At 36.8% G+C, this 60948-nt stretch overlaps 2 protein-coding genes and 1 long non-coding RNA gene across 9 annotated transcripts in view; all 3 read right to left on the bottom strand.

Moving 5' to 3' along the window:
• Nucleotides 1-350: 350 nt before the first annotated feature.
• On the bottom strand, nucleotides 351-8177 carry cnppd1 (cyclin Pas1/PHO80 domain containing 1). The gene is given in 8 exon segments (NM_199928.1): nucleotides 351-1918; nucleotides 2675-2792; nucleotides 3452-3513; nucleotides 3613-3741; nucleotides 4734-4854; nucleotides 4945-5026; nucleotides 7177-7279; nucleotides 8014-8177. Coding segments are annotated over 8 exon segments (1284 nt in total). The 5' UTR covers nucleotides 8077-8177; the 3' UTR covers nucleotides 351-1312.
• Nucleotides 8178-9309: 1132 nt separating this feature from the next.
• abcb6a (ATP binding cassette subfamily B member 6 (LAN blood group) a) lies at nucleotides 9310-35052 on the bottom strand. Of its 6 annotated transcripts, XR_012402171.1 has the most exons (22): nucleotides 34906-35035; nucleotides 32128-32677; nucleotides 25903-26040; nucleotides 25622-25811; nucleotides 23666-23758; nucleotides 23384-23576; nucleotides 21704-21825; nucleotides 20262-20371; nucleotides 20089-20154; nucleotides 18187-18312; nucleotides 17811-17887; nucleotides 17642-17705; nucleotides 17473-17558; nucleotides 16910-16967; nucleotides 16683-16787; nucleotides 15650-15824; nucleotides 15125-15237; nucleotides 13133-13227; nucleotides 12023-12091; nucleotides 11516-11918; nucleotides 11042-11471; nucleotides 9310-10795 (listed from the first exon to the last, which is right to left on the bottom strand). XR_012402171.1 is itself a non-coding variant. In XM_005160290.6 (20 exons), exons 2-20 carry the CDS (start codon nucleotides 32641-32643, stop codon nucleotides 11759-11761), a joined length of 2556 nt encoding a protein of 851 aa, XP_005160347.1. In that variant the 5' UTR covers nucleotides 32644-32677; nucleotides 34906-35035; the 3' UTR covers nucleotides 9310-11758. The 6 variants fall into 6 exon arrangements, 2 of the variants coding, with proteins under 2 accessions (XP_005160347.1, NP_001139165.1); XR_012402169.1 differs by having other exon boundaries at nucleotides 11042-11918; XR_012402170.1 differs by having other exon boundaries at nucleotides 9310-11471.
• A 12395-nt stretch (nucleotides 35053-47447) lies between these two features.
• The window catches only part of LOC137494837 (uncharacterized), a 37941-nt gene continuing 24440 nt past the window's right edge, over nucleotides 47448-60948 (bottom strand). Inside the window, exon 5 of one of the 2 annotated variants that reach the window (XR_012405409.1) lies at nucleotides 47448-48794. This is a non-coding gene — a long non-coding RNA (uncharacterized lncRNA). The remainder of the gene's footprint in view (nucleotides 48795-60948) is intronic. The other variant, XR_011014785.2, reaches the window with a different exon arrangement.

The following is a 60948-nucleotide window of genomic DNA, read 5'->3' as shown; positions in this document are numbered from 1 at the left end:
GAGAGCTGAACAGATCTTGTAGTCCCACTTGCTTTGCGCACGTCCTGTCTTGTTGATATGGTTATACTACTGAGCCAATTAATTCAATTAATTCAGTGGGCAGGGTAACCGCACTCCTATGTCACGTTGCGGTCGGCTTCAATATGGGAGGGATTCAGATCCTATTTTAACGTCAGGAAATTAAAAAAAAAAGAGACTTATTGTGTTTACATCACCCCAATAAGACTGTGGACACACTATACCTAGACAGTTTTGTTCAAACAGCATACAAAAGATGATTTTAATCATAGGTGCCCATTAATTAAAAAATATTGTAAAAAAGAAAAAAAAAACACACCAAAAAATCATGATTGAGATTGAGATGTTTTTATTACTTTCACTGCTGCAGCTATATGCTCTTTTGTAATCTCTATACAAAATGTACAAAATCAGTACAGGTGAAAATAAAACATGTTAACAGACCAGAGAAGTCCACAGATTATGCTGAATATGACATGTAAGAGTCATCCTGTATTAAAGGGAGTTTTTATATCAGTCTCAATATTTCATTTTCTTACAAAACATAAAGCCAAAAATAAACTCAGCAAGTCAAGCATTGTGTATTAACCCAAATATAGCCCGTTCAAATGATCAAGGATATCAACAAATGAAATATGATAACTAAAGCTTTCAATGATGAACGCTTTGAGGATGAGGTATGGCATCAACTATTTGACAATTAGAAACCTTACGGATTTCTTAAACTAAGCTGTGCATTGTGCAACTGATCCCTTTAAGACTCTCTTCCACGTCCTCTCTAAACCCAAACAGACAAAAACCAGGCTTAAAATCCAACTTGAAAGCAAAGGCCGTCACAGGAAGGAACTTCAAAACAATACAGCCCTCCTTCAGTACGTCAGCATAACACAAAAGGCTAGGCGATCGATCCAAAACAAAAACACCGACTTCAGTGTGTAAGAGAAGACCCTTTTGTCAACTTATGTAACAACTTACCATTATTTTTATTTTACTTGGATGACCTGGAGGTTTCATATAACACCTGAAGGCAACCAAACTAACCCATAGCAGAAAAAGGAAGAAGTCAAAGCCTGCTTGTTTACTTTGCATTAGCGCGCACTGCATCACACACGTCAAAACTCAAACTGTCAATCATCATCGTATGCCACTTCAGAAATAAACGTCCTCACCACATACTGATATCCCTCAACTATCTATATGGCTGGTTCATAAACAACAACAACAACAAGGAAACCAAGGGTCGAGTTGACTGCATATGTAAACTTAGCTGATTTCAATTTCCTATGAGACTTGTTTAGCCGGGCATGAGAAGGGATGGCGATTTCCCAAATGGCAGAGGAGTCTGTGGGCAACATGGACGCCTTTCGAAGGGTGGCAAGGAGCTGAGATGGGCGTCTGGAAACATGGGGCCAGTGCTAAACGGTGCTAACCCAAGCCAAAGTGCTGAGAGACGGGCATACCACGGAGCAGAAAGAGTCGCCGAGGCGTTTTGAGCCATTGCGTACTGGTGCTCGTGACAGATTACTTCTGATGCCAAACAGTCTTGAGGCTGGATGTCCAGCGTGGGGTCTGAATAGGAGAGAGTGGAGAGGATGGAGCCCCAGAGACAGAGCACCATGTTGGATGAAGAGGTAGAACAGTGCTGGTCTGGTCCGGCAGTGGTGGGCCGCGGTTTCAAGCTTTCGTTGGTCAGGATGCAGCAGTGGAGGTTTGAGGTTTGGCGCGGTGAGTCCGGCAACAGCTCAGGGAGGAGTGCTGGTGTCTGAATGGATGTTTGCTTCACTGGCTCAAAGTAAGTGCGGCAAGAGTTGGGGAGACGTCCGAGCTGGTGGATGACGGTGGAGGAAGCGATGAGACCAGCTACGCTAGTCAAGTACAGGAGACCCAACATACAGGTAACCTGGAGGGAAAATAAAGCAATTTTTTTTTTTTACAATGCTTGAACAAGAGAATGAGAGTTAAGCCTGGTTTATACTTCTGCATCAAGTGATTGACGTGACCCACAGCGCCTGCCAGCTAGCGTTTCGGAAGTGTTATTTCAGAGCAACACAAACAGCGTGCAGAAGCATAAATGCACGGTAAAGCAGGCGATGTGAGTCACGCCAATCAATCGACAGAGAAGTATAAACCAGCCTTAATACTACCACTAACACTACCGCCACCACCATCAGCGATAATACAATAATAATAATACATAAATAATAAAAAAACATAACAAAAATGTATAATTAAAATAATTGATAAAGAAATTAAGTAGCAGGGGAGATGAAGTTCTCAAAATATGAAATCAAAATCCTCTAATAAAGTATATAAATATCTTGCGTTTTGACTTTTTTTCTCTCTTAACATCAGATATATCTCACTTTATTCTTTAAACACATTAACCATAATAGAAATAAACCAAACCATATATAAAGGGCAGACTTTATTTAAATATATGCAATGCTGAAGCTAAGCCAGTATTTGCTGATAATTCTTTTCAATCTTGACATCAAAATAGGTGCAATATTTGGGCCAAATGAGATTTCAAAGGAAAAGAGTTTCAGCAAATTCCTACTGTTTGGCTTTTGGCAAATTTGAATACAGTACACACATCATACAGACTACTTCTCTGGTTTATGAATCTAGTCTTATCTGTTCAGTTGAGATGATTCACCTTGGTAAAGTGCTGGTATATAGCTGATAGGGCTTCCCTCCAATTGAGGTTCTCCAACAGAACACAGAGATCTGTGTAGGTGAACCAGCCTCGCTTCATACCTTGCCGCTCTGCAATACTATGAGCACAAAAGCCAATTAACATGTCTCGGTTACATTGAAACTCATAACACCATAATGATATAATGAACAAACAAGCAGGTCTGAGGACCTTGAACTTTGTTACATAACTCAAAACTTAAATGAATTGTATTACTAACACAAATCACACTGGTGAACAGATTAGCCTGAAAAGGGCAACAGCGTTTAGGTTTTTCTAACTTTTTTAAATCTCATTCTTTTGTTGAACACAAGATACTCTGAATACTGATGGAAAAAAGCAGCCAATGACATTAATTAAAAAAAAAAAAAAATATATATATATATATATATATATATATATATATATATATATATATATATATATATATACACTATGTGTGTCAGCTGTTTTTTTTTCCAATGTTCTTCAGTATATAATGTTCTTTTGTGTTCAAAGGAATAAACGCAAATAGGATTTGAACAAGTAGAGGATGTGTAAATGACAGAATTTTCATTTTGGGTGAACTATCCAGTTGCAAAACAAGTAAATACTCATGAGGATGTTATTAAAAACAAAACATCCTTGATCTTTTGAAAAGAAAAACAAAAAAGGTATGCCGTGACCCCTTAAAGGCCAGAGGGAATGTTAACTGGAAATGTAATTTGAGATGCACTAGTATGAGGCATGTTAACTAACCTGCTTTCAACCTGACTAAGGACTTTAAAGAAGTCACTTGGTTCAGTGAAGAGGTTCCACTCCTGCAAATATACAACATCTCGTTTTGAATCACTTTCCACAGAAAAAAACAAACGCAAAACAACCTTCAGTACTTTGGAAGGGTGGAAGGTCACACTTACAATCGCATTGAGGAAGTTCATCTCCAGAGTGTTGACAGTCTGAACGTCCAGCTTGGCCGCAGTACCCCATTCATCGTTGAAAACCTCCTCCTCTTCTCCTTCATCATACAAATATTTACTGGCTACCATCTGGACAAATTTACAGAAATAGAGAGTCTTGTTGATTACTTCATGTTTCTTGCACCTTTTCTAAAGCCAAATTTAAGCATTTTTCAGGTGCGTTTCCAACAGAAGTTTGGGGAATTACATATCTACATGCATGCACACTTTTCATCACATTATAACAGATATGGACAGGCAATATGGACTTAAAACTGTATCACAATATTTTCTTGTAATTATTACAATAATGATATAATCAACAATAATTTATATGCATCCATTGCGAGAGAATAAAAAGTTCAGTATCTTCACAGAAAAGCATTCATTCTTGTGTTTTATGTTCTGAATATAAGGATTTCTCCACCATTGGATGCTTTTAAATCTAATTTAAAGACTTTTTTTTTACTCTCTTGCCTTTGAGTGATGCATGCATGCTATTTTGTATCTGTATTTCAGTTTATACATATAATTTAGTTCTTTTATAATGCAAGTTTATATTTTATTTCAATTATTGTAAAAGTGTTTTGAATTGACGATGGTTGTGTAAAATTGTACTCTATAAATAAAAGTTTTCCTTGCCTTTTTGTTTTTACTTTTTATCAGCAAAGAGGATGAAGATAATAGAAATTAATATTGATTGCCGTTACAAAGTGAATTTAGAGTAAAAGTATGTTAGCAAATCCGTGTTTGTAAACAGGCTCAATAAAAACCCATTTCAAAAACTAATTATAGGTTTTAGTATTATTACAATGAGTCAAATTTTTTTTATTGTGGGTAGAATATTTACTGGTATTTTGCAATAAGATATCGCCCATCCCTGACATCAGATGCTGTTTGTTATAGTATTATATAGTATCGCATTTTAAAGAATTTTTGATAACATGTTTGCCCCCCAAAAAGCTTGAAAGTTGATTTATCAAGATTTCATTTATATATTTACTTCTCACCCATTTAGTAAAATAAATGACTATGCATTACAGCAACATCTAAAACTGACCTATTTAAAAACGTCTACATACCATTGATATCAAAAAGAGGTCTGAGGAGGAGATCTGTTGCAGGTATTCCGGGTTTCTGTGTCGCAGTCTTTCAATGTATATCAGGGCCAGCATCATAGCACAGGGAGAGATACATGCTTCCCTGTAACAAAAATAGGGTGTGTTGTTACTCATGAGAATATTCATCAAATCTAGTTGTAGCACAATGACACAGTTTTGAAGTTAAACACACCTGGCCACGTGTGCAGCGTATTTCTTGTGGAGCTTCCTAATGGGACTTGGGGCAGACTTCTGGAGCAGTTCTACAGCAATGTCTGGATGAAAAAAAACAATAGGTGAAGTGAAAACTATATACTAAATAAAATACTAAATACTGCACTATATATTAAATCTAACAGTACTGTGAGGCAATGATGTAACTTTCATCTATAATAAAAAGCCGCAATCTAGAAAACAACTATTAATAGCAATGCAATTCAATCATACACAAATGCTTCATTATGACACTAATAATTATTTTGTTGCAACAATTAAAAATAATTTATTTGAAATAACTAAATTACATTAGCTTAATTGCATAATGTTTTATAAAAAAAAAATAAATGTGTAACATCCAAATATAATTGATGCACACTAAAATGCACGCTAAGTTTTTATTTATACTGTTAGATGCTTAACCGTTCCTGGGTGGCTCGCCAATGTACTAGATGACTCTAATACATAAAATAAGTAGGTTGACCAAAGTTCTTATGGAGAAAAGACTTTATTGAAGACAGTGAATATTGCAGTAACTTTAACCAAAGTACTGTCTATGAAATACTACTTTATAACAAAGGATTTGACCCCCCGGAGATCACCAAACTGGTTGGGTTAGGTCACAACACTTGACTTTATTGTAGGCCATTTGGTTCACACCTTTTCAGATTCAGATACTTGTTTGCATATGAAGCAAGCCATACAATCTATCAACACTAAAGAAAAGCACAGTTTGATGCTACACCAGTTACAATTAAAATGTCTATTATAACACTAATGAAGTTGTATTTTAGTATCCTTTTAATTTTTTCATTTACTGTAAATTGAGTGCCTTGGACTTAGGATTTTGTTGATTATCTTTATAATTTTTGACACATTTAATTACCCCTAAAACACTTTTTTATAGTATTTATTTTTAATTATTTTGATTTGCATTAGTTACACCAAATAAATAAATAAACAAACATAAATAAAACAGCAGACATAATAACACTACAATGAATCTTTAAATCTGAATTAAATTTAATTTAAAACTAATAAACAACTTGCATACAGTAGCTTGAGTACATAAGCAACAACTCTCAACCAGTACTTTTACAATTATATTGAAAACAGCAAAATGCTCTTATTCCTCTTATTATTCTAATGTAAACCAGTGAAGGACAGGCTAAGGATATGATATTGCAATAGTTGTTTTTAAATGCGACAGCCAAGGGCTATCGAGGACTTCAAGAACAACACATACACTAAATACACAAATACACTTCCTTAAACGTACACAGACATAAACTATATGCTATAAAACTGCAGGTTAACTATGTTTTTATATAACAGCTAGGCTCACCCGGATTTTTAGCCATTAATTCTGTTCATTTACATAAGTAAATGTGTGTAAATCTAAATTTATTCAGTTTTTTACTTAATTTCAGTAATATTATTGACTAATGTGAAAATGTTCATCTGATTTATGTACAATGCAGTTTGTACAGTAATAATTTCTGTCTTTTACTAGATATATTATATGACAAACTTGCTTTATATACCAAATAAAGTCAATCTAATTGGATTTGCATTTTAAACATTAAATAAAAGTTTAAAAGACTTTTTATTTTATATATTAAGATTTAGTTCTGATACTCCCAAAAAAATTCGCAGACACCTGCAGACTTTTACCAAAATTCTTAGCAGAAATAGCAAAAAACATCAACACAAGATTCCGTCTGGCCCTAATAATAACTTTTATTTGATTGTAGGCATGGGACGATAATCATTTCCAAGGTATACCACAGTTTTAAAACCACCCATATTTTCTGCTATATTCCTACAGTATGTGTCAGACTTTTTTATTTACATTTGTTTTTAGCTTTAAGGACAACAGTATCTCCCGCATAAAATATATCCTAGATGCTATTTTAAATCGCAAAGAAATCTGTGTTTTTGAAACTAATGAATACAGCAGAAGTCAATGATTCATTTGAATTATTTAGCCTGACATGTTTACTGCTCCAAAATATTTGAAATGTTTCCTAAAATAAAATATATTGTGTTCAAAGTAAAAAAAGGTTTGTTTTTAACCCAGACATTTAAAAATAATATATTTAAGAGCAGTGGTGATAATCCCGTAAAACTGTGATACTTTTATTCAAGGTTTTCATACCATCAGAATCTTATACTAGCCCATGCCTATTTTTAAATTAAGTTGACTCACCTGTCATGGGGCATGATAGAGCATCCAGCGTGCTGTCAGAATCCAGACCATAATACAATCGTTTCCTCACTCTCTCTGACCACTGCTCATGTTCAGGCAGAAACTATAGATGATCACACAAACAACGCAATGTTGAGTCAAACACATGCAATCCTCCAAGCAAAGTTAATACTGCTTTACTAACCCACGACACTTCTCTACAAACACCTAGCTATTCCCTAAAAGATAGAGGTAAAGTTGGTTTAATATTCGCACATTCGTTCAGTAACAACTTTTGACATGCGTTTACCATGGTACTTTGAATATTGGGTCTGAAATCACATGCAAGCACGACTTTAAAACAACATAAGCAGTATTAATTTGACTGAACAATGTTGTAACGTCATTGGCTGTTAATATGATTTCACTGTTTAGTATTAGCAAAGAATAATTTTCTTATATCCGAATGTGTATATAAAAATAACTTTACCTTAATTTTAAAAGAGATATTTTAATAGTTAGACTAACGTTACTTTATAATTATTTTAACAATAACATTACGTTAACGTACTTGTGGTGTTTTCCTATCACACCCAAACATTGGGCCTCTGATGAAGCCTCGAACTAGATTAATTCTCACTGACAACAAACTGTCATTGTTTTACAGACTGAAACAAAGCAGGCATTTGTTTTAGTTTTGAATAATACTAATGTCTTCCTAATATTATTGGCTTTTATGAAGGACGCCATGGAATATGGATTAAAAGTTCGTGCGTAGCGTTACGATTGTTTGGCTGGAGTTTCGGAGTCACCCGCCAAAACAGCACAACTAGACCAAAAATCACTAGAGATACTGACCGTAAACTCCTGAAAGTCCGAAAAGGTGAACGTCCGCTCGTCAAACAAATCGCCAAAGTCCATTTTGGCCCTCCAAGATATATCTTAAAAGACTAAAAACACAGAAAGGCCGAAGGAAGGCGTCGTGAAGCGCCCTCTCTCTGCCGCAACAGCTCCAATGCTACCGATTCACAATCACAGTTTACGCCAGTCAATGCGCTCAGTCTGCAGCTCAGTTGCGTAGAAATGCGTATACGGCAGTGTTGGTTATGAAAGAGGCGGGTAAGTTAAACATAAAACACATTCATGGTGTCGTATTATAATACATAGCATTAAACAATAACTCATCGTTTTCTGTTTTATTCAAAGGCAAGTAATGATTTTCATAAATACACAGCGAAACACTTATCGTTCTACTATGGAACGTGTTACTTTTCTCAACGCTTACACTTATGGACCAATAACAGTAGTTCACTAGCAATCGCTGAGGCGTTAATTAAATCTTGCGCAAGAACATCTAAAGCTGCATGACAAGACCTTCTAATTGGGAGAACAGTTTAAAAAATGTATTTATTTTATATGAAATTATTTCCAGTAACTCTAAAAGCCCCGGAGACTTGATGGGCATCCTCATTTGTGGCCGTCAACTGCCCTCTACAGGAAAGTAACATTAACGTCTCTAATTTATTCCGACAGCGCTTGTTTACTTTTCCTTTTATGGCGTTGTCTTGCATCCAGTTACGTAAACTGTTTAATATTCACGATCTAAATTTTCACCGTAATTATTTCAATAATAATGTAGCTATGTGAGTTTTTTCCTTCAGTATGTTGTACTTTTACTGATATTATATATGCCATGTTCTATTTTACTACACATTTTTATTCACTGCATAATTGAATTAACCACAATGTAATAACACCAATTAACAAGTAACAAAAAGAAAGAACTATCATTAAACGTTTACTGCAATTTACAGAAAGGTTGACAGTAAAATGTAATTCTATGAAACAATAGTTTATATGCAACAGTGGTCTCACACTCAATTCCTGGAGGGCCACAGCTCTGCACAGTTTAGCTCCAACCATCTCCAACTCACACCTGCTTAATAGTCTATAGCAGTCTTGAACGCCTTGATCAGTTGGATCAGCTGTGTTTGATTTGAGTTGGAGAAAAACTCTGCAGACCTGCGGCCCTCCAGGAATCCAGTTTGAGACCTTTGATATTCAATAAATAATGTCAGGAATATTTAGATTAACAATCATTAGATGACCCATTAACTGATCACATTGCAATTCACTTTCATACAGACACCAAAATGAGACTCTTTCACCAATTTATTTAAAACACATACAAAATATGAAGGCAGTTTACATGTGATATGTGTTTAATGTACAAAAATCTCAGCACAGAATACAGAATCTATGCAATCAATAATAACAGAAATGCAATTATGTCTGTCGCAAAGTGAAATGTAATTCCTTCTTGCTTTACTATACAATAAAAAACCTTCCCAGGCTTCATAAATTCTTTATTGAGTCAATTGTTTCACCGAAGGCAAATTCTGAGACTATTTCATACATTAAAAACCTACCAGAAAGCTTCATTTCATAAAAAACCGACATACATGGACTTAAAAACTCATCCCACTGGCTCATTTCAACCTTGTCCCCGAGTTTAGTGTCATTACTGTAAGCTGTTTTTCCCTTTATATTAACGGATGACGAAGAACAACATATTTATTGCACCTAAGCACTGAAAACCACTCCAGGCAAACAGCATCTGACCTTTAAATACACAAATGATTAAGAAAATAAACAGTCTGACAAATATGAGCACTTATTATTCTGATTGAAAATGTTTTTTCCCCTCTGAATATAACTTAAGTCCTAAACTTAATCTTAAACTTAGCCTCCAAAGTATAGTATTTACTCTTATTTAGCTAGACCAGAAGAAAAAAAAAAAGTCAATTTAAAAATCAAATCAGGCCATTATAATACATAGTACAATTGCTTTTAGTTGTAGGAAGTATTTACATTTACAATCAGTTTTCAGAAGCTCCTTAAGCATATCAGGAGCATCAGTGCAACTTAAATCACTTAAATAGTGAATTTAAATAGACAACAGCACTGTACATTCATCCTTCTAAAGTGTCAGCGATGTATTGTCTTAAAGATACAGCAATGGAGGGATTTATACATCATGTGATTCTCTCATAACATACTGAAGTCATTCTAACATATTAAGGTCTCCCACTCATTTTCCACAAAGTGAATTTATAATTTTATATACATGAGTGGGAAGACTTAATGTGTTATATTGACTTAAATATGGTATACTTGCACTGCAAACATGCTTTTCTTACTTAGATTTCTTGTCTTGTTTATGGTCCAAATAACTAAAAACTCTTAAATCAAGAAGCATTTTCTAGACAAGCAAATAACATCGTCTTGTTTTCAGAAATAATACGTCAAAATTGAGTGAGTTTTCCTTAAAACAAGCTAAATAATCTGCTAATGGTGTAAGCAAAGTAAATGCATGTCAAAATGAAAGACTAGATTATTCTGCTAACCCTATCGGCAGATAAATTAGCTCGTTTTAATAAAAAACTCACCTAATTTTGGCGTAATATTTTTGAGAAACAAAACAATATTTTTGGCCTATATAAAAATCCAAATCCAAACTAAAAGGGCTCAGCGGTAGCTTAAATAATGCATCTGTGCTCTTTGGGTAAAGGATTCATCAGAATAAACAGCGAAAATCAGTCCAAGGCACTTAAAATATGTGGAAAAAATATTATAAAGCCTTTATTGACATGGCTATTCCTTAAAACTGCACCTACACGTTTCAGCAAATGTTGACCTTGTGTTCAATATATTATTCTAGTATTGTTTAGATATTCTAATAAGTCATGAGACCGTAACATTTAAAAGAAACTCCAGACGCACATGATCACTGTTACCCTGATGAAGGCACTTGTTTTGGCGAAATGTGTAGGCGCAGTTTTAAGGAATAGCCATGTCAATAAAGGCTTTTTAATAGTTTTTACACCTTTTTTGAGTGCCTTGGACTGATTTTTGCTGAATATTTTTTTGCGTGCCTAGAAAATGCTTCTTGATTTAAGAGTTTTTAGATATTTGGACTAGAAACAAGACAAAAAAGCATGTTTTTTTTTGCAGTGTATAAATAAATCTCTACACAATTAAAGGGATAGTACGCACAAAAAATGATAACTTGTAGTTACTTTACTCTCCCTTTGGAAATAAATTAGGAAAAAAAAAAAGTTTGGTGAGGCTGTGGATTAATTGTGAAAATCTTGTAAAAATGTTCTGCTAATTATTCCTTTACAAAAATGTAAAAACCCCAAAATCACTGAAAAATGACAATTTATTCACCCACAGGTGGTTTCAAACATGTTTGATTCTTCTGTTGAACACAAAAAAAGCTATTTTAAAGCATGTTAGAAACCGGTAACCATTGACTTCCATAGTAGAAAAGACTAATTCAATGGAAGACAATGGTTACCGGTTTCAAACATTTTTCAAAGTAACTTCATTAGCATTCAACAGAAAAGAAACTCAGACATGTTTGTGAGACGTGAAGTGTAAATAAATGATGAAAGAGTTTTCAGTTTGGGTGAACTATCCCTTTAAAAACTGGCAGCAAACCAAAAAAAAATCTAACAATTAAAAATCGGACATGCCTAAACAGCACTATTTGAGCTTAAAAATGCACATAATACCGGCGTATATTGCGATTCCCTTATGTCTAGTGTCCCCTGTGTGCTGTAGTGGATGTCTGTGGCTGTAGTTTCTCCGATTTTCTGTCTTTAGTCTCCGAGTCAGAAGCTGAGTCTGAATCCTGCGCCTGCTGCTGTTTCTGCCACATGTCAGAGTAAAGGCCGCCCTTTGCCAGCAGCTCTTCATGCCTACGACAAACAACAGCACTGGACTTTAAACCACAGAGTTCATGTATTAACCCGTATCAAGATTGACTGTGGATTAAGTATACTAGCACTTTAAATCAACTCACCTTCCTCTCTCCACAATCTGGCCATCACGAAGAACAAGAATCACGTCAGCTCCGATGATAGTTGACAATCTACAATATGCACATCAATGATAGCATCATACAATAATAAAGTCACTATATAACAAACTAAGAATTAAAGGTCCCATGAAATGTGTTCGTTTTAAGGATACCTATAAGCTAGTGCAGGGTTTCTCAAACTTTAGTTAACAATGCCAGTCACTCATGATGACCCTTAATATCCTCTGAGGTGGTTATGAATATACAAACCTTGCGCGCAATGGTGCACACACACCAATTGGCCCAAGTCTATTTATCGTTTAATTTTGGACAATGCAACTCAGAGATCATCCTACATGTTCAGTTTTTTATTTACGCGAGTGCCTTAAAGGTGTCAGAAAGTTTAACCTGATGCCATGAAATCAATCTGCTGCATCTGATCCTATTGCTGTGTTGAATGTAATGACCCAGGAGGTCGCAATCCAATAAAAAAATTTGCATGCTTTTTTTTTAATGCAACTATTAGCTACGATTAATTCCTGTAAGTTATGGATGTAATATGGCCATCATAGTAGTTAAATAAAAAGATTTTTGTAAATCACCTAGCAACTCTCCCTCTGGGAGGTTCCGACCCCCATTTTGGGAACCACTGCGCTAGTATGTTCCAAAACAGTGACAAAATTCACATTTAGAAGATATAACCATCCAAAAGCTTGTAGTTTGTCACTTCCAACTAAATGGATCAACATTTTTTATCACGTCATTTACATACTTCAGTTTCTTATCAAATCGTCTGACCAATCAAATGCTCTCTAGTATGCCCCGCCCCCTTAAAGATGAATCTCATTTGCTTTTCATTTGATGCGCTTCAGCACAACCACTCACCCTGGCACAGCTAAACTAAAGTAAAACTAGTTTAGCAAAACACTATTGGCTGGTTTGTTGTTTTTTTTATAAAGGGGAGGGGCTACTGTATGCCTCGCCCTCTCTTCATGTGTCAGTAGAGATTAAGTCAAATTTTTGGATAATGAAATGCACATTTCAAAGCACTTTACAAGACCTTTAATGAAGCTGGTTTTAGTGAAAGCATGACTTAATTCATTTGTTGTTTACCTGTGTGCCACAACAACTGTGGTTCTGTTGGCGCAGACTTTAGCCAGCGAGGCCTGAATGTTTCGCTCAGTCTGAGTGTCTAGAGCAGATGTGGCCTGCAGGTAGAGGATGGAGGAAAAAGATTATGAAGAAAAAAGTACTTTAAATTTTGACAAAATTAGTGGTAGACCAGACTGATATTTTGTTGAACTTGAAAACCCCTTACTGTTCACATGTTTACTATTTCTTTCTAATAATGTTGGGTAGCCTTTCCCACTTATATTTTATTGGTCAAAAATAACATGTTAAAAACATGCCATCAACACGGGTTGTTGTTTATGAGAATAACGAGAATTATTCATTCATTCATTTTCTTTTCGGCTTAGGTCCCTTCATTAATCTGAGGTCGCCACAGCGGAATGAGATCTAGACTTTACCATCAACATGCTGATTCATGCTAGACTCATGCTAACAACCTGCTACTTCATGCTAGCAAGTGGCAAAATGCTGTATAATGTACAAAAATTAAGGCTAAACATATGATAGCTTGGACATTTATGCTAAACTATGCTAGCAACATCCTTATTCATGCTTTGCAAAGTCAAAATCAAAGTTATGACATTATCAATGCTCCTTAATTTATTTATTATGTGAAAACCCTGCTATTTCATTCAAATTATGTTTGGTAGCCTTATCCACTTATATTTTATTGGTCAAACATCATACATATTAAACATAAAATATGCACAGACTAACATTCATTTAGTTGTATTAAATATCTTATTTTAAATTCAATGCAGGTTTAAATTAGAACCATTATAAAAAAAACACACTAGAAACATGCTAACAACCTGCTAATTCATGCTAGAAAGTGACAATATGCTGATTCAAGCTAGAAACATGCTAACAACCTGCTAATTCATGCTAGAAAGTGACAATATGCTGATTCAAGCTAGAAACATGCTAACACCCTGCTAATTTATGCTAGCAAAGTGACTGATTCATGCTAAAAACATGCTTACGACCTGCTACTTCATGCTAGCAAGTGGCAACATGCTGTAAAATGTACAATAATTAAAGCTAAAGATATGATAGCTTGGCAATTCATGCTAAACTATGCTAGCAACATCCTTATACATGCTTTGCAAAGCCAAAATCAAAGTTTATTTAATATAAATACAATTTATTTTTGGTGAAAACCAGTATAAGCACTGTTCTTTGGATTCTTTACAGATTGGAAGGTTCAAAAATAAAAACCGATATAAAATTACAATTAGAAACCTCTTGCCTGTCAGCTGCTGAAAACAAATAATAAATAAAATTCTTTAAAGGAGACCTACAGTATTATGTCTCTTTTTACAAAAATAAGTTTCTGATGTCCCTGGAGTGCATATGAGAATTTTCAACTCAAAATACCCCACAAATAGTTTGTATAACTCTTTGAAACTGTTCGAAACAGAGGAACTGAGTCGTTTTGGTGACTTTTGCTTTAAATTGAAATGAGATTGTGCTCCACGCCCTTTTTTTTAAAAGAGGGTGGAGCTATAAATGCATAATCATAGCAGCAGATTCAACACTCAAATGACAGACGGCTGCTTCTCACTCAGGGCTGTTTATGCTAATGAGGGAGAGATCATCACTAATGGGCAGGGCTTCCCCCTCTGATGACACGTACAAAGGGAGAATGTCAATCAAAGTGTTCCTGCAGACTGTTTTTATCAAGTGTGATTATAAAAACAGAGTAAATCAATCTTTGCCATTAGAAGCTGGTTATATTCACACACTGTTGCCACACAACTGTGTTTAAACCCCTTACAAAAGTGATTTTTACATAACAACCCCCCTTTAAAACCTTACTCCTTTCCGACTTTTGAACAGTAGTGCAATTCAAAAGCATACTTAATAAAACAATCCCAAATGTCTTAACAAACATCATAAAAACTACATTGAAAAATCAACTCATTCTAAAAAGACAATGTATTGCATTCTCCCATAATGCATTTGTGATTGTACCTCATCCAGCAGGATGATTTGCGGTGCTTTAAGGATGGTGCGAGCGATGGCGACTCTCTGCTTTTCTCCTCCGCTTAGCTTCAGCCCTCTCTCACCCACCTGAGTCTCATAGCCTACAAAAATAAACCAATTGTGAATCAAATGAAAAGAAAAAGGCATACAAGATCTAAATGGTGCTCTCTGTTCAGTTTCTTTCTTCAGCTGAACACAAAAGAAGATGTTTTTAAGAAAGCTGAAAACCTGTAACCATTGACTTCCTATGTACTTGTTTTTTCAACTATGGAAGTCAATGGTTACAGGTTTCCAGCTTCCTTCAAAATATCTTCTTTTGTGTTTAACAGAAGAATCAAAATCAAATGAAGGGAGATTAAATGTTGACAGAATGTTCAGCTTTGGGTGAACTAACCCTTCAATGATCTCAAATAATCTGAGCACATTTATTATTCAAATTAAACTTCGATTTTTCAATGACAACAGTTTAATTGTGCTTTCAATGCTGCAAAGTCAACACAAAGTGGTTCTCACCATCTGGAAAGCCTATGATTTTGTCATGGATGTCGGCGGCGATTGCAGCTTCCTCCACTTCCTGGTCAGTGGCCGTGACTCGACCGTAGCGGATGTTGTCTCGAATGTTGTCATTAAACAGGACCGTGTCCTGAGGGACAACACCGATGTGAGCGCGCAGAGACGACTGCTTCACCTGAGACAAAACCACATGCATGAATGACCATGCTTTGTACAAAAAAATGTGAAGAATAAAGTAAAAATGAAAAACCATTCTTTCACAGAACACACCATTAGTAACACTAAGTACTTGATTAAAGTAACACTAATTGCATATTTTGGTGTTCTTTTTTATTCCTAAGAAAATCTCTTACTTCTTCATTCATTCGTTCATTAATTTTCCTTCAGCTAACTCTCTAAATTTATCAGTGGTCACCACAGTGGAATGAACTGCCAACTATTCCAGCATATGTTTCACGCAGCGGATGCCCACAATACTGGGAAACACATATACACTCACAATCACACACACACTTATAAACTACAGCCAATTTTGTTTACCCAATTTACTTATAATGCATGTCTTTGGACTGTGGGGAAAACCAGAGCACCCGGGCAACATGCAAACTCCACCCGGGACTCGAACTAGCGACCTTCTTCCTGTGAGGCGACAGTAATAACCACTAAGCCACCATGCCGCCCTCTCCTACTTCTTAAAAGGACATAATGCAGTATTTATTACAAATTAATCAATTAATTTACCCTTAAAGTCCACATGAACCGGAAGGTACTCAGACTTTTCAGTATGTTGATGTCATTTCATGTGAAATGGAATATAAAGTAGGGGGCGGGGCTTTCTTTTTGTGAACCTTCCACTCATAGCAAACCTACAGTAACAGGGGCGGGGTTAAGAATAATAATATGCAGTTGCTATGGACCACCCCCCCAAAGGCAGAAAGAAACGGTTGGTTTTTGATATAAGATTACCAAAACAAACAACTTTTTTTTAGGAGCATTGTGTAATTTTTTTGCACATGATTATTGTCAGATTCACCTTTGAGATGTCTTGGCCATCGATCTTTATACACCCGCCTTGAACATCATAAAAGCGGAAGAGCAGACGGATGATGGTGCTTTTTCCTGATCCAGACTGACCCACCTAAAAGAGGTTACACATTACACAGCAGAGAGAAAAAAAACAAAACATGAACATTTTAACCTGAAACTCTCATGAGAATCTAACTAAATGATTAATGCAAGATAAAACTGCAAGTGACTTACAAGAGCAACTGTTTGTCCTGGGAGAACGGTAAAAGAGACATCTTTCAGAATCTCCTTGCTGCAAAAGAAATAAGTATTAAATAAAACTGGAACAATATTAAATAATATTGCTAAAACCTGCAGATTAATAATAATAATTGCGGTGGCTCAGTGGTTAGCATTGCAGCCTCACAGCACGTAGGTCGCTGGTTCGAGTCCCAGCTGGCCCAGTTGGCATTACTGTTTGGAGTTTGCATGTTCTCTCCATGTTGGCGTGGGTTTCCTCCGGGTGCTCCGGTGTCCCCCACAGTCCAAACACATGCACTATAGGTGAATTGGGTAAACTAAATTGACCTTGGTGTATAAGTGTGTGGGTGTGTGTGTGTGTGTGAGAGAGTGAGAATGAGTGTATGGGTGTTTCCCTGCACTGGGTTGTGGCTGGAAGGGCATTCGCTATGTAAAGCATATGCCGGAATAGTTGCCGGTTCATTCCTTTGTGGTGACTCTTGAAAAATAAGGCACTAAGCCAAAGGAAAATGAATGAATGAGTAGATAATAATAATAATATGACTGAAAGTACTTACCCTTGTGTGTAGCTGAAGAAGACGTTCTCAAACTCTACTTTCCCCTGTCTGAAATAAAGGTTTCCTGCATTGACTTCATCCTTCACCTAAATCAATGGATGGTGTCGTTAATTATTCATAATCATCTGTGCGGTGAATTTCAATGTAAACAAAGCAAAACAATATTCACCTCTTCTTCCTCGGTGAAGAGCTTGAACATGCTTTCCATATCGATGAAGGAGTTCTGGATCATTCTGTCCAAGAAATATTATGTTCGTTGTCACTTCTTTAAATATACATACATTTTGTAATGAACACACGAATGATGGACTATAAATTAAGAGTAAAAAGCTCCACACCGGTAGTAAGTTCCAAACCAGTTGAGAGGAGTGTAGAGCTGGATGATGTACGTTCCAAACAGCACATAATCTCCAACCTAAAAGACCATAAAAAAAATCACAATAGAGACCAATTACTACAGGATTTGATTGCTCCAAATAGCCAATCCCCCATAGTTATACTTTTTATTTTGATTATACATGAGCGATTCTAGAATTGCAGGTATATTTTGTGTCTCCATGATTTACCAACTATTACTTTTGTAATTGAAACAGTAAACAATGAAACAGTATTTTATAACATTGACAATTACTTTGCTGTTACTCTTGATCAATTTAACATGTCCATACTGACAAAAAGTGGTTTGATATTTGAGGTTTCCTTGACTGTTCATACCTGAAATTTTCCCTCAGTCACAAAATACGCACAAAGCAGAGATCCAGTCAGCAAACCCAAACCAATGATGAGGTTCTGTGTTTGATTTAAGAGCGCCAGAGATGCATTGGTCTTCCACTCCGATACCTGATCAAAAAAAGAAGATATTTATGATTCATTACTGTGGTCTATTACAGGGTTCCAACACGTAAATGAACTTTTTAAGACCATTATGAATGAAATTTCAGACTTATACAGGGCTAAACGCTAAATATTTGTTCTAATGGTCTGGTCTAACCCATCTAAAAAATATATGAATAATTTTGTTATTAGCCAAATATTTTAAATAATGTGTCAAAACCGAGCGGCAACATCTCGATCTCCCTTGTAAAACCAATATGGAAGTAACTAAAACTGTAGTTCATCGACTGGCCTTTAGGGGCTGGCTCCAGAAACTCTAGATGTTCACTGACTGCCATGCTAAATTGGCCAATTGTACAGCTGATAAAAACATGTTCACAGCCAGCTACAAAAGATGGTTTTGGTGTATATAGCTAATATTACCCTTCATGACAACTATGAGAGGGTGAATATTTTAACAACGCATTCATTTCATTTATATAAGGTCTGCATAAATAAGGAAATGGTCACTTGAGTGAGAGCTAGGTCTAGTTGCTCGCCATCATGTGACCTCAGCTGATTCCAGCTGATTAGCCGCTGAACTCTGCATATATATATATATATATATATATATATATATATATATATATATATATATATATATATATATATATATATATATATATATATAAAATTTTTTACACATATTTTTGTTTTATTGTATGTGGGTTTACAGAGTTAATTGCCTTTTGGGATTATTTTCTACACTTATAAGATAATAAGGCATGCTATGCTTTTAATTGTTTTCACACACCATTCACGTGGCCTCCATTTCCCAGGTGAAATTATTATATACTTTCATTTATAATTATATTTGTTTTAAGGTCATTTATCTATTATGTATCATTTTATTTGGAACATTTATGCACTCCAGAATCTGATAGCCTGACTAGCTGTAGGCTTTACAGGAGTCATCTGAAACGTTGTCATACAGTGTTCTGCCTAGATTTCATAAATAGCCTTGCCTTAACTAACACAGACTATATTTGAAGTGTTTGGATGTAATTCGCGTTTCCCTCCTTTAGAAAAACCTCATGAGAACAATGCTTAGTGGCTCAATGTATTACAACAGTGTTTTTAAGAGAGTAAACACAATTTACCCAAACATAAACGAGCCACAGGTAATGAAATGTTAAGCGTTGTTCCCAAAAAAAAAACCCATCTAAGCAAAATGCTAGCAGGCATCTCTGGCCCTGCTCATGCCCCGCCCCACGAACAAAATGGTGATGGTTGGCCACGCCCACTTGTAGCTTCATTTGCGCTCTTTAGAAACCTATGGGTGACGTCACGGATACTACATCTGTATTTGTTTACAGACAAGTAAAATCAAGCAAACTCTAACTGTATATATAAACACATTTTGTCAAAATTTTAACATGTTTTAAAAAAATATAATAAAGTAAACGTTCTCACAACAGCCTGTAAAGGTCAGTGTACCTTACCAGGTATCTATAAACACAACTTTCTATACATTTTATAGTACGGAAGATAATTAAACCATATTGGGTAAATAGAATTAATGAATAAAACATTTGTTAAAAGTTTTATTGAAATGGATTGTTGGGTGTTGGCCAAATTGGGTAACTTTTCATAGACATAGAAAAATTAAGACCTGTTAAAAATGATTTATGACCTACAACACAATATTTCAAGAAATTTAAGACTTTAAGACACCCTGTATTAGACATTACAAAGCTAATTAACTATAAAACACAACCAATTTGGTACCTAAAAACACTTTACCTGGTATTTCAGGATGGCGTCCTCAAAGCGGCCCACTTCGTAACTTTCTGCATTGTAATATTTCACCTGTTGATAATATCATAACACAATGCCATCATATTCTGTGCATTATACATTACATTGCATTTGTAACACACATTCTTACACCTTAACCAAACAAAGAGAAGCCCTACCGTCTCAAAGTTCAATAAAGAATCCACAGCTTTGGATTTGGCGTTGTTATCTTGTGTGTTCATATCACGCCTGTATTTGGTTCTCCATTCAGTGATAAAGATGGTGAGAGCTGTCGGAGACACGGATAAAAGAGCAGTCAATAAATAAAAAGCTGATCTGCTACATTTGCATCATTCTTTCCTTCTTTAGCTCTACTGTAGAGTTTGGCTATGTGAACAAATGGACAATTCTAGAATTTCACTTTAATGTTACTTCATTTTGATTCCTTTTGTTATATGTGTTTTTGTAAAGCATGTTATAATTTATATTTACCTATTTTTATTGAAATTAAAATTTTTGTTATGTTAATACTGAAACTTATTTTTAATTTTTGAAGTTTACCTAATTAATTTCTTTTATATTTGATTTGATTTATTTTCCAATTGCTGAAAAGTTTTTTTTAATATATTGTTTTAGTTAAACTATTATGCAAAAATCACTTTTATAAAGGGTTTAAACACAATTGAGTGGCAACATTCTGTGAATATAACCAGCTTCTAATGGCAAAGATTTATTAACTCTATGTTTATATAATCACACTTGATAAAAACAGTCAGCAGAAACACTTTGATTGACAGTCTCCCTTTGTACATGTCATCAGAGGGGGAAAGCCCCGCCCACTAATGACAATCTCTCCCTCATTAGCATAGGACATTAATCTTGTTTTTTTTAATCTGCCACTATGCTGACACATAGGCGTTTGTAGCTCCGCCCTCTTTTGAAAACAGCGCAATCTCATTTGAATTTAAAGCGACAGTCACCAAAATGGCACAAATTAGGATTAAAGCCTAAAATGGGTAGTTTTAAAGAGTTCTAAAACATAATTTGTGGGTTATTTTGAGCTGAAACTTCACACACACACACACACACACACACACACACACTCTAGGGACATTAGGGACAGATTAGGGACATAGACTTATTTTACATCTTGTAAAAAGGGGCATAATAGTTCCCCTTTAGCAATAAATACACTTGACAGCACCAAAAATACAGTAGGTAATGCAGCATATATAGTATATACAGCACATAATGCTATTGTTAAATCTTAAACAGTCAGCATTACTCAAACCACCAACCAGCTAGTCAAGGCCTACAGGTTTAACTTGAAATTTAAGAGTTGAAAATGTTGAAACAAACCTCAGGACGTCATATCTTTGAATAATTACAATAAGTCCCTCTACATAGTTATTGTTCTAATCATATAGTTCAAGATCATTGACATTGTTCTTAGTCTAGAGGTTTTACTTTTAATATTTAACTCTATCCCAAATGAAAAGGAACAAAAAGTGCAGTGTTTTCAGTAAACAGTGAATGCTGTCCAACTTTTAAAGGCTATGTTGATATATACACACATTATGCACGTATACAGATTTAGAAATGACCATTGTTAAATACTCACTGAGGTAGAGAGCCATGCATACAAAGACTATAAGGCCAAACCAGGCATTGAAATTGGATATGAAATAGACGATGGCGATGACAATGTCAGCGATGGTGGGGAAGATGCTGAACACGATGTAGCTGTTGGGAAAAAAATAAAGAAAGAAAAATTATTTCAGGGAAACACACATACTGTTATATGTAGTCTATGGTTTATATACATCGCTTATGTACAATGATACTAAAGCATCCAAGACTAAAATTGCACACAGACCTACATTACTGATCAAAAGTTTGAGATCAGTAAGAATTTAAGTTTTTAAAGAAGGCTAGATTATTTGGGTTGGGTGGGGTTGGGGTCTCTCCACACCCACATCAGTGTGTAGCATGGATAATGTGATGGCAGCCACAGGACAACGGCGCCAGTGGACTCACCACACACCAGCTATTGGTGGAGTGGAAACACAGTGATAAAGGCTATTCGTTGGATTGGGATGATTGGGAGGCCATGATGGGTAAGGACCGATGGAGGGAATTTGGCCAGGACACTGGGGTTACACGACTAATCTTGACGAGAAATGCCATGGGATTTTTAAAGACCACAGAAAGTCAGGACCTCGGTCAGAGTGTCCCATCCAAATGACAGACAGAAAATATTAACAATAATAAATAATAATAATAATGAATAAAAAAAATATTTGTAAAATATTTATTTTATTATATATAAAAATATATATATAAATATATAAATAAATATATATTTACACATAAAAAATATATATATAATTTAATAAATAAATATATATATATATATATATATATATATATATATATATATATATATATATATATATATATATATATATATATATATATATATATGCATACTTTGACTTGGATGCTATTAATCGAGATTGTTTGACAGCACTATTATAGAGTAAAACAGATTTTATTTCAAATAAATTAAGTTATTTTGAACTTTCTTTTCATCCTACAATCCTTAAAATGTAACAAATTATGAAAAACTCCCAACAGAAAATTTTAAGAATCATTAATAATGATTGAGTACCAAAAATAAGCGATTATAATAGAACAGTAAATCTCAGCATATAGTAATGATTTCTGAATAATCATATGACAAAGAAACCTTGAGTCGAGATGCTGCAAATTCAGCTTAAAAAAACACAAAAATAAATGTTAAACACTAATACTATTATAAAATTTGACCTTTTTTGCTGTAATTTTGATCTACTGTATAATAAATGCGCAGGTTAAATTAACTTTAGTTATATCTGCATACACAAACCAACAGCTCAAGATAAAAGTAAGATTACCCCCGTTTATTTTTACCCCAATTTCTGTTTAACAGAGAGATTTGTTTCAACACATTTTTAAACATAAGTTTGTTCTGTAGACTATAGAAAAAAAATGCTTAAAGGGCTAATAATATTGATTTTAAAATGGTTTTTAAAAAATAAAAAACTGCTTTTATTCTAGCCGAAATAAGACTTTCTCCAGAATAAAAAACTATTATCAGACATACTGTGAAAAATTTCTTGCTCTGTTAAACATCATTTGCGAAATATTTGAAAAAGAAAAACTTCACAAAAGGGCGAATCATTTTGACTTCAACTGTAAGTCAGTCTGTGTTAATAAGCCAAAATAATTATGTCTATTTCAAACAGTTGTTGTCTCTGACCTGAGCAGGCTGTTGATGGAGGATGTTCCTCTGTCGATGCTCCTCAGGACGTCTCCTGTCCGGCGGCCCAGATGCCAGCGCAGAGATAGAGCATGCAGATGAGCGAAGAGCCGCACCTGCACCACGCGGTTAGTGTACTGCTGCACGCGAATCCACAGGAACGAACGCAAGTTACTCACAAACCCAGACGCACCTGCACATGGAGACAGATGGAGACGAGACGGTAATCAAAATGCACATCAAGCTTTTTTAGATATGGATAAACTTATGAGGTTTCCTCACCAGCTCCACCTCCCTGCAGGAACTTCAGGAGACAATAAACACACACCGTCATGGCCAGAGTCTTCCAGGAGCTCCCGTCTGTCAGCTGGTTCACTGTGAAATTATAGTGCAAAACATTATTACATTGTGTTTATGTACAGTTGAAGTCAAAATTATTCGCCCTTTTGTGAAGTTTTTCTTTTTTAAATATTTCTCAAATAATTTTGAACAGAGCAAGGAAATTTTTACAGTATTTCCTATAATATTTTTTCTTCTGGAAAAAGTCTTATTAGTTTTATTTAGGCTAGAATAAAAGCAGTTATTAATTTTTTTAAAACCATTTTAGGTCAATATAGTTAGCCCCCTTTAGCAATATATATTTTTTCAATATCCTACAAAACAAACTCTATCAACAACAACAAACAAACAAAATCATTAAACTACGACTTGCCTAATTACCCTAACCTGCCTAATTAACCTAATAAAGCTTTTAAATTGCACTTTAAGCTGACTATTTTGTTTTAATGAACAAAGATCTTATTATTATAACATAATTGAGCTGAATAATAAATAATACTTCATGTATATATTTTCGAGCATGTTTTTACTCATTTTTCAAGTAAACAATACCCTTTTTAAACGTAATTTGAGTTACGACATCAGCATTTGGTGCAATAACCCCAATTGTTAATAATAAAAACATTTGTTATTCTAACAAAAAAAAAAAAGATATTAAGTTTGTACAGAATGATTTATTCTTCACGTATGAGCCGGTGCTAGGGATGCTCATTTTGGTTAATTTTGCCAACCGACAACCGCCGATCGTTTACCAATTAACAGTTAATGGGTCAGATTAATATTAAATTGTTATTTAGTAAAAAAAAAATATTGTATGTGTCTATTTTGTGTCTGACGCATTAAATATTGCATTTTAAAATACTGACTTATTTTAACATGCGAACAGCAGCATACAGAACATAACAGAGCATCTTCACGCACCAGCATAGATATAAAGAATGAACTAAATTAAAAACAAAATAGTCCTGCCATGGATATTTTTCACTTAAATGACAAATTTAGATCACAAAACGAAACACTGACTGTATCCTATTTAAGATTCAGCACAGGACGTGTTTTCCATTCATGTTTTTTTTTCTTCCGTCAAATAAAAATATCAGGCTACCTCAAATAGATAGATCCACGGAAAATATGCATTTAATTAATGCTCAGCTGTTATTATTATATCACAAAACCTCTGTCAACATTTTTAATAAACTGACAAAATGCCAGGTCTTAATTTGTGCCAGCACTCTCTGAAATCTGGCACCTAATTTTACGGATCCCGCTCCTCAATGTACTTCCTCCCCTGTCCACTGTTCACTTTCCTTTGCGACTCCCCAAACCTCTTCACTTTCGTTCATGACAACACCCCCCCCCCCCCCCCCCCGTTTTTTTACATTCAACAGCGACACCCCTCTGCCATTAAACAACCAACGTAACTATAGCAAAACTTATGCGTTTTAAAACGAAAACACATTAGTGTAAACCCGGCCTGAGACAGAGTCGTCCAGTCTATTATGCGTTTTAGAAAGGGGCAGAGTTTGTAGGTGGAAACATAGATCATGGGCATGACTAGTTTTAGTCAAAGATCTTGTTTTAGGGTCTTGAATAGATGCTGAGGTTTTACCTGTCCTGACCAGCTTGAAAGTATCACTCAAAAACAAAGGCACAGTCAATGGGACCCCTGCCTTTAGCATTTGCATCAATTTGGCTCAGCCCATGCTCAGGAAGCAAGAGGTTTTATTGTCACATTCTAGCAAGAGTTTTGGATAATATGAGATCCAAAGAATATAACTTTTCAGTTACATATAGATTATTGGTAATTTTAAACTCGATTATATAAATTTATAATCCCACACCGTGCAAATCGGAGCAAGGATGCTATATGAGACCAAGCAATTTCCTCTTGTTCTGTACCTATGTTCTTGTAGTAGATGGGCACAAACACATTGATGGCGCGCTCGATTCCCAGCATCCCGAGACACATCAGAACCAGCAGCTGGAGCAGGACACTTCCTTTAGGCCACATGTATGGCACCAACAAACGCACCTTCTTGCCAAAGTCTTTCCATGTAGACTGATCCTCATCAGAATTACCCAACAGGGGCTGAAAAGAATGTATTAAAAATGTATCAAGAGCTCAAGATTATTAAAGATATATTAGTGGTACAGATTTGAGAGTGGATCTAATGTCGTACCGCTCCATGCTCCACGTCTCGCTCGTCTTCATTGACCAGAAGCATGTACGGCCGGCGGGGCAAACCTGGAGCTTTGAGGCCTAACAGGAACAGCAAACCTGAGCAGAAGTATCGCACCAGCCAGAATGCAAACTCCATCTGCAGAGATAAAGTCACAGTAATATTATATACAGTTGATGTCAGAGCCCCCGAATTTCTGTTTAATGGAGAGATTTATTCAACACACATCTAAACAATCAATTTAATAACTTATTTCTAAAAACTTATTTATCTTATTAACTTATAAATATTTTATATTTGCCATGATGACAGTAAATAATATTTTACTAGATATTTTTTTAAGATTCTAGTATTTAGCTTAAAGTGACATTTAAAGGCTCAACTAGGTTAATTAGGCAAGTTAACAAAGAAACAAACAAATATTGCTTAAGGGGGCTAAGAGTATTGATAATATTGCAGACTAACATGGCACATTGCCCATCATAGATCAAATTATATAATCACTATTAAAATGTTTAAACGACATAATGCGGTGAAACCGAGATGCTTTGTTGAGTTGATCAAATAAGGGCCACAAAATATACCTTTCAGCATCGATATCGCAATGTGTGCGTCCACAATAGTCACATGATCGCAGGATATGCAATAGCTGAGGGTTTGTTCTGTAGACAATTGAAAAAACATTGCTTAAGGGGGCTAGTAATTTTGACCTTAAAATGGTCTTTAAAATATTAAAACTGCTTTTATTCTAGCTGAAATAAAACAAGTAAGACTTTCTCCATAGGAAAAAAATATTTACAGACATACTGTGAAAATTTCTTGCTCTGGTAAACATCATTTGGGACATATTTAAAAAATAAAAAATAAATTAATTCACAGGAGGACGTGGGAATTTACATTTATATAATCTACTTCCAAATTAGCAATAATCTATATCTGAAAAGTTATATAATTAGCTAATGTCATTCAGAACTGTAGCTAGGGTGTGACAGACCTTAAACTCTTGGTATCCTGAGCACTGGCTGTGCCAAAGTGATGCAAATGCTATGGGCAGGGTCTTAACGACGGTGCCTTTGTCTTCGGGTTTTTGGGTGATAATCCCTTTTGTTGATAAACTTGTGATGTCAGTGGCTTGGCAAGTATATTCACCTACCTACCTACCTACTTCATTTACTTACTTTGTTTAGCCCTCTCCACCTATCCACTCCCCTCCTCCTAAAAACATAATATGGACTCATTTTAGACCTGTGATAAAACTTGCAGACTGCAAACTTGTAAGAGACTCCGTTTAGGCTCTTGCAAACTCGTGGACCTCTTGAAAGCGCTGTATGACTGCAGAACAACCAACACGTCTCAATAACATATTTCAGCTTGTTTCGAGTCTCCTGGACTGAGCTTTCCAGGTTTAAAATTTACGTTTGGTTTGGGTCTCGGAAAGGGGTGTCGCAAAATGACTCGACAGCGCCACCTAGAAAATTTAAACGGACGAGCCCCCGATCCACGAATCACGCACATACACGAAAATTGGCACACACCTCAAACACACCAAAACATACGAAAAAGTCTCTTGGAGCCATATCTCAAACCCAACAGGAAGTCGGATATTTTTGACTTCCTGCGGCGAAAAAGTGGCGTTTTTGCCATTATGCCTCCAGACCTGAACACGAGTCCAGACCTGAACACGTTTATATGCTGATATCCAGATAGAGTTATAGCGCCACCTGCTGGTCAGAGGAAATGACATGATTTACAGTGTAATAAACTCCTCCCACAAATTTTATCGTATCAGCACCAAATTAGGGTGGTGTTATCTGAAAGCTCTAGCGATGATATATTGTGAAGATCTAGAGTTTTCGCAGAGGGGCGTGTCCGTGGCGGCATGACAAACCTCAATGCTTCGCCATGGAACAGGAAATCCTTATAACTCAACCACATAATGTCCGATCTGCCTGAAACTTCACAAGGTTGATAAAAGTCCTCTCCTGAACACATCTTTATAACAATATTGAAGTGGGCGTGGCTAAATGACTCGACAGCGCCACCTACCAAACCTAATCGGACGAGCCCCTGATATACAAATCACGCACATGCACAAAAATTGGCACACACCTCAAACACGCCAAAACATACGAAAAAGTCTATTGGAGCCATATCTCAAACCCAACAGGAAGTCGGTTATTTTTAACGTCCTGCGGCGAAAAAGTGGCATTTTTGACATTTCCAGGCGTTGTATTTTAACGAACTCCTCCTAGGGATTTTATCCGATCAACACCAAAATTTGGTTTTGTCATCTAAAGGCCTTGGCGATGTTAAATTGCAAAGCTTTAGAGTTTTCATCGATGGGCGTGTCCGTGGCGGCCTTGCAAACTTTGACGATTCGCCACAAAACAGGAAGTCGTTATAACTCAGGCATGCATTATCTGATCTGCCTCAAATTTCACACATTTCATAACAGTCTGGACCTGAATACGTTTATATGCTGATATCCAGATAGAGTTATAGCGCCACCTGCTGGCCACAGGAAATGACATGTTTTACATTGTAATATACTCCTTCCGCAAACTTTATTATATCAGCACCAAATTTGAGTGATGTTATTTGAACGCTCTAGCGATGATATATCGTAAAGATCTAGAGTTTTTGCAGAGGGGCGTGTCCGTGGCGGCATAACAAACCTCAACGTTTCGCCATGGAACAGGAAATGCTTATAACTCAACCACACAATGTCCGATCTGCCTGAAACTTCCCAAGGTTGATCATAGTCCTCTCCTGAACACATCCACATAACAATATTGAGTCTGTCATAGCGCCACCTGCTGGCAGAAGGTAGTTTGGCTTGTAACTCGGCCCCACAATGTCCGATCTGCCTAAAACTTCACATGGTTGATGAAAGTCCTCTCCTAAGCACATCTACATAATTATATTGAGTCTGTCATAGCGCCACCTCCTGGCAGAAGATAGTTTAGCTTAACTCAGTCACACAAAGTCTGACCAGCCTGAAAATTTACATGGTTGATTAAAATCCTCTTCTGAAGACATCTACATGCCAATATCGAGTCACAGTCATAGCGCCACCTGCTGGCAACAGGAAATTACATATAACTCAGCTAAACAATGTCCGATCTGGCTAAAAATTCACATGGTTGATAAGATTCCTCTACTGAAGGCATCTACATGCAAATCTTGAGTCACAGTCATAGAGCCACCTGCTGACAAGAGGAAGTTTGGCATGAATGTTCGATTTTCTCAGGTTCTTTATATATATCGGCTTAAATTATTATTGTTCGCTGTTCTCTGTCATCCTGAGGCCACTGGGCGGCGGTGAGCCCGGGTGCGAGGTCCCTATCATCGCTGCTTGCAGCTTTAATTCTTTAATTATTTTTTTCCCAACAAGGCCAAATCACAGTGTATATTAAGAGAATAAGTTCTGTCATTTTCAGAAATGTCTTTTTTTATTTAAATTTTTAGATGTTCATTTTTAGATGTTTTAACTCTAGTTGAGTTAACCAATAAGAAACCAATAATTGATGTACTAAGCCCGATTTTCAGCTAATTAAATCCACAAAAAAGCTCTAAATAATATTATTTATATTTGAAATTGTGAAGAAATTTTATCAAAGCTTTATAGATTTAATCAAATATCAACTATTTACTCAAACCCATATATAATGGACCAGTAAATCCAGAGAAACTCGGTTATTTATTTATTTATGTAAAACCATATTGTATATGAAATAAAAAATAATTAGGATTTATCTTTTGTAAATGTGCTTAAACCTTTAATACGTTATCATATAAATATTGTAATTATTGTAATTCTACCAACAAATTTTAATTTAATTAAGTTTTATAATATTATATTTAAATGTAACCATGTTAAAATATATTATTATTATTATTATTATTATTATTATTTAAACAACCCATGCAGATACACTGAATAAATTGTAATCAAATCCATATAATAGAATTTAAGTTATAAAAAAAAAGGTTTGAAACAAAAAAAAAATCCTTTTTTGATATTTTATTGCAGCAATTTATAAAGTAAAATAAGTTATATTTACGTGTTTTACTCAAACACGTAGCTCCAAACTGTGAATCCAGAGAATTCAATAAATTTTCTCATATTGTTGTAAAAATGCTGCATTATTTACGTTAATTATTTTTGTTAATTTATATTTAGATTAGGTCTGGCAAAATTGTTGGCTTCTTTTATAAAATATATTCAACTAGCAAGACCTGAATGAGTAGAGTAAAACTGCCATGTCATGAAGAGTCAGAAAACCTGTTATCTGATTGGTCAAACTCAAACAGTTGGGGTGTGGCCAGTGTGGGCAGAAAGGAATTCAGCTAAATCTAACAATGACCAGCAATATTTACTCATGCTACTGCCTACTATACAAGGACAGACAGGGATTCAACAATATTGTTTTAATGACCGTAAAACTTTACAGAATTGCAGAGTCATTCAGCATTGCTAAACTACTGTATCAGCAATATATATTATAAACAATCCTTTTAAGAAATAACCATAATGCTGAGTCATGGTGTGTGAGCGGCTTTGCTAATACTACATGACAAACTGCATCTGTGCTAAAGGTTATATAATGTATACATACATGCCTACCTACAGGTAAGAATCTGCAGGTCAATAGGGAATTAAACGTCATATCATTATTATTATTATTATTAATAATAATAATAATAATAATAATAATAATAATAATAATAATAATAATAATAATAAATAACCATAATAATTTTCTAGAGATTGATAAGGACAATAATTAATTTTTCTAAAATGTCATGTTTAAATATGCAAATGAAATATTAAAATGCACAAATATACTGTTTCAGTCTAACACTGGATAGTTCCACTCAATAATTCTTAATTTTTTTGATATAGTAGTGTTATTAATTATTTTTTTATATAGAGAGGGGATTGTGGGTATTTATTTTTATCAATTGAAAAAAAAAAATAATATTAATAATAAAAATAATAATAATAATAAATAAATAAAATGCAAATCCCCAGCAGAAAACAAATGTTCATTTTTTGTAGAATTAAATAATATATTGTAATCAGGCAATGAAACTATATAGGTTGGTTTGTTAATCTGTGCAAGTGCTTCTGAAGTGGAGATTTATTAGAGAAAAAGAGATATATTAAAAACAGAAAAAATAGAAAAAAATCCTAAAATATATTTGAAATGAAGTCTTATATATAAGAAAACTTTTTTTCCCCTTTGAACACAATATATTTATTTAAAAAAATATTACGGAGCAGTAAACATGATTGGTTAAATGATTCAAATGAATCATTGACTTGCTGTCCTCAAAAACACAGATTTCTTTACAATTTAAAACGGCATCTTTGGATATTTTTTTCTGCTGGAGATACTGTTGTCCTAAAAAAAAAAAAAAAAAAAAAAAAAAAAAAGCAAATAAAAAACGGAAAAAAAGGAACGGTATTACAAAAAAAATTGTTTTAAAAAACCTTGATTTTTCCAAACCGCGGTATACCTTGAAAAGGGTTATGGTTAATATTTTGATAATCTGCATTATAGATTGCTCTATGAATAAAGAACTTCTCATTTTAGATTGATTGAGATGATTCTGTAGGGGAGTGCATCATGCATAAAATACAATTAACAGTCTACAAGCATAGATAAATACATTAAAGAAAAAGATACAAATGAAATATTCAGGCACAGTAATTGAATAATCAAATGTAAAGTAATACATTTCTTTGTTGTTTAAACAATTCAGTAAAATTTAGGCACAGGCCTCAAAAACACACGACGCAAATGATGTCCTGCGATGTGACATTGCAATATTGATGCTGAAACAATATATTGTGCAGCCCTACTTGAAAGTGTATTTTGTTTACATTATACTAAAAAAAACTCTAAGTATTCTTCCTAATGGTCCCTTTTCACAAAACCGTTATGACCTGTTTAATGCTCATCATAATCTTAAATCCTTAAATGTTTTTAATCTTTAGTTTTCTTTTTAAGTGTATGTACTTTTATAAGTACATATGAATTTGAGGTTGTTTTCTCTTCTTTTCTTCCTTTTTTTTCATTTTTCTGAAAGTCTTGATAAAAACAATGTAGAGTTTTATTATTTCAGCAAATAGGATCATAAAAATGATTTGTCGTACTCTCCTATTTACTGCGCTCTAGTGTACCCAACTACAGGGCCTTTTGCTACCAGCAAGCGTACCTGTTGCTCGGACGTCTCCAGACTCCACCACCACTGAGGGCTCATCCAGGACACAAATGCCAGATTATCGGCTGCGAAAGCTACTGCCCAGTACAGCAACAGTACAGTACTGTGTCCTCTGGTTCTGTCCCGCACCAGAACCTTCCTTCTCTCCAGACGCAGCAAAACTACAGCCCAAATCCAGCCCAGCATGGAGAGACATCCATACAAAACCACATATCCCGGCAGCTCCGCGCTCCAGCTCAGCCGAAACACCATCCAGCCCAGAGCCTGCAGGATCAGTAGCACCGACAGCCCCACCTGCAGCCGGTACAGTCCAGAGCGGGGGACGAATTTGGGCTCCATGTCTGTGCCATAGCGGCTGTACCAAATACACAGCAGTGTGCCGAAGAGGAAGAGGAGGGTGAGGAGGACGGATGGCACCAGGGTGAAGTAGAAACACAGAGTCAGGCCGCCCTCCACCCAGACCTGCTGCATGGAGACGCCAGCCTCACAGAAACTCTTCATCTCCACCATGATGAAGATGATGATGGATCCACACGAAGAATATCTGGAAGAACGTTACAGCTGAAGTCAGAATTATTAGCCCTCTTTTCTTTTTCAAATATTTCCCAAATGATGTTGAACAGGGCCAGGAATTTTTCACAGTATGTCTGATAATATTTTTTCTTCTGTAGAAAGTCTTATTTGTTTTATTTCGGCTAGAATAAAAGCAATTTTTAATAATAAAAAAGCATTTTAAGGTTAATATTATCAGTCCCCTTAAGCAATTTGTTTCTCGATTGTCTACAGCAGTGGTTCTCAAACTGTGGTACGTGTACCACTAGTGGTATGTGGGCTTCCTTCTAGTGGTACGCGGATTAATAAAATATGTCATATGTACATGCTACATACATTTAAATAGATTATCAAAAATGATTTACATATGAATATGATGACATAACGCCTATATTTATGAGGTCCAGGCAACATTTCCAGGTGCTGATAAACATGGAGTTTTTTCTCTTTTTTTTTTTTTACTTTTTAAGAACAGTAAGCTACCATTTTTAACTTTTAAAAGCACATTTTAATTTAAATGTTCTTAATATTAGGATCTAATATGCCTCGTTTTTGAACTGTACAGAGCTTTAGCTACTTTAATGGACCTAATACACTACTGTTTTTCAATACTACTCATTATGGTGGTACTTGCAAAGACAACTTTTTTCTGAGGTGGTACTTGATGAAAAACATTTGAGAACCACTTGTCTACAGAACAATAATATTAATTATTGGACTTATTACTAACAATTCAGGAGGGCTAATAATTCTGACGTCAACGGTATACTGTAAACTTTTGTTTTACATATTAAGAACATATTATGGCCTTTCCATAGTATTGGGATGCTAGCAAATGGCAATACCATGTTAATTTATATTCGGCATATTCACATACTATGATGTACACCCAAAAACGGGTGTTTAGTGTTTGTTTAAAGTACTTAAATTAAGCTGAAACAACATAATTCTTAAGGGTTTCTTGAGGGACAAGTCGTGCTGGGAGATAAGGCAAAGATGTAATCTCGATAATTATTTTCCATATGAAACGATAACGATATTTATTTCGATACAAGTTGTTAATGCTTTCAGATTTAAAAGAGTACCCCAACAATGACTGAAACCACAAAAATTATCTTTTTTCGTGGCCGAAAATTTGGTACATCCCTAATACCAACATACTTTTAGACTCCCATTGTTGCACATTTCTGCTCTTAGATCAATATAGAGTAAAAACATGCACTTAAAAATTAAAACATGAACTTATCACAAATTTGATCACAATTCAATATAATATCGTTTATCGGCCAAGCCCTAGGAACAGCTTATTAGTTTTTGCACATGTATATGGATTGATCATAAAACAATTAAAGTTAACTTCATTCCTTCATGTTGTCCTAACACAAATTGATTGTGTGTGACCCAGCATTTTTACAGTGTATTTACCACAAAGAAAGTACACAGAATAAAATAGAAATAAGCATGTAAATGTTGCACTTTCAGAAATAAGTATTACCGAGATACATGCTAAAAAAAACGGAGTACTTTCACAGTAAATGCAAAAAGTAATGTTGTTGTACCATAACAGTAGCACATTATGTAGTCACATTTATGAAAGCCTGAATTGTTGGTTTGTTTTGATTTCTGTTTATTGTCATCTAAAAATAACATCTTAACATTATATGTTCAAAGGAAAATCAAGCAATACCAAAGTATTAATATGGTACATGTTCAAAATGCCATCAATATCATGTACGTGCTTAACTTTATTTTTAAGATGTATTGTATTTTCTTTTGTACAGAGTACTTATATGTATATTTAAATGTAAATTTACGTCAAAAACCTTTGCTGCTGATATTTATGAGGCGGTCTTTAATTATAATACATCACATAATGCAATATGATCCATATAATACTTCACAATATTAATACTTAAAGTACGGTGGTTGTATTGGGTTTTTATTTTGCTTGACCATGGTGCCTCGTGTGGTATATAATTTATAATATAATATTATTATCAAAGTCTTTACAAGAAAGTTGTGACCAACTTACTATTGCTCGAACATGACAGTATACGCACTCTAACGTGTTAAATACTGTGCAAATGGCTCATATCAACAACTGACAGAAATAAAGGACATTCACTTCTTAACACGTGTCATTTATTAAATGTATCAGAGTAATAACCATAATATTGACACCATGTTCATAATGTGAGGTCAGTGCGATTATGAACTAACCTGTTTCCAGCGTCACCTTCAAGTCTTTCGAGTGCGTCCTTCAATAACTATCCCTTCAGATGAATTATGATTATTCCAGCGATGTTAAATCATTCAAAACGTCTGCTCATTCAAAACGTCATAAACTCACGCCGTACAACTCCATCATCCATGACTTATACAATAACACCGGGGAAAGACAAGAATCTTCATGGTCCTAGTGCTTTGTGTTTTAAAGTTGAAACGTCACGGTTACTGACGTGGGCAGTGTTACTTTTCTCAGCGCACGTATGGTTGGTCCAATCAGAGTTCGTTACGATTATTTAGTTTGATTTATAGCGGCTTATTTTTATTCTCTGTTACCTATCAAACTTTTTGATCTATTTATGCTAAATTAATATGTTTTAAGCGTATAAATATGTATATTGAACAAAACACGATCTATGATTTGAATGGGAAATTGATATTTGGTTATCTGAACCTCTCCATTGGGCACCCCCTGTGCAAATAGTATAATTTTGTACTAGTTGTTAAACCTGTACTACAAGAAGACTACAGCCAAGTATCATTTTAAAAAGGACCTCTATGGTGGGTTACAACCATGGTTACAACACCAGGACAGAGTGCACCTCATGGTCTTAAAGTATACCGGTTATTGTAATGGCTAAATTAGTAGTTGCTACATTTTCACTTACCAGCAGAGAGCACCATTATACAGAGTATGTTCACTGTGCAGTTAACACAGCCTTTTGTCAACATACTACCAAGTTTTTTTTTTCAGGTAGGCTTATGTGAAACAGTATGCATCATTACAGTTCAGATGGTAATTGTATTAGGTGCATTCTGCTTGTAGCTGATTGGACCAACTTTTTGGGTTCACAAATGACTTCATTTTCTTGTACAGATGCAAGAAAGTGCATGCTGTTAACCTTTCCTCAGAGATTTTGGTTTGTGGTTGCTTCAGATTTGTTGCTACACATCCACAATGTGAATCTCCCATCTACACTTCATCTGAAACCTGCTCTATTGGACTGAGATCTGGTGACTGAGCTGAAAACAGTATATGTTTGCTCAAACTTCTTATTTAAAATGAGCTGAAACAACACAATTTTTGTTTTTTTATTGTTTAATTGTAAAAACTAATAGGTTCACTTAATTCCCTCATGTTGTTAAAACACAAATCAATTGAATTGTGTGAAACCCAGCCTTTTTCACAGTGTGAAACTGAGATTAGTTGAGATTTGTGCTGAATTACCCTCAGAATCAGTTTTATTGCCAAGTGTGCTTCACACACACAAGGAATTTGTTTTGGCTACAGAAGCGTCCAGTGTACATAAGTGACAACACAAAATAAATATGAAAAAAGATGATAAACATTAAACGAAGATGCAGTTAGTAAAAAAAGATCTGGATGTTGAATTGTATGTACAGATTTGGTATAAATATACAGCCCTGCTGAAAAATCCAGCTAAAACCAGCCAACCATCATAGGCCAGGCTGGTTTTAGAGGAGTTTTGGCCTCTTCCAGGCTGGTTTCAAGTCATGTCCAGCCTGGTCTTAGCTGATCAGGCTGGAAAGTGACCAGCTAAAACCATCTAAAACCAGATTGACCATCCTGGTTTAAGCTGGACATAGCTGGTTTTGGCTGGACTCCCAGCCTGGCTAGGCTGGTCAAGCTGGTTTTAGCTGGTCATCTCCCACCCTGTACAGCTAAAACCAGGCTGGAAGTTGCTGGAAATCAGCCTGGAAGTGACCAAAACCCCTCTAAAACCAGGCTGGTCGACCAGCTAAAACCAGCCAACCATCCTAGGCTGCTGTGTACAATTACAATCTTAGGTGCTGTGTACAAATGTGAATGGAGAAAGTATTGCACATGGTTATTGCACAGTAGGGGAATATTTAACTGTTCATAAGGTAGATGGCCTGAGGGAAGAAACTTTTCCTGTGTCTGGCTGTTTTTGTGCTTGGTGCTCTGTAGTGCCGACCAGACAGTAACAGTTCGAACAGGATGTGTGCTGGGTGCGAGGCATCCAGAGTGATTTTGCGAGCCCTTTTACTCACTCTGGAAGAGTACAGTTCTTGAAATGTAGGTAGGGTAGTGCCAGTGCTTCATTCAGCAGTCCGGACTTGTATTCGCTGACTGTAGGGGAAACCTGAGCACCCGGAGGACACCCACGCGAACACAGGGAGAACATGCAAACTCCACACAGAAACGCCAAGTGGGTCGCCATTTAAAATTATTATTAAATATTATTAAAAACTCTAATAATTATACTTCTATCGTGATTGATAATGAGTTATTGTCAGATATACTGCACAGGTATTGTTTATGAAAACACAAACTAAAACCACAAAAACCACATTTTTCTACTATTATTTGACTGTAAATGCCGCTGTTCTGTGTGTATTTAAATGAGAAAGGTAGCCAGGAATGAAGGAGTGGATTAATGGGATAATTGAAATTGCATCATATGAATGTATGCTGGGGAGATTGAACAATGAGGGAGAAGTACATAGAAATTGGGATAATCTTTGGCAACATTTAAAGTTAGGATAATTGAGTATGCACATTCAAAGGTACCACAAACTTAATTTCCATATATGTTTGCTATAAATTGTTATTCTTTGTTGAATTTTCTTGGTGTACGTGGCTGAATATGTAACATGTATCATATGTATGTGTAGGGTGAAGTGTGTTCTTTGTTCTTGGCTGTTAAACAATAAAAAAGTTGAATTACAAAAAAAAAAGAGAAAGGTAAACCCTCCCATATAAAGATAACAAAGGTCTGCTGTCAGAGAGCGAGACGAGCCTGTCAGAGCTCATAATTAACCCCCTTAATGAAGACCCCCGCCAACAATCTACCGTTCATAATGGAGGAGGAGATTTAATTACCTTCGTGCTGCAGCCCAACTTCCAGACACTCAGGAAACTATTAAGTTGCTGTTATTCTGTGTAATGGACCTGAGTCTGGGCTTCACTGACCTCCACTATTAATATGATGACTTCACTTCAGCGGCTTCAGGAAATCATGTGTCTGTGAAACGAAGGAACACAGAGGTCATTTCGGTGGCTAATGCTGGATTCTGAGGTGATGATGAGGTATGGCTGATCAAGGGGAAAATTGTCCGCTTAGTATCTTAATATTTATGTCATTTAAGTCTGCGGGAACAGGAAGTTGCTTTTATTTTCAGTATGGAGAAAAGTCCTTACCCCAGGTGGAGGAGTTCAAGTATCTCGGGGTTTTGTTCACGAACGAGGGAAGGTGGGAACCTGAGATTGACAGGCAGATTGGTGCAGCGGCAGCAGTAATGCGGTTGATGTACTGGTCCGTTGTGTTAAAGAAGGAGCTGGGCCGACAGGCAAAGCTTTCGATGTACCGGTCAATCTACGTTCCTACTCTCACCTATGGGCATGAGCTTTGGGTCATGACCGAAAGGACAAGATCTCGGATACAAGCAGCCGAAATGAGTTTTCTTCGAAGGGAGGCAGGGCGCACCCTTATAGATAGGGTGAGGAGCTCTGACACCTGGAACACCCAGCCGCTGCTCCTCCACATCGAGAGAAGTCAGCTGAGGTGGCTCGAGCATCTGTTTCGGATGCCTCCAGGACGCCTACCTAGGGAGATATTCCAGGCATGTCTCACCGGGAGGAGGACTCGGGGAAGACCTGAGGACACTCCTATGCTGGAGGGACTATGTCTCTTGGCTGGCCTGTGAATGCCTCAGGATCCTCTCGGAAGAGCTAGAGGAAGTGTCTGGGGAGAGGGAAGTCTGGGGTTCTCTCTTAAGACTGTTGCCCCCGCAACCGGGCCCCAAAAAATCAGCAGAAAATGAATGAATGAATGAATGAATGTTGATGTACTTTCAAGTTCCAAAGTGCAACTGAAAAGGAATATTAAGTAGTAGATCTTGCATATCATTCCCTCATACGCTTATTTCCAAGTCTGCCACCATTTTAAAACACGAAAGCGAGGCTGTGGTGGGAAGAAACATGGAAGTGTAGGATCAGCACTGTAAACATTGACACAACATGCCGTTGACTACAAACCTCTATAGCTGTTGCCGCGATTTCAAAATGTAGATATGGTGTAAACATCACTTTAATATACATCACTTATAACACACACAGCAATCTCAGATCAGTTCATCCAGACCTTTTGAATATGATTCGTGAACTTGTTTGAAGAACCAAATTAGCCAGAGATCAGTTATGAAGATGAACAGATCCAGCATCTGCCGAATCATCTTAGATCATTTAAGCGAGGTATGAAGAACAGACCCCAGATATCTTCTTGTATTGTTTATAGACAAAGACATACGATTTTATTTTTACCAGAACATTTGCTAATTCATCTCATCTGTCTTGTAGTAATGATTTCCCCCTCTCTCTCTCTGGATTTGGGCATTTGGAGAGCAGTAAACAGCTGCACCATAAAACATGTGGTTTATTACTGGTTACTGGGTCACTGCGAGTCAATGGACATGTTTGTAAAACACAGGAATATAACAGCACATCATCTGCTGCAAACACACCATTACGCTTCTGCGGCCCACTTCATATTAATAAACTCTCCTATTGCTTTTATGGCCAATTTAATTACGTCTATTTATCTTCCTGTTCCCATGAGCATGTGCACAGACACAGTCCACTTCACCAAACACAAGACACACACCATAAACCTCAGTTCACCAAAATACGAAAGACAATTTTATGCAAGAGATTCTGTATTAATCTGACTGCAGAACAGAAATAAAACTTGGATAAAAGTATACAGGTTTAATACAGTAGTACTGCAGTCAAACAGAATAAAAGGATATTCAAAGTGCCTGTTATTGCTAAAAAGAACAAAATATGTAGAGATAAAGAAAGATAGAAGAGAGATATATAGAGACATAGCAATATACAATGATATATTCATTCATTTTCTTGTCAGCTTAGTCCCTTTATCAATTGCGGGTTGCCACAGTGGAATGAACTGCCAACTTATCCAGCACGTTTTTATGCAGCGGATGCCCTTCCAGCCACAACCCATCTCTGGGAAAACAATGATAGGTAGGATAGATAGATAGATAGATTGATAGATAGATAGATAGATAGATAGATAGATAGATAGATAGATAGATAGATAGATAGATAGATAGATAGATAGATAGATAGATAGATAGATAGATAGATAGATAGATAGATAGATAGATAGATAGATAGATAGGAGAAATAGAGGGATATATATATATATATATATATATATATATATATATATATATATATAAAGATGTATATAAAGATGTAGAGAGATAGAGAGAAAGATCTAGAGATATAGATATAGAGAAAGAGAGCTATAGAAAGAGCAATATAGAAATAGAGATATCAATATACAAAGATAGAGATTTGGATAAATAGAGATCTATATAGAGAGCAATGAAAAGAAATATAAATGTATACAGACATAGCGATAGAGGTGTAGAGATTTTTAGATATATATAGAAAAATAGAGATATAAAGAAAGATCTAGAGAAATAGAGAGCTATAGAAATATTGAGAACAATATACAAATATAGAGCTATAAAAATTTAGATATAGAAAAATAAATATAGAGAAAGATCTAGAGGTAGAGAAAGAGAGATATAGATAGCTATAGAAATAGAGCGATATAGAAATACATATAGAAAAATATAGAATAGAGCGATATAGATATATTTAAAAAGAGCTATAAAAAAATATAGCGAGCAATATACAAATATAGAGATATAGAAATATAGAAAGATTGAGAGATATAGATAGAGCAAGATTGAAAGATATAAAAATAGAGAGAGCTATAGAAATAGAGCGATATAAACAGAAATATAAAGAGATATAGAAATATTAAGTTGTATCCCTTAAGTGTTGAAACACGATATGAGTGTATTTAAATAAAAGTGAAACAAATTTCCCAAATATAAATGTTTTTGTAAATCATGAATGTTCTTAAACTGCATTTGAACAAATGAATTACTGAACTATAAACCAAACTGTTGCAATTCAAGCTCAGTGATATGTCCCTGCATTTTTGGAGGTTGTAAAATTTGTCCCATAGGGATTATTTTTGTGAATCCACCAGAGGGCGCTCTGTAGACTTTTTCAGATCGCAAATTTCTTGAGTGCCATCCGCACCTGCTGTTTTAGTGTAAATCCACTGTCGACTGACTTTTACCTGCTTTCTGGAACAGTTCTTCGGAACAGTCTGAATCAGACTCCAGTCACAGTCAATTCCTGACGGAGTCTCAAAGCGGACATACATGGTGAGCTACTGGGCAAACTGGTAACAGCGGATAAACAGTCCACATGGAGATAAGAGATCAGCTATTATCACGAAAAGAAACAAAAGCAGTCACAGCATCATACCGCCCGTAGCATTTGGTTTAAAATAGAATTGCAGCCATATGTAACTCTGCCTTCATATGTGGGGTATGTTTTTCACAATGAGCCTGCGTTGCACTTCACAATTACATCAGTAGAAAGTTGACGAGCATGCCTACAAATGGCCAGAAACTGCTTTCATTTCACTTTAAATTTGTAGAAGTTTCATTGTGAAAAAAAAAAATAAAAATAAATAATAAAAATTAAATTAAAAAAATAAATAAATAAATAATAATAAAAAATAATAATAATAATAACAACAACAACAGCCTTTCTCCAGCCAGGTAAACGGTGCAGCATCAGCCCTTTTAAAAGTTGATGGGTCATTTCCTACAGATGGGATTCCCTGAACAGAAACAAGAACCTAATGGGCTCTGACCAACTAACCTCACGCAACACCAGACCAAGGAAAAAAAAACAAAACAAAAAAAACAGCCATTGCACAAAACTCGTTTTTATTGTCATTTGCAAGTCAGCGCTTGGTGTTTCTGCCGCCTTTGGTAAAATAAAGCTCCGAGGATAATGAGGCACAAAATCCCAACCGCAACCAAACCAGTCATGAGCGCCAAACCCCATGGAGGACTCTAGAGATGGAGTAAGTGCAGGAATAGCAGTTAAGACATGAATACTACACAAATGTCACTGCATTTACACCCATCCAAAAAAGCATTAGGACTCGAGTGAAGAGGTGTTTACACCACATCAATTTGAGCCGTTCATTCACAGCAGTGGAGTTCCTGAAAATGCAGATATTTAGTGTGGTCTTCAAAACGCAAAACTGACTGAAGTTGCACCACTATCAGCTCGATGGAAACTACAAAATTGAGATGTTAAAAATAATGGCATTATCAAAAATCTCTGTAGTCAATTTTTGGCAACCATAAACGGTAAAGATCATTGAGGGGAATAAAAAGCCTCAAACACCACACTTAAATTCTGCATTTAAGGATTAGTAGTGCTTGTAGCAGTAGTGCTACTGCTGCTAGTAATACTGCTAGTGCTAGTAGTACTGCTAGTGAAAGGCCTTGTAGTAGAGCTAGTCCTAGTGCTAGTAGTAGTGCTAGTATTACAGTAGTGCCACTGCTAGTAGTAGTAATAGTGCAAGTCCTAGTGCTATTAGTAGTCCTATTGCTATTAGTAGTGCTTGTAGTGCTAGTCCTAATACTGCTAGAGCTAGTCGTACTGCTAGTAGTACTGTAGTGCCAATGCTAGCAGTAGTGATAGTGCTAGTGTTAATAATGCTAGTCCTAGTAGTACTGTAGTGCCATTGCTAGTTGTAGTGATAGTAGTAGTAGTGCTACTAGTACTGCTAGTCCTAGTAGTAGCGCTATTAGTAGTCCTAGTGCTGCTAGAGCTAGCACTGATAGTGCTAGTAGTACTGCTAGTGATAGTCCCACTGCTAGTTGTAGTGCTAGTAGTAGTGGTAGCGCTAGTGTTGGTAGTAGTGCTAGTCCTAGTACAGTCCTAGTAGTAGTACTAGTCCTAGTGCTGCTAGAGCTGGCACTGAAAGTGCTATTCCTAGCACTGCTAGTTCTAGTAGTACTGCTAACGATAGTCCTAGTACTACTGCTCGTTGTAGTGCTAGTCCTTGTATTGCTAGTCTTGCTAATAGTGAAGCTAATGCTAGAGTTAGTGCTAGTCCTAGTAGAGGTAGTGCTTGTCCTAGTAGTGGTAGTGCTAGTCTTAGTAGTGCTAGTCCAAGTAGTACCACTAGTTGTGGTGCCACTGGTAGTAGTCCTAGTGCTAGTACTGATAGTGCTATTGATGTGATTGTGCTAGTATTAGTAGTAGTGAGCAAGTCCAAGAATTGTTAGTGCTAGTATTGCTACTAGAGGGACGACTAACCAAGTTAACAGTCACCTTTTGACGAGATCTCAGAAGACTCTCCGGTTTGTGGTAAAGGGTTGTCTTCAATTACTTTATTGATGACAATCGGTCCAATAGCAGCATCCCCTGCTGAAAAATCCAGCTTAAACCAGCCTAGGCTGGTTGGTTGGTTTTAGCTGGTCGACCAGGCTGGTTTTAGAGGGGTTTTGGCCATTTCCAGGCTGGTTTCCCGCTATTTCCAGCCTGGTCTTAGCTGGTCAGGCTGGAAAATGACCAGTCAAATCCAGCTAAAACTAGCTTGACCAGCCTGGTTTAAGCTGGATATAGCTGGTTTTGGCTGGTCATCTCCCTAGATCTAGAAGAACAACAATACCTCGAGTATCCAGACTTCTGGCCCTTCTGAATGTACAGGTGGACTCGAAGCAGCCGCACACCTGATTGTCTCTGTCTGCAGCAATCCAACTATGCATAATAAAATATCCATCATATCCATCTATCCATCCATTAATCCAGCTTGATAGCCACGGGTTTCCAGTTGCAAAAGAAGACTGGTTGCAATAGCAAACATGTTGTGTTTTGCAGTATGATGCAAAATTCGATGTCCGAAAATACAAAACTTAACTTTTACTGTACACCACACTGCTTTAATGCCAACCGCAGCCGTCTTTGGCTAAAAGGGAGCTGAATGGAGTGAGGACCTAATTAAAATGCTCAACTCTGCATCCTGAATGTTTACAAACCGGGAATTCGTCTTCAAGAAACTTTGCAAGTGTAGCAGAGGCCAGCTAGTAAGTGCTGTGCAGGTAAACTTCACTCCTCTGACCTCTAAATGTGCTCTAGCGACAGACGCTAGAAGCCATGGTCTTTAGACTCCTTGTTAAAGCAACAGACTTTCATGTGTAAGGTTGCCGGTTTGATACCAGCTCGGAGCGGGTTGGGTGGCGTAGGACTGGCGGGGTTACATTGGTGCCGTGACCCGGATGGGAGTGAGGTTTAGGGGGGTGAGTGTAGCAGAGGCCAGCTAGTAAGTGCTGTGCAGGTAAACCTCACTCCTCTGACCTCTAAACATGCTCTAGTGACAGATGCTAGAGACCATTGCCTTTTGCCTCCTTGTTAGAGCAACCGACTCCCATGCGGAAGATCAACGGTTCGAATGCAGCTCGGAGCGGGTTGGGTAGTGTAGGACCGGCAGGGTTACACAAGTACATGTCAACTTACACTAACCCTAACCCCAACATAACAGTCTACTATAATCTAATGAGAATTAGTTGGCATGATGAACTTAAATTCATCAAAATACGTTAAATGGACCAGGAATTGGCTAGTTGGGAGGATGGGCCGGTCCGTTTTTGGGGCCACGAGGGCCGGTGTTCCTAGCTCCAGAATCTGTTGCTCTTAGCAGTCACACTTTTTAAAATAATTTATTTATTTACTTGACCACAGCCTTCTTATTCATTATTTTACTGCAGCTCTGCTCTTTTTACATATAACCAGCTTGCAGGTTTATGATGATATAACTCAGATGAGTCACCTCACAATATACAACTGTCCAGTGGTTAGCACGTTAGATTATGATGCCGCCAATCCGGGTTTGATCCTCGTCTGATTATGTTATTTTTTTTTTCATTTTTATTGTTAAGACATATAATACTGTTAGGGTTGTTGAACATTTGAAGTTCTAAAGCAGCTGTTTTCTCAAAAAAAGACATGATAGTGTAATTAGAAACTGAATTGGAAATGACCTTATTTTAATATATAGTCAGTCGTGAACTGAGGTGGGCCGGTCTGAGGCTTGAAACTCCATGGCTGAAAAGAAGTCCCACTCCGGCCCTGAAATGGACTATCAAAATAAAGTAATACCAATTACCCTTACAATATTAGATTGGTTTTGTGGTCCATAGTCACATATGATATACTGTTTATGAGGTAATCAAGACAAAACCTACATATAATCTGTACATTCAAATGCTGCAAATGTCTCTTCCTCACTTCATTCATTCACATTCCTGTATTAGACCAAACACACAGCTCACCCTCACCGAACATGTTTATCGGTTAGTGTTGTGTTGTCTGTCACACAATTTTACGTCATGCTGTGCAAAACACTGCGACAAGAGAGCAAACAGCGCAAGGACAGGTCTCAGATCAGCTGGAGCTGCCGATCAACCCTATTACGCTCCATTAATGGCCTCTAATTTGACCCAGGGGATGTGAATGGGACCGGTGGCGTCTGCGGCTCCGGTGCCAGAAAGCAAGGGCCATCTGCTGGGGCCGCAGGAAGCAGGTATCCGTGACCTCCGCGCTCCCCGCAGACACAGACAGGCAGCAGCTGCTCATTATGAGTCGGGCGGAAAGAGCCCTAGCGCTGGGACACACACCAAAATACACCGCTAGAGGGCAGCGGAGGAAAGGACTAGGCTCGTTCAGCAGCTCAACTTTCAGGTTGGCTAAATTCACAACATTAATTTTTGTGAATATCTTCTTTTTATTTGGTTTTTTTGTTTGTTGGTGCCTGTTTATTGTCATTTACAAGTTTGGCTGAATGCAGAAGAGTATTTTATTCAGATACTGTACATCTAAAGATCAACCAGAAACCAAAAAAGTATATTCAGTCTTTATATTGTCAAGTTGTTGTTTATTTTTATTCATTTATTCATTTTCCTTCAGCTTAGTCCCTTTATTTATCAGGGATCGCCACGGTGGAATGACCCGCCAACTTATCCAGCATGTTTTACACAGCGGATGCCCTTCCAGTTGCAACCCAGTAATGGGAAACATCCATACACACTCATTTACACATTATTACTATTGACAGATACAGCGCTTTATTCTGAAAGTTATTCCCATGCCGCAAGAAGTCTGGTTGAGTCCTCCCGCAGTACAGCCGGGGTAATGCAGACCTCGACTGTGTGCTGTGACACATTGCCCTGGTCACCACTGTTGTCACTGCTGGTGATTTGCTGTACTGTAGCCCTATATTTACAGTGATCAATTATCAACAGTTTCTGTTCCCCTTTGGCATAAATGAGCTATTGACACAAGGCTGGATCATGGTTTGCTGTTTGGCCATCTGTGCACCACTTTCGAAATATACTACAGCAGCATGAGATGTGCACCATTTTCAGTTTCTGGGATTGAGGTTGTGATGTGCCAGCTATAACAGTTTGTCCTGCTTCAAACTCGACAGCTTTTCCCATTTTGACACAACTGAAAAGCCCATGGTGGCATTTACATTGCTATATACTATACAGAGTGGGTGAAAAGCAACTAGGCTATATTTAATGACTGTAGAACTTGAAGTATAAGAGTCAGGTTGTCCAGATAGACAAAGCTAAATGAGATTTAGTATTTGAAGAAATTGGAAATATGGACTTTATTACCAATTTTTTTATACTTTTCACCCATTCTGTAAAGTATATCTGTGATATATTCTGTGCAGCATGCAACAATAACGTGGAATAATACAACAATAACATTGCAAAAATGGACTTCATTACCAAATTTTAAAGAATTTCACCCACCCTGTATAGTTTTTACAAAATATTCTGTGCAGCATGCAAGCATACAACAAGAACATGGAATAATACAACAATAACATTGGAAATATGGACTTTATTACCATATTTTAATACTTATCACCCACCCTGTATAGTATATATGTGACATGTTCTGTGCAGCATGCAAGCATACAACAATAACGTGGAATAATACAACAACATTGGAAATATGGACTTTATTACCTAATTTTAATACTTTTCACATTCGCTGTATAGTATATATGTGACATGTTCTGTGCTGCATGCAAGCATACAACAATAACGTGGAATAATACAACAATAACATTGGAAATATGGACTTTACTAACAAATTTTAATGCTTTTAACCTACCCTGTATAGTTTTACAACATATTCTGTGCAGCATGCAAGCATACAACAAGAACATGGAATAATAAAACAATAACATTGGAAATATGGACTTTATTACCATATTTTAATACTTATCACCCCCCTGTATAGTATATATGTGACATATTCTGTGCAGCATGCAAGCATACAACAATAACGTGGAATAATACAACAATAACATTGGAAATATGGACTTTACTACCAAATTTTAATGCTTTTAACCTACCCTGTATAGTTTTTACAACATATTCTGTGCAGCATGCAAGCATACAACAAGAACATGGAATAATAAAACAATAACATTGGAAATATGGACTTTATTACCATATTTTAATACTTATCATCCCCCTGTATAGTATATATGTAACATATTCTGTGCTGCATGCAAGCATACAACAATAACGTGGAAAAATACAACAATAACATTGGAAATATGGACTTCATTACCTAATTTTAATACTTTTCACACACCCTGTATAGTTTTTACAACATATTCTGTGCAGCATGCAAGCATACAACAATAACGTGGAATAATACAACAATAACATTGGAAATATGGACTTCATTACCTAATTTTAATACTTTTCACACACCCTGTATAGTTTTTACAAAATATTCTGTGCAGCATGCAAGCATACAACAATAACATGGAATAATAAAACAATAACATTGGAAATATGGATTTTATTACCAAATATTTATACTTTTCCCCCACCCTGTATAGTATATATGTGATAGATTCTGTGCTGCATGCAAGCATACAACAATACCGTGGAATAATACAACAATAACATTGGAAATATGGACTTTACTACCAAATTTTAATGCTTTTCACCTACCCTGTATAGTTTTTACAACATATTCTGTGCAGCATGCAAGCATACAACAAGAACATGGAATAATACAACAATACCATTGTAAATATGGACTTTATTACCAATTTTTAATACTTTTCTTCCACCCTGTATAGTATATATGTGACATATTCTGTGCAGCATTCATGCATACAAAAAATAACGTGGAATAGTACAACAATAACACTGGAAATAAGGGCTTTATTACCAATTTTTGCAGCATGCAAGCATACAACAATTACCATTGGCTTCATTTATTTACATTTTTTAATTTTCCGCAGTGAAAACAACATGTTTAATTAATTCCATTTGTCCTCAGTACAAATAAAAAACAATGACTTTTCCATCACTTTGAGTAAAAAAGACTTCCATGTAATCTCATATCTGTTTACTCTGAACAATTGAGATATTAAATAAATGTCATTTAGTGATTGTCATATCTCACAGGCCTGCGAGCTCCGTGATGTTTTCAGTGGTGTGTTTTCTTTGTGTGGCAGCTGTGTGCTGAGGAACGATAAAGCGTCTTGCCAAAAGCTTGGCTCTGAGTGGATGCGGATGACAAATGTTTTACCCTGAGAAGAGAAGCGGGCGGCTTTACGTGTCTGTTGGCTGATCCGGAGCCTGCTGCTCGTGCTCGTCTGTGTTTAACCCGCGCTTTGTTGTTTCAGAGCCCGAGCGCTCAGAGAGTCACATGATCACAGGCTCCTCTGAGCTCCTCAGATATTTTGGAGGTGGCTGGATTTTAGCTCCAGATGAGAGGATCTGGACACTGTTTCGCATTGTGTAGGAATGAGGAGCTGCTCAACATCAGGTGTTTTCTTTATTGGTTGCTGTTTGTAATACTGGAGTTGAGTTTTTTCAGTCAGGTATTAAATTTGTCTCAGGTGTTTCTTCTTAAATTGGAAGAAACTGAAAAAATAAATAGCCTAGGGAAGAAATTGAAAAAGGCAGTTAGGCGATTGCTGACGAATATGGACATATGGTAAACAGCTTTTAGAACAACCCAAGCTCATTCTGGAAATGTAGCCCTGCGGACGTTTCTGGAGACCGCGATTTACATGGCCGGAGGTACGTAAAGGCCGCGTTTGTTTTTTTTCGAGCGAACGCTGCGGGGCGGTGTGGCGCCGCTCCACCCCTCCTCATCGCGCTCGCCGGCCGACGGCTCGCCTCTGAGTGGAGGGCTTTCCCGACGCAATCAGTTTATCCGCCTAGCTCACAGCGTTGCGTCGACGGAGCGGAGGCCCCGGAGGAGGAGCCGGAGCCGGCTGCGGTGGACGACGACCGGGATCGAGTCCGGGGAACAGCGGGTTCCGGAAATCAGGTAAGACGAAAAACGGAATCCGGAAAATAAGGGCGAGAACGCGGCGGGATCCAAAAACGCGGTCGAAATGGAAGACGAGGGCTTTTGCTTATTTTTTTTTTTTCCCGATCCGGCGGCTTTTCGCGCGAGAACGGCGCGGGCGCGAACGCCAGAGACGCGAAAAAGCGTGCACAGTGGCCTCTCGCAGATCCGCGAAAACAAAAAAACGCTCGAATACGTACCTCCCGGGACGTAAATCGCGGTCCACAGAAACGTCCGCGGGGCTACGTTTCCACAATGAGCCCGGGTTGTTTTAGAAGTATTTAATGATAAATATTTTAATTCTTATAAAGTTCAGATTTTGGTACAGGAATATCAGAATATCCTAATTTTCCTGGTGATATCATGCCATTTTCCCCTAATTTTTATTAATGTTAAAAATATATATTTTAGTCAATACATACATACATATTGGATAAATACAATATAAATTAAATACACTTATTAACTTCCAGGGCCATTTATATCGAAGTTAATATTTAGCCGCACAATATTGGTGTTTCGTAACATCTAGTTTTATGAGGTGAGTTGTTAGCCCAACGCTCAACCCCCAATTTGGAGGACCAGGACATACACATGTAACGGAGGCCAGCTAGTGTGTGCTGTGCAGGTAAACCTCACTCCTCTGACCTCTAAAGATGCTCTAGCGACAGACACTAGAGGCCATGGTCTTTAGCCTCCTTGTTAGAGCAACCGACTCCCATGCGAAAAGTCACCGGATCGAAACCAGCTCGGAGAGGGTTGAGCGGCGTAGGACCGGCGGGGTTACATTGGTGCCGTGACCCGGATGGGAGTGAGGTTAAGGGGGTTAGTGTAACGGAGGCCAGCTAATGTGTGCTGTGTAGGTAAACCTCACTCCTCTGACCTCTAAACATGCTCTGGCAACACACGCTAGAGGCCATGGTCTTTAGCCTCCTTGTTAGAGCAACCGACTCCCATGCGGAAAGTCGCCGGATCGAAACCAGCTCGGAGAGGGTTGGGTGGCCTAGGACCAGCGGGGTTACACATGCATACACTACGGGCAACTTAGTTTCAAGAGCTCACACTTAACTCATGATTTATACATGGCTTGTTTGGCATGCTGTCCCGGGAGAGAGCTCTGAGCTCAAGGGATCCTCAGGCTCAGGGCTCCCCCCCTTTCGCAGGGCAACGGTAGATTGAGCTCGAATCGATCTTAAAACTCCCCTGCTACTGAAGCTAAGGTGAACTTCCTGAAAGTAAGACATTAGAAAAAAGGTTTAGGCATATCTTTTTTATAATATACAGCATATTTGGACAGTGGGAGGAAACCGGGGATCCCGGGGGAAACCCACGTGGACATGGGGAGAACATGCAAACTCTACACAGAAATGCCAACTGACCCAGCCAGGGCTCGAACCGGAGACCTTCTTGCTGTGAGGCGACAATTATACTCACTGTGCCCCTCTGTCGCCAAATTAAATAAAAAAATAGCTAAATGAATAGTTTGTTATCATACAAGAATTTCCTATTTCATTTACATTTCTTTGTTTGTTTTGAATCATTTTTCTCTTTTGCTTTTCAATTAAACAATAAAAAAAGAAACTAAAAATGTATTTTGCATGAAAAACAACAACAAAGAAATCAGCGGATCAAAAGGTCACAATGCAGCAACTGAGATGTTAAAGATCTCTATTATTGTGTTAGAAACACAGGCCAAAAATAAATGAATAAATAAATGCATAAATAAATGCACAAATAAAATAAATAAATAAAAATGTGAGTTGTGTGAATAAGAAAAAAAAGAGTGTTACAACCAAGAAACACAATGGCAGCCATATCCAGAGGAAACAGGTGGAGTAATAACAGAGGAGCTTTGATTCACAAACCATCAGCAGTCCTTTCCAGCAGATTAGAAATGTGCTGTTATTGAAGACATGCATCACATGTTGTCTCCACAGGATATTCCACACGCAGATGCATCTTTCTGTACAGACCTACAGCGCTGTGCACAGTATAATCTATAATGCAATTAAACATTCACATCCAAACAGAATTAAAACAAAAAAAAATTTAAATAGCGCATCACTAACTTGACTTTTTAATGAAAACAATTTTTACAATGTTTATTGATGCATTCCTGTTGTGATTTGTTGTTGAAGCAGTCCTAAAGAGATGGCAGGGGCTTCAGCATGGCATTTAAGGAGTGTTTGTTGTTTCCTAGTAAGTTGGAAGATATGAATAGCTATTGAGGCATTTTTAAGTTGACATTAGGATGTTTATTCGTTTTCTTTCGGTTTAGTCCTCTTATACATCAGGGGTCGTCACAGCGGAATGAATCGCCAACTTATCCAGCATATGTTTTACACAGCAGATGACCTTTCAGCTCCAACCCAGTACTGGGAAACACTCATACATACTCATTCACATGTAGGAGAGCGCTGGGCACAAAGTAATGCGAGGTAAAATGTAACAGAGTTTTAAGGTATTTGCTCAGGGTTAACCATGGTATGCTTCCGAGGTTTTCACCACAGTGTTGTCAGATGTCTTCCTGACAATTATTGAAAAATTTCAGCAAATTTTACACAGGAGAAACCAATTTGCAGCATAAAAATAATTTTTTATTATAGTCAATATATATATATATATATATATATATATATATATATATATATATATATATTTAAATCTGTGAAAGTATGTTAGTAAAATCTTGTTGTGATTATCGTCTTCTAGGATAAAAGATGGAACCATTTTGAAAGATGTAAAAAAAAAAAAAAAAGCGCAGTGACTGCTAGGCAGTTTTGAGGAAAACACAACACAGCGGGGTTAGTTGTAACAGGGTGTTGCAATTAAGCCACACTATTTTGGACACTAACTAAACTAACAAAATAATTTTTGAATTTTAAGTGTAATGTTGTAAACTTTTCATAAAAAAATATTTTTAATAGACAAATATATTTGATTGCTAATACTACAAATAAATGCATTGTATAGTAATGGATAATAATCCAAATGTGTTTATCCAACAAATAAATAAATAAATAAATAAACATACTGTGCTATGTAGAATAAAAATAAATTGAGCTAAGTACTGAGGAAATATAGATAATATTTGAAGTAAATTTAATTTAAATTAACTGTATGAAATCTGCATTTTTAACTACTAACCCTCTGTCTGTTACAACTTGCCCCACAGGTGGGGTAAATAGTAACATTTATACTCCTGGCACTTTTGGCATACTGCACAGAAACCAAATTGGTCCAGCGATCGTACATCCAGTGCTCATTTATAGGAGAGGCTTGTGTGTTTTGAAAAAACAAAAAAGGTTTGTCTAATCCCATTACTTTGTTCATTACTTGGCCAAAACCAAAAAGTGTTACTCTCCCCTACTACGGCCAATTTAGTTTATTCAATTCACCTATAGGCTATAGTAGCGCATGTCTTTAGATTGTGGAGGAAGTCAGATCACCCGGAGGAAACCTCACGTCGTGAACACGGGGAGAACACGCAGACTCTACACTGAAATGCCAACTGACTCAGCCGAAACTCAAACCAGCAACCTTCTTGCAATTACAATTACCTTAATCTTTTGACAAATGTGAGGTCGTAATAGTAAAACACCCCCTGACACCGTGTCATATAACTACACACGATAAAAGGTGTGTTTTTCGTGTTATGGGTTACTGAGTTTTGTCCAAACCGTCAGCAACAGCGACGCGCGAAATTTAAATTTTATTAACGGTTTCTGTTTTTTGCAACGTCGCGGCAAAACAACAGCATTTTCAACGCGATCATTATCACCTCAGGTAGGCTACATGTGCTTTATTCAGTGTTAAATGCTCCCAATGTGCGTTTAAATATAATTATATGTGACATTTATTGCCATATACTGAAAGCAGAAGCAAATAGTTTAATTCAGATCTTTAAAATAATATAGCAGATGGTTTGAAAATAAAAGTCAGAATTGTGACCCCACTCAAACCACACATTCACTCAGCCTAGCTATGTTCTTTTAAAACAATTAAATATGCATTAATTAGAATATAACCTATTATTTCGTTGGGAATACAGTGGCTGAATGAAATGAAAATCTGGTATTTCTCATCTAGGCATGGGACAATACCTGTTTCAAGGTTTAGCCACTGCAGTTTGGAAAAGTCACGGTTTGAAAAATGCTGAAATGTTCTCTTACACCGTTTATGCGGTATATATACCTTTTTTACGGGTTTTCAGATTTTTTAAGGTAACAGTATCTCCAGCAGCAAAGAACCATCCATATTAAAAGTTCACCACATCAAGTATTTTCAATATTTCTTAAAATAAAGTATAATGTGTTCAATGAGAAAAAAAATAAATTTTTAGACATTAAAAAAGAACACATTTTGGAGAAAGTAATAACAATACTGAAGAACTTTGATATTTGTATACAAGGTTATCATCAGGCCCGGATTGGCTAATGAGGACCGGGAGAATTCCGTTTTTTGGCCGAGAGGGCCGGTGTCCCTAGCTGCTTGCACTCTCAGCAGTCGCATCTTTTTCATTTATTTATTTGACTATAGCCTCACTCTTTTTATTCATTATTTTGCTGCAGCTTTGCTCTTTTTATTTATTTTCTCGCAGACCCATGAGCAAAATGCAGGTTAATGATGATGTAACAATCATTCGACCCCAAACAGCGGCACCTAAGTAAATATAAGAATTCGAACAATTAATATTAATGAATATTACACCTGCTCAATGAAAATCAGATGATTCACTACATTAATAAACATAGACATATAGACAAAAATAGACATAACTTGATCAGAGATCTAAAAAGGGGAGAAAAAGATTAAGCCATCAATAGAAGGTAATACTGTGGTTAAGAGTTGTATGCACTGTCATAACAGTGCCGTTGTGGTCCAGTGGTCAGCACGTTGCGTTACAATGCTGCAGACACAAGTTTGAACCCCACTTGAGTAATTTATTTATTTATTTATTTTCATTTTTAGTGTTAAGACATATAATACTGATTGGGTTACTTATGTAGGTGTACATATTTTATTTGTATTTTTTGTGTGATTTTGTTTTTTGTGTGATATTCTGTGAAAGAATTTTGCACAGATTATATATTCAGATATTGCAGGAAAGGACTTTGTGATGTTTTTTAAGAATAGTGTCGGAGATTTAGCTACTTTTTAATGTTCTCATATTTATGAAAAACATTTAAAGTTCTCAAGCAGCTGTTTCCTTGAAAAAGACGGGATAGTGTCATGATAAACCGAATTGGAAATGACATTATTTTAATATAGTCTGTCTTAAACTGAGGTGGACCGGTCTAAGGCTTGAAATTCCAGGATGAAAAGGAGTCCCACTCCAGTCCTGGTTATCAAACCATCAGAATCATATCCTGGCCCATGCTGCATCACATTTGGTGCAGGGCAGGCAGATGAAGTGCATGTTGCTGGAATCTTGTAGTGTCGCTTGTTGTTAGGACGTGGAGTATAACCAAAATGCCCTTATTTGTAAAACCAGCCTAAAGGCTTTCATAATTTGCCTCAGTTTGATCTCTCTCTTATTTTATTTTTTTGTGATCAACGTTTTATTGACTCTAGATTAACAAAACAAAAAAGACATACGAACAAACAAACAGGGGAGGGGAAGCAACAGACGTATCAACAATTTTCAATCTGAAAGATTTACATCGAAAAAAAAAAAAACTTTACATTGTCATTTCTTTAGATAGTCCAAAATCCTGAAAGTAAAGCATTGCTATGCATCAATGGTACTGGGTCTAGCCTTATTAATTTGTGCTATTGCAGCTTCACAAGTCACTATTTTAAGGAGGCTATGAATCCAAAATGTTTTTGCACACATGTGCGGAGAAAACCAATGTTGTATGATCGCCTTCTTTGCAGCGGTAAAACCAGCAAACAGCATTCTCTTCTTTAGTGTACTTGTGCAGAAGTTAGTATCATCATTGAGAAGACATAAACCAGGATCAGACACATAATCAACTTGTAGTAAGTTTGATCTCATATTTTAAGTATGGACACCTATAAATTGGATCCAACACACAATAGATGTGTGGGTCATATTGGTAAAATGTTGGCTAAACTCTACATGTAAAATGGTCCAGAGAAATGTTTACCCTTTACATGAAATACAAACACAACATAACCCTATAGTGATGCCAGCTAGCTAGCAATGATCCATAATATCTTTTGAGATACAACAAGGCTTTAAGACTCAAGTCACTGTTGTCATCAAATGACATTTACCTTGTTTTGAGGAGGTAATTCAGTCATCTTTCCGATAATAAACTTCAGCTGTCTGGTACCACGGCACATAGATGGACATCCACTGCCTTTATTAGGTTGTCTTATTGACCGCAGGATATTAGCTCTCTTCATTATGCGTCTTCATTACCATTTTTCAATCAAGGTAATGCCGTAGAGATGGGAAATGGGCTAATGCTCAGTGACAGTGAAAGAAATAATGACTGGCGGTAATTTGGTAATTCCGAATTCGAAAAAGCAGTCTCACGTGCATCCTGTGCATGCACATTCAGACGCATTTATGCACAAAAGCAATTACGCATTCCCTCATTTCACTGCATTACTGTTTGTGAAGTTGCACTCCAAACACATTTAGCTGTAGCCAGTTATCCATCATGTCTGATCGTGTCATTCTGCAGTAATTGAACCCCCCGGGACACGCACAAGATATATTTTCTGGTTTATCTGCGTTTGCTTTGGTAAACCTCATTATAGCTTCCTCTTTGATAAATCAACACCAGGGTTTGTAAACAAACTGGAAATGCTTGAAAGGTTGTAATTTTACAACCATAAGCAAGGTCCGAATTTCGCATAAAAAAGCTTGAATTATGAGTATGCATAAAAAAACGTTCATGCTTAACTGAGTAGAATAAACCATAGATATTTACACTAGATATCGCATAGGGACCCTGAGCATGCGTCAATAGCGCCGCCACATTGGTACAGTGCTCCCAGGACAAATGTCATTCAACCGCACTAGTCAAGACAGTGTTATTACGTGAAGATGCAGGACTTTAGGGCTGTCTACGGGTGTAGTAACGAGCAAACAAAGAAAACAAAGCACAAAGGCAGAACATTTCATTGGTAAGATTCAGTTTTTTTTTCTGTTTTTGAATGTTCTGAACTTTTGTGCTAATCAGGTAACGTTATTGATGATAACAGTCACTTACTGCATTCAGCATAAGGCAAAGCAGCTCCAACTCGCACTAAACACTCTGCTTATGCTAGTTTTGTTGAATAAAATCAGCAAACAATGCAAAAGAAATATGACAATGAGATGCTGCGCTGCCAGAAACATGCATTATTGTCGGCTAGTGAACGAGTCGTTCATAACGGAGATTTATTCACAAACGAGTCGCTCCCTCCGTCAGTATGAGAAGTGAAAGCAGGAGAGGAGCTGTGTTTCAGGACATGATTAGATCAAATTTAACTGGGAGGTTGAATAGTACATTTCTGTACACACAAACACAAGCTTTTTGTCAGGAATGCCCGTGCGGTCACTGATCCATCAATGTAGAAAAGTGATGAAAAATTTACGTAATCAGAAAAAAAAATTACATACTAACATCCAGGAAAACTCCCGATCATAGATATATGTGTATATGTGTATATCTCTGGCTTTGGATGGCCACAGTCCTCCACTGTACCTTGGTCCCGCATTCATTTCAAAAGTGCGTTACCCTGTTCCAACATGGCGGCTCTATTGATGCAATCCTTCCAATAGACAACAACAGGGTAGGCAACATCTAATGTATATATCTATGAGAATGAACTAGGGCTGCTGAATATTGGGGCGACGCGGTGGCGCAGTAGGTAGTGCTGTCGCCTCATAGCAAGAATGTCACTAGTTCTAGGTCTTGTATCTCCAAATATGCGCATTAATTGTATTTCGTCTTCTGAGTAATGGATTATATACAAACAAAATACCCATATTAGCTGGTCTTAACGCAGCAAATTCAATTTTTTTATATTCTGCACTCGTTTTTCAAGAATGGATGATTTTGTTTGACTTATTGAATGAAAACTCTGCTTCATTTGCAAATGTTTTATGCAATATTTCAGTTTTGCCAATAATTTGCATCTTTGGATGGAAGCATGTAGATACTGTGCTGTATTGTAGTGTGATACTGTGTAAAACGTCATAACCAAAATCCCCTTGTTTGTAAAGCTAACCTGAAAGCTTCCATAATTTGCCTCAGTTTGACCTCATATTGCAAAAATAGACACCTCTAATTTGGATCCAGCACGCAATATATGTGGGTCATATTGGTAAAATGTAGGCTAAATTCTACATGTAAAATGGTCCAGAGAAAATCTTTACCCTTTACATGAAATGCGATTACAACACTTTTGTGATGCTTGCTAGCAAGCAATAATCCATAATAACTTTTGAGATACAACAATTTTTTTACGACTCAAGTCACTGTTGACATCAAACGACATTTACCTTGTTTTTGGAGGTAATTAAGTCATCTTTCCTATACTAAACTTTAGCTGTCTGGTACCACAGAGTGTATCTCCAAATACGCGCGTTCATTGCATTTCGTCTTCTGAATAATTGATTATATACAAACAAAATGCCCACATTGGCTTGTCTTAATGCAGCAAATTCCATTTTTCTTTTTGATATTTGGCACTCGTTTTTCAAGAATGGACGATTTTGTTTGACTCATTGGATGGAAACTCTGCTTTATTCACAAATGTTTTATGCAATATTTCAGTTTTGCCCAAAATTTGCATCTTAGGACAGAAACATATAGCTACTGTGCTGTATTGTAGTGTGACACTGTGTAAAACTCAAGAGGGCGATGCCATAAAAACAGTCTGGTTAATGAGCTCGAGCGTTCGGTTCTTTATCCCCACTGAACTCCACAGCAGGGGACAGAGGAGGGCAGTTTGTCTGTGTCACATTAGCCAGAGACTAGGGAAAATAGTTGTTAACTAGGCGCAGAGCTCACAAATAATTAGGGCTGTTTATCAAACATCAGTATTGTTGTCTTTGGCGTTAGTCATTTGAACAAATTCCTAATGTTAAAGCTAAACTATGCAACATTTGCCCCTCTAGAGGTAATAAAAAATGCATTTGTCTTGCAGAAGAACACTGGTTTGTTTCTTCTACAGTCCCAAAAACTCTAAAATCAGTATGTTTTGGATATTTGGGTATGAAGAACACATAGTTTTGGAAGAGATGTATTTATATTATATACTTATATTATACACTTATTTCAAGAGTTCGCCCTTAGCTGAGGATTGATTATAAAACATGTTTTGGCATGCTGAGAGAGCCCTGAGCTCATGAGATCCTCGAGCCTGCTCCCCCCGTTGCAGGGCGAGAGAAGTGTCTGAGTTCAGGTAGGTCTCGAGAACTCCCCTGCTTGATAATGGTAAATGTGGATTATGATTAGCTATAGTGTGTGTGCTGAATTCAACACTTGTCTATGATGTCGATTTAGTTTTGTCAATTTACTTATGTTACATGTTTTTGGGCTGTGGGAGGAAACCGGAGAGCCCGGGGAAAAGACACGTAAACACGAGGAGAACATGCAAACGCTACATAGAAATGCCTTCTTGGCCAGGTAAGATCTGAGCCAGGGACATTCTTTCTGTGAGGCAATAATGCTAACCATTGGGCCTTCGTGCTGCCCTGACAAGGAAAGGGGAGGATTAGGGGTGGAAGGTATTCTTCAAAATGAAGATGGCTAAAGTAAGATACTCAGGGTATTTATAGTGATTTAGGAATCATCTGATTGGTGAATTATGCGTTAGCTAATGAGGACCAGCTGCTATCAATCATAAGCACATGCTCCTCTCGAAATTCATTCATTCATTCATTTTCATTTCGGCTTAGTCCCTTTATTAATCCGGGGTCGCCACAGCGGAATGAAACGCCAACTTATCCAGCACGTTTTTACACAGCGGATGCCCTTCCAGCCGCAACCCATCTCTAGGAAACATTCACACACACACACTCATACACTACGGACAATTTAGCCCACCCAATTCACCTGTACCACATGTCTTTGGATTTGTGGGGGAAACTGGAGCACCCGGAGGAAACCCACACAGATGCGTGGAGAACATGCAAACTCCACACAGAAATGCCAACTGACCTAGCCGAGGCTCGAATCAGCGACCTTCTTGCTGTGAGTCGACATACATAAGAAGTTAAAATGCACACCTATAATTCCATGACAAAAGGATGAGGCTTAAAAACTACTGTTTATAGCAATGTGAAAAAAGAGCATTTTTATTTAATTTTTTTTAATTGATCTAATATTTCCAGCCAGCTTTTAGTGAACTTGCAATATTGTCAAAAAACACAGAACTTTCAGAAGACATCCAAAAGACATTTGGCCATATGAGAAATGGTCGTGCCCAACTGAGCCAGGTTTCTCTCAAGGCCCATTGGTGAAGTTTTTCCTCGTCGCTGTCGCCACTGGCTTGCAGAGTTCGGAACTTGTAGAGCTGCGCATAGATCGATTTGCTCTTCTGGACTCTCAGCAGTGAATGTTAAAACACACTAAACTGAACTGAGCTAATCTAAACTGAACTAAACTTAAACTCTAAAAACTAAACTTCACTGTTTTAATTCACTATAATCTTCTATCAAGCTGCTTGGACACAATCTTTACAAATAAAGATGAATAGAATTGAATTGAGAACTTTCAATTCTCATATGAAAAAAGACCTAAATACATGCAAGGCTATTCAAATATTTAGCTCATCTTCAACTAACACAAGCACTTGCAATCGGATCATCAGACAGGCCAGATCAGCGAGTAACGATCGAGTCATTAAATGTGATTACCACCCGATAGCGATCTCTGGCGGATCGTTTGGAGCATCAGTCTGTACAGTAAAAATCATAATTTCTATAGAAAGTCCCCACAAAGGTAGCATTAAAAGTGTGTGTGTGTGTGTGTGTGTGTGTTTGTGTGTGATTGTGACGGCAGATATTACAAGGAGGCTTTAAAAGGCTTATATCAGGGGTTCCCAAACTTTTCAGCCTGCGAACCCCAATATGACGATGCCAGTGACTCGTGACCCCCAATATTCTGGCTATGAATACAGAAACCTTGCATGCAAAGTCACACACACACCAAAACACCCAGGGATATTCTTCGTTTAATGTCAGTGCGGTAAATGGGCCAGAAACTTTAACCTGGTATTAAAGAGGGTCGCAATCCAATAGAACTAGTAACTATAAGCTACTATAGTAACTATATAGTAATTATAAACGACTATATTTTTTCTCTTCTGTAGGTTATGGATAAAATATAGTAATTCTTATATGATTTAATAATAATAAATAGATTTTTTTAAATCACTAGGCGACCCCCCCTTCATTGTCCCGCGACCCCTCGAGGGGTCCCGACCCCCACTTTGAGAACCCCTGGCTTATATCATACATGAGATTTTTTCAGTAAGTAAATCAGCAAGGGGTAGGGGAATAAAAATACAGTCTTTATAGTATAAAAACAATGGAAACTTATGGAATGTCCTCACAGTAACACAAATAAAGGTGTGTTTGTGCATGTGTGTATAAATTTCTTTATATCTGTAGGTGGCACTGTGTAGCTTAAGTCAAACAGATGCCTTTCAGGTTCAATCCCACAGTTCCCTCCAGAGCTGTAAAAAGACTGATCTCTGACAATAATGTTCTGTTTGCTCTGAAGCCTTGAAGTGAGATTTTAGCTACCCGGCCGTGGAGTGACTGGCTG

This window comes from Danio rerio, chromosome 1, assembly GCF_049306965.1.
Source record: "Danio rerio strain Tuebingen ecotype United States chromosome 1, GRCz12tu, whole genome shotgun sequence".
Lineage (NCBI taxonomy): Eukaryota > Metazoa > Chordata > Actinopteri > Cypriniformes > Danionidae > Danio > Danio rerio.
The sequence above is the reverse complement of the archived record's forward strand: the minus strand, read 5'-3'. Positions and strand labels throughout refer to the sequence as shown.

Excerpts from the sequence above, each read along its gene's own strand:
- abcb6a (XM_005160290.6), bottom strand. The coding sequence starts at position 32,643 with ATGGTGGAGATGAAGAGTTTCTGTGAGGCTGGCGTCTCCATGCAGCAG. Across the intron at positions 25,812-25,902 it reads GAGACGTGGAGCATGGAGCG|CCCCTGTTGGGTAATTCTGA; the intron begins GTACGACATTAG and ends CATTCTTTTCAG. Across the intron at positions 23,577-23,665 it reads CCTGCAGGGAGGTGGAGCTG|GTGCGTCTGGGTTTGTGAGT; the intron begins GTGAGGAAACCT and ends CTCCATGTGCAG.